Raw genomic sequence first — 72,089 nt, 5'->3', positions numbered from 1 at the left:
GAGGAAAGCTGTCACCATTTCATACACGGTCTCTCTATGGATCACTAATTGTGTGGTACTGAAAGAGAAAAAGCGAGGGAGAGACCGCAAGTTAAAACCAGTCTGAACCCACCTTCATTTTTTTAAATCCCCATAAAGAGAAGCGCTGAACCATAGCTTTAAATGATGTTGTTTTAAAGAGTGTAATTACATTTGGGATTTCTCCCTACATTTAGGCTGTACCATAACTTCATGTGCAGAGAAAACTATTTTTACAGACAGGCTGGAAATTTCCGAACAGCAAAATCATGCTATATCTTAGTGCAACCACAGGCATTGTAACAATCTAAAATGTAATTTCTCCTCCTCAAACTGTTACACAAGATCAGACAAAAAAGACATTCTGATTCAACATATACATTATTATTCACTGACAAAATGATTGATGACTCTGTAGAGACAATCATAATAGAAATTATAACCTTTCACAAAGAAAGAATTATATATAGATGCCATCCTAGCCCTGACATTCTCTCATTCTCTCTCCCTCTTGTAAAACCACTTCTAGGCATCAGGGAAATTTTACGTGTAAATTATTGCCAAAATTGCCAGGACATATTGGCTGTTTTTTGTCTTTCATCCCAAAAATAAAATGTAACAAAACAAAGGTGGTTGACCACAAACAATACAGAATCAGTGTGGCAGGATGGTTGGGCAGAAAGCTTGGGTTGGTCAAATATTTTTCAGTAGTAATCTGGGCTGAAGGTAGACGGCACTCAGAGCCAGTCATTCACGTGGGTGTAATGGAATGTAGTCTCATTCTCTCTCACTGAGGAAAACAGACGGCTCTTTTAGCATAAATGAGAAATTAGACGGTTAGCACTTTACACAGATATAGGTGCACGTTGGTGTTTTATTTAAATTTTTTTTTTTTTTTTTTTTTTTTGAAAAGTAGCCTAATTTTATCAACATAAAAAACCCCATCAAATCTATATCCTTAAAATTGTGATTTTGCCCTGTCCCACCTCAGAGGTGTCAACCTTCTTGTATCCATTTTAAACCATTAAGAGTGGCCAGTGTGAACGACACTTGGGACAGAAGACAGAACTGTTACTTTCCCAATCGGGGAAAGTCAAAAATGTTTATTATTTGCACGTTTTTTTTTGCACAACAGAGATCTGAAGCACAACCAGAAAGTCGATTCTCAGCCCGTAAACCAAATTGAGTCTTCTTCCATGTGTTTATGCGCTTGAACAGACGTTTTCACACAAAATTGTCAAAATGCCCGTTTTGGTGAATATCCTCGTGTAACAGAGACCAGCTAGTAGTCGCTGTGTGAGTCAACCTCACTCCTCTGATCTCAAGAGACGTTCTAGCAGCTCATGCTAGAGCTGGCAGCCTTTAGCCTCCATGTTAGAGCGGACGGTTCGAACAGGAGGGGTTACACTCGTAAACATAATTGGTTATTAAGAGAAGATTACACGGATGTGTTTTTGATGTTAAAATCACAATTGGTGCTCACTGCAGAGCCAAACAACTTTTAACTTGCACACCGTGTTAGAATGCCGTGTCATGCGCAAAAGACGCGAGCGCATCAGTTTCTCTAGCACGTGTTTGCATTAATAAACAATAATGCAATGGAATGGAAAAATAAATATTGGACCTGTGCATTAGTAATAACCATGATGTGGACTTTGTAAATAATTTTGTAATGTTTCCTGAGGTGTACTTATATTGTTAGTGTGATTTTTACATTTAGAAATAAAAGCTCACTGTTGTGGTTGGCTGACATCTTTACATTTGAAGTGCTATTACATGTGGAACCCCTCTCGAATACTTTTACTACTTTTATTATTATTATTATTATTATTATTATTATTATTATTATTATTTTTATTATTATTATTTTACTATTACAGCGGTTGAGATTAACAAATTATTAAAGTATTGATTTCTAGCAATATTATCTTTTCCCATCACAAAAAAGGCTGCAGACAGACACAGTCTGTTTATCACGTGAATGCAGTGATCTCGTCATTGCAGCGCTATTTCTCTCACAAAATGCTTTCACCACAACTAACAGCAAACAAAATATCTATATGAATGCAATAAGAGCTTCTTTGTGCAACATAACCGCGTCATTCATTAAAGGTGTCATGAACTGGCTTTTTTTATTTTGTTTTGTCAACTAATGCTGTTCGTGTGGTTTTTACATTCAAAAACATTATAACTAATACGTTTCTCAGTTCATCACCTCTTTAATCATGTATGATTGACAGCTCCGAACATTATAAAGGGAGTGTTCTTTGATCGTGCTGTCTGTAGTTTAATCATATTTTAAAGGGGGGATAAATTGAGAAATCAACTTTCCCTTGAGCTTTTGATATATATAAAAGGTTAAGATATAAGATTTTCCTGTAAGTTTCAGAGCTAAAAAGTTCCTTTTTAGTCAGAAAAGCTTTTATAGACACCGGGCTCAGAAAACGACCGTGGGCTTCATCCGTACGTCATCGCACTACGAAATACAGCACGTCTAACTACTTAAACTCCAAGATTATTTTTGGGGATTTCCGCCTGGATTTGGCCTAACCAAACTGAAAAGCTTTCCATACAAACATACAGTGGTCTAAGTTCAAAATTTTGGCGTCATTTTACAGGAAACCCTTTGAAGTTACATAAAACACTGCTAAAAGTGATAAACATGTAAGTATATGTTGTTCCCCCCCCCCAAAAAAAAGAAATAAAATGTAGGCGCTTTTTGATTATTATTATTTTTTTATAAATTCATTTTTGAAAGTGTGTATCTCAGGCCCTGTGTGCTTTAGGACCCTGCAGACAGTTTGGGCTATTTCCACTAAATTCAAGAAAATAGTGGAAAAAAGAATTTTGTCTGTCATGTTGTACCCCCTCCCCCAACCCGGCTACCCTCCACCACCCCCTTCCACCTCCATATACAGTGATATAAATGCAATATCCCAGTTTCATTAAATTAATTATATATGCTGGAAACAGCCATAGTGTCTGCAGGGTCCTAGAGCACACATGGCTTGAGTTACAAAATTTTAACTCTTTAAAATTAAAAAAAATAATTTTGGGGGAGGTTATAACAGCTTAGACAACATATACTTACATGTTTATCACTTTTAGCAGTGTTTTATGTAACTTTAAAAGGTTTCCTGTAAAATTACACCAACATTTTGAACTTAGACCACTGTATGTGTGTATGGGAGGCTTTTCAATTTGGGTAGGCCAAATCCAGGCAGAAATGGCACCAGAGTAATTTAGTGTAAATATATTACTTTGTGTAAAACAAACGCCAAAGTGATGCAATGTGCCAAGATGCTCTTGACTGAATATCTTTGTTTAATTTATACAGGTTTTTTTTTTATACTGTTAATTTTTGTTTTCATTTGATTACTTTATTCGATTTCTGTACCTGAAGTTAGACTAACTACTGACTTTTTACTTATATATATAAAATAATTAAATTTAGGCTAGTTTTTGGTGTAATAACCATATTTTTTAAGGTTACATGGGTCAAAACACCTAAAACAATAACTAGGCCTGATAAAATATGCTAATTTTAGAAACATTTCTTACTATAATCAATGTTAAAAACCATTTTGCTCCTTAGTATTTTTGTGTAAACCGTGATGCATTGTTTTTAGTATTCTTTGATTCAGCATTTATTTCAAATATAAATGTCTTCACTGTCACTTTTGATCAATTTAACATGTCCTTTCTGAATAAAAGTATTTATTTTAAAGCAAAAATCTTGACTCTAAACTTTGTGTAAATATTTTTTTATAAATTGTCTAATTAAATGGCGATCATTAGTAACAAAAATTACAAAAATGAATCTGTTTTAAGACACAGAATTCAGTAATATTGCCTTAGTAAAATTAAATTATTACACAATAAAACAGCTTGTATAAATTTGTAACCCTATTTTGTGCCATTTACATGAAAAGTACTTGTTAAAAATAATTCTAAGCTACTAGCTTCTAATAGCTAGCTTCTAAGCTAATTTAACTGTTAACTGCTAATTTAAAGTCTGTCTTTCTGTGCAGTCTGATGAGGCTCCTCATTACTATCTTATAATTACGAATCTCTCCCAGGCTCTGCACCATAATTTGGATGTTTAAATAGTATTTTCAGGCGTAACTAATCAAACACTATGTGAAGCCTCCATGAAAGACAATCACATAACCTTTTACAAAGTACTACGGTCTGTGATGCTTGTACTCTTTTGCAATAATTACAGCAACACAAATGAATTACTGTTATTAATACTCCGATGCTCCAGTCTTACTTGATCTACTGATAATATTATTGTTTTGCAGCTACATGTTTGTGGTTTAACACAGGATGGCGTGATAAGTTTAATGGAGAGTCTTACCTGGAGTGTGTCGATACATAGTGGTCCAGCTATGCTGCAACACTGTAAAGAAAAGAGAACATAAGAAAGCGAGACAAAATAAAAAAGTAACTTCAGTGTCCTCCCATTGGCTTTTTAAAAACTGATGGACAAAGCAAAAGAAAAAAACGAAGGGCTACTGTATGAGTCACAATGATCTATATAACAGAGCAGCCCCCTCAGTGCTACGATAAGACTTTCAGTGGAAACTCTTTTCCCAAACGTTTTTGTGTCAGAGATCATACATCACACAGAATCACTATGAGTCCTTTTCCTGTAGACACACTCCTCCATTTAACCACAGTGATTAGTCAGGACCAAAACTCTCCCTAACTAGACAGAAAAAAACAAAAACAACAGCATTTGTTGAGGTTGTTCGAGGTTCGCTTGGGATTTAGGCCAATTATCTTACTATTTGAAAGCCATAATGAGTAAAACAGAAAGATTCTGCTTACTAAATTTATGACATGAACTTTTAAGAATGAAACTTGGTCACAATGCTCATGTCTGGATTTGATGTGAGAGTACAGTAGGTGGTAAATGACTAGTATCATATATATGATCATATATTTTGCACATGTAACAGTTGAAAAAGTTGAAAATCAGAAAACTATTTTTATGGTTGGAAAACAGTATATGACTAAATTGTTGTTCTTTATAACGCTTCATGTTTTTGGAAACTTCACTGGACTTTTCCCATGCAGGACAAGCCCTTCTTTCCCACAGAAATCTCATGGGCCGTAGCAGGTCATCATATTAAAATAGATGCTTAGCTTCTTCCAATATCAAAACAAGTTTAAAAGAGGCCTGCATCTTAAAGCTTGAAAAGGATCATTTAAAAAAATGAATTTACACAACAGTTCAGTAAAAAAATATTAGACAAAATAATGAGATCACAAAAAATTCCATCATCTATCAAGGCAATCAATACACAAACTACACATTTTCAAAAACGTATTACATTTAATATATGATTATAAATATTATTAAATTATAGGGTTAGTTCTTTCTAAAATGATAATTCTATCATTAATTAATCGCCCTCCACAACCCATAAGACTTTTGTTCACCTTCGGAACACAAATTAAGTTATTTTTAATAAAATTTGAGTGATTTCTGTCGCTCCGTTGACAGCTACGCAACTACCACTTTGATGCTTCAAAAATCTCATAAAAAGATCATAAAAATAATCCATATGAATGGAGTGGTTTAGTCCAAATTTTCTGAAGAGACTCGAGCTTTATATGATGATCAGATTTAATTTAGGCTTTTATTCACATAAATATTTAGCCAGCTGAATGCTATATGATGCCAGCTGAATTTAGCCCCACCCACATTTGTGTTCGGGAAATTCTGTCCGGACTTGATCCGTTGTGGAGCAACTATGACCGAACAGGAGCTGTTCAGACCAATGAAATTGTCAGGGCAGGCTTTAGTTAATACGATGAAGGACAGATCACAAACAGTTACGTAAGCATCCACTGATCCTCGTAACCACGTCACCAAAAAGCAATTGGGTTAAATTCGTCCTAATCCTAAACGGAGAACTTGTTCGTATATGCATTAACCTTTACTATTTCTCTCAAAAATTATGATTGTGTTGGTAAGTACTCTGTGTATCCTTAAACTATTTTAAGGATACCAGCAAATATTGTTTACACTCATCTTCTTCTACTTCTTCCAGCATGTGTGCAGTTGAGTTCTTTTGACAACTATGTGTCGCTCCGTTGCTCTGATTGGTTGTAGGTCAACAGATCCTGGTTCAGTTAAAACGACCCATAATCACAGCCCAATGGAGCAGTATCAGACTCATATTCTGACTAGAATTGAGTCAGGCTAATAATTATTCATCAACGCACACATCAGTTATGCACTGAATAAAACAAGAAGTAAGATTTACTTTTTGCATGCATATTCTTTAAGTAAATTTTACATATGCACATATGAAATGAAGTGAACTCTACTTAAAGGGGTGGTTCTGTGTTTTTTTTCTAGGTTCTTGGTTGTGTTTAAGGGGCGCAGTGTAACATGTCTTAATACTTCTTCTTTTTTTTTTAACAAATGTATTTTTCTTATATTTTAACTTTATTCCACACCGCTGTCTCCACTGTCCTTTGAACGGTTCGTTTGCTTCCTGCTTCTATGAAGTCCATCCATCCGAAAAACGCAATGGTCTTAGATTGGTTAGATGGCCAAATGTAGTATCATGTATTTTTATTGTCTGAAGTGCCAAGCACAGGTTGTCCGCAAACGTCACACTCCTTACCATTACAGGCAGAAGTCACATCTGGGTGACTAGCAAGGGTTTATGATGTCACCAACCCAGGAAGAAGCTTGTTGTAGTCCAAACCAGACGTTTTTGTAGGCAATAAACTGCCATAACTTTAAAAGACAATATCTCAGTTTGCATTGCACTTTCAGCGCTGTAACTTTGCAGATACTGTTTATGCTCAAGCAGCAACATTACACACTAACTAAAGTTAAAAAAGTGTAATCGCATGCAACCACCCCTTTAACTAAGTAAAGTAAAATTAACAAAGAAAATAAGTTGTTTTAACGTAAGTAAAATATGTGGGAAAAAGCTTGAGTAATTTCTACTTCGTTGAAATACCTTTGCAATACCTTTAACTAAAAAAATATAACATTAAATTAAACTCCAACAAATACCTTAATTTGTGTTCTGAAAAACATAAGTGTGAGTGATGACAGAATTTTGGGTGAACTAATCCTTTAAATAAATAACTTGTGTAAACATTTACATGAAGTCCTTTGTTTAAACAGCATATAATTTTATGAAAATATTAGGCTATCATGCTATAATAACAATTAGATTCATTTAGCCGGCTCTACATAGACAAAACGCAGGGACTACACATGGTCAAATGTGTTGTTGTAATGTCTAAATACATTCATCATTTATCATTGGGCCCATCATATTCTTGAATGAATTATGCTTACCATGTTCCTTGGAATTGTCTAAATACTTTGAGATGTTTTTCAGTGTGTCCTTCAAATAGAACCACCATTATGCACTGCAATCAAGAGCGGAAAGCGGCAGCTCATTTTTGGCTGGACTTTATTGAAGCCAGCAGCCTGTAGTATTTGAAGGCCCGGACCAACGGAGCCTGGCTTTAATCAGACACCGAGCCAAACTAAGCCCAAACCTGAGCTTCAAAGCTGGCATGAGCCAATACCCTTTCATTTGACTTCACAAATAGAAGTAAAGCAAACGAGTAATTCTAAAATTATGTTGTTCCTCATTGAATAAGTTAAGCAGCATGGCTGTTCTCCGTTTCAAGTTCATAGTCACAAATACCAAACTTATATAATGTTTCCAGGAGCTAATATTTTTAACAGGAATTCAAGCACCTGTTTCTCAGCTATAACATGATATTTAAGTTGAAACAATAATGGGTGGACATCTGCTGTCATTAGTATTCACAGCCAGGGTTAAAATGAGTCAACGTCAACTAGACCTCCCACAAGCATCCCAACCGGCCTCCTGCATGGCATTGTTGACCGAGGTCACTTGTAGCTTGGTCAGTGGTGGTCAGGCATTTTACTGTGCCATCCATGTAAGTTCCTCGAGAACAAACAAACAGGTGGAACGTTAAACAGGTGCATTTTGCAAGTTTTTTTGTTTTTATTTTTTTATTTTTTTATTTAAGACCATTATTTCCTTTAACAGTCTAAAAGGGACAGTTCACCCAATCATTTATTCACCTTAATGTCATTGCAAACATTAATTTCTTCCTCTGAAGATATTTTGTAGAATGCGTATTATGTTTTTGTCCATGCAGTGAAAGTTAATACGTTCTATTAATTTTTTCCCCCCCAAAAAATTCAAAAAATAAACGGCTGTAAAAAATAAAATAACAAAGTTTACTGTAAGAATATTGATTGTTTACTAAACCTGCTTTTCCCTGGGATAAATGTTGACTGCTAAAAGGAATGAGCTGCCTCCCTTTCTTACAAACATTTCTCTCAAGATGCAGTTTCAAGATTCTTTCAAAATAAACATAAACGGACTACATCTTGTGGAAAAAAAGATTTTCATCAGAAGATTGGGATACAAACGCAAAGCCATTTAAGTCGCTACATATCAAAGGGAGCCTGATATTGCAAGTGGCTTTATAAAAATATGTCGGGTCTGTTTATCGTGAACTCGTGAGATTCGGCGAGGAAACAAAAGTGCAGGGGGAATTATTCAGACTTCATCATTGTTTTCATAGGAGCGAGATTAAACTAGTCATCACAGAAAAAGATTCATTGGGGAGTTTCAGGTTTCTATTTTTAGAGGAATTGTTTAAAAATAGAGGGCTACACAGTTTTCCAACAGCTGTTTCTGATCAGAAGGAAAGACAAAATGGAACTGGTCAAATAATATTCAGAGAAGGATAAAGAAAGATGCATGACAATACAGAGTATAACATGAAGAGAGAGAGTAAAACAAAGGAATCCTTTTCAACTCATATCAACCCCTCAAATATAAACAGATTTAAGTGAGTGTGAGCATTTGATCAGACATGGTAAACAGAATTCCCATCACTAATGACTGTTTTTTTTTTTTTTTTTTTTTTTTTTTTGTATCATGCAATTTTTATCCCATCCAGAGTTGGTTGTAACCACAAACCACTCTGTCTCCTCACACCTCATAAAGGAAGATTAGGAGAGACGGCATGTATGAGTGCTCAAGATGTCTATGTCTGATCACATAATCCCACATGCATATTTGACTTCTAATAATTCATTTCACTTAATCCAACATGACCCTGCATGGTTTATAAACTTAACTAAGTGCACATTTACAGAAACACTGTCATTAACAAAGAACAAGATGAGAAGCTTTTAACATTTTTCACTAACTGAGCTATAGCCTATCTTCTACCAAAAAAAAAAAAGACCTTCATGTACTATAATGATTTTTATTGATTGTAATACTTTTTTCATAGGAAAACTTTGACTGTTACCTTCATTGCAAATGTATAACCTTAATTATACATATAAAGTATACATTGTTATAACATGGGAAATACTAGATAACTCCCTGTGAAATGTTATGGATTATGGGAGGGACATTGTCATTCGAGCATACATTTGAAGAAGAAAGTGGATACACCTGAGTGCAAGATTAATTATCAGAATGTTTAGTCCCTTTTGGAATAGACTTTTACATTTTAAATGTGTAAACTGTACATAAGCATTGGTCAACTTTTAGGAGTACACCATCATATTCAGAGTAAAAACCCACAGACTACAAATAACTACATTTCAATTTCACAGGGTCTTACAGATATTATCTTGAAAAACTGAACTGCAAAATACCAGAACCCAAAACAGAATTAAATCTGCATCAATGAGTATTTCATGTTAGAGCCTGAGATCCTAAATACAGCCGTGATTTATTTGACTCTCATTTGCCTGCACCACACCGCTTCACCCTCATTATAATCACAAAACATGACTTTGGGCAGATTCATTTGCCAACCTTAATGCTACACTTCCTCTCTGCCTTTTCTTGCTCCCCTGCTTTTTTCTTCTCTAATATTAGGTTTCAGAATGCAGGGCCAGTCTCTGCTCTCTCCAACTCAGTGAGAGTTAGCTCAGTGAAGCAGAACAGTGGAGCTGGAGGACCTAAATGTACTTAACCCCACACAGATGGGAAACTAAAGCTTTCCATACCTCAGCTGCCTCAACAAGATGAGAGACTACTATTATTTAACGTCACGATAGCCGTTTTCTTTTCAGAAATGTTTTTATAATGCCACATTTAACTGTTTATTGTCATGATGAGAGATTTACTTAGATGAGAAACAGAGGGCTGTTGAAAGACGTTGCCCTTTTGTACTGATTTAGCACCAGTTTCTTTGACCCTTAACCACCATGAGAGAATAGAGACTTGGATGCTTAGGAGAACCATGTTTAACATGCAGCTGGTTTTTGCTGTACCAGCAAGAAAACATGATGAGTTTATTTAGGGCTGGCTTCTTGGAAACAGAATGAAGCTTTCAACTCGATTTTTTTTCTGTAGAATCTCCATCTTTTGAGCACTTTAGTGGAGAACTATGTTCAAACCAGCCCCAAGGGATGTCAGTGTTGGTGTGCTGTGTGTGTGTACAGCTCTGTGGACATTAAAAATAAAGATGCCAAAATAGGGTTTTCATAGCAATGCCAAGAATAACCATTTTGGGTTCCCCAAAGTACCTACCTGCTAAAGTTTTTTTTTTTAAATAGTGGGAAAGGGTTCTTTCGATTATTAAAGTGTTTGTGCAATGGAAATGTTCCATGGATGTTAAAGGGTTAGTTAACCCAAAAATGAAAATTCTGTCAATAATTACTTAACCTAATGTCATTTGACACCCGTAAGACCTCCGCTCATCTTCAGAACACAAATGAAGATATTTTTGTTGAAATCCGATGGCTCAGAAAGCACTTCATTGACACCAGTGTCATTTCCTCTCTCAAGACCCATAAAAGGCACTAAAGACGTCGTTACAAAGCCCATCTCACTACAGTGGCTCTACAATCATTTTATGAAGCGTCGAGAATTAGTTTTTTGTGCGCAAAAAATCTAAATAACTTAGTGATGGGGCGATTTCAAAACAAAGTTTTGAACCGTTGAACGTGAATCATCGTATTGATTCATAAATCGGATCGCGTGTCAAACTGCTGAAATCACGTGACATTAGTGATCTGAATCATGAATTAATACACTGATTTATAACGGTTCGAATCTTCTTTTTGAAATCAGCCCATCACTATATGTCGATATTTAGTTGTTGTTGTTTTTTTGCACACAAAAACTATTCTCCTCGCTTAAAATGATTGTAGAGCCACTGTAGTGAGATGGGCTTTGTAACAACATCTTTGTTGCCTTTTATGGGTCTTGAGAGAGGAAATGACATTGGTGTCATTGTCTGTGCCATCCATTGGATTCGGATTTCAACAAAAATGTCTTCATTTGTGTTCCGAAGATAAAAGGAGGTCTTACGGGCGTCTAATGACATTAGGGTAAGTAATTATTGACAGAATTTTCATTTTTGGGTGAACTAACCCTTTAAAGGCTCTTCATGGAACCATTAATGCCAATAAGTAATTGGCACAGCATTCCCAATTGAATCCTATTCTTCGTTAAAAAAGTATTCAAATTTGGGGTCAAGGGTAATTATTCTTGAAATGCACCTCCATATGGGCATCACATTTGTACAGCTGTAGTTCAGGCAGAAACACATATCCTTGAGCCATATTGTACTCCATTTGATGATTGCCTTAAAAAAAGATTAATACTCACACTGAAGTATAATTGGATACCTTGTAAAGTTTGTGCTATCCCATTGTCCTTCACAAAGGTCCTGTCTCTAAGAATACAGACCTAGCTTTACCATGTAAACAAGCCGGAGGCCAGATTATACTCTTACTGACAGATCACGCTAACACACATGGAAGCACATGCACACAAATTCAGAGTAGACCCTACAGGATAAACAAACACACATTCAGCAAGGCATCTTGCCATTCGTAACGCACATGGTACACAGTATCTTCTTTGATCAGGTATCTTAGAGGCCCATTTAACTATTTTAAAGAACACTTGTTCATCTGTTTAATTACAAACCATCATGCACTGCACATTTTTGGGCTAGTGTTAGTTGCATGTTAGTTGTGTTAGTTGAAGAGAATCCCAACCAATCAAAACAGCTGACCGAAGTCACTTGCTACACTGGGTGTTAAATAATCTCAGGACTCACACAAAAAAGGCAGCTATTGTGGAAAGGCAATGGTAACATGCCTACAACAGCTGAAACGTTGCCTGCTCAGTTGATCTGCTAAAGGGGACGGACACCTGGCTCGACATTAAACGGTTAGCTACTCCATAATTATAGGCCAAAGAGCCAGCTCTATTAACATAAGTCATTAACTGATCTGCAGTATAATAGATTATTTGAGAAAGAAAGAAACTGTCTGTGTAGACAGATGTTGAGTATTACCATATTTATGCAAGATCAAGCTTCTAATGCAGATTAGATTTTCCGGCTGCCGCAAAACTGTTAAAAGTATTTTGGGTCTTATTATGCTGAACTTGTTCACCACACAAGCTCATGAAAGGCATATTAAGGTTTCAAGGGATAGTTAATCCGAAAATGAAAACGTTCATTGTTTACTCATTTCATTCCAAAATTCATGAAAACATTTTGAACAATGTAACTATCAAATGGCTTCAGAAGACTCATATGGACTACTTTATAATACTTTTTACATATGTTTACTCCGAACGCAAGTCCCACGTGGTATTGCATTGTTAAAAGACATACGCGCTGTATGCACCACTTTGTCGTTCATCAAGTACCTAACAGTAAACGGATGCTCCATTCTATTTTTGAGGTACTCACTGTACTTGTGCCGATTCTGACAACAGGACAAATGGATTTGGAATGTTTGCTGTAATGCGTCCAGTGTTGTTGTTTTGTGGTGTACTAGTTAGTTATAGTCATTTTGGTTTCAATTAATGTATAACATTTATCTCTATGGCCAAAATCAACTGCATATTGTGACTCTATTTCGCACTGATTAGAAAAAAAGCGAGGTGGTCCCGCCGGTGACATTTAAAAGTGCAAGATGCAGGACAGTGGGCATGTTAACACAATGCAAAAACTAATGCAAAATGTGTTCTTTGTGAATGGCCTCTTATTGCCATAGGGTACGACTTTAAATTTGAAAATGGCAAATATTGCAGTTTTGTGGCAGGCTTGTTTTAAAATGACGTAAACCCCAAAACAGACGACACAACAGCCCATTGTTTTTAGTTTGTTTCCTTGCAGTTTTCTTTTTAACCATAGCTACTTGTTCTCTTTTTAATTGCTTAACTGCACCCCATTGGCAGTGCTGATATATGCTGAATCATGATAGGCTGGCCAAAGTGCTTTACAAAACACATATCTCATACAAAACATAGGCAAATCCCAGAGTATAATGGCACAGGGGCTCATAAAATACCACATGCTCCCTGCCAGGGTCCTGTGTATTTTTGAGCCTGATTAATACTGACAGAAGGTTTTTTTCCACTTTGTGGAATTACATTATAATGGTGCATAGTGACTTCAACCAGCCAAACCAACAGGGAAAAGATTAGAAGTTTGGAGAACAACTGTTGAAAAAAAAAAACATGAAACGGGGAGCATAATGAACAACAGCAGACTCATTTAAAGATTTCAGGAAATATGTAAATACATGTGCTGATGATAAAATGTTATTTATGGTGACGAGCTACTTTTCAAATGCGGGATTGATATATTTTATAGTAGTTTTATGGTAATGTTTGTATGGATCTTGACATCCGCAAGTTGGCGTATGCTTTCAATAAATGGAAAAGAGCAACGGGAACATTCTTCTAAATATCTTATCTTGTGTTTCCACAGGATACAATTTTGAAACAACATGGCCATTCATTTTGAAGTCTCTGTTCACAGCACTTACTTCAACTCAGACCTGTTTGAATCCTGTGTTCAGCCTGTCTCACTAAACAATGCCGCCCAGTGTGTTAAGGGCCACCGGCCCCACCGTTACTGCTCTAGGAGCGGGAACTGGGACAGGAGTTGACACAAAGCAGCTGTCTGAGACCACTAGAGATGCAGGAAGTCCTGCCAACATCTGGTCCTTCTATTAGAGACCCTCGAGAACCAGAGCAGGCGACTACAGGCTCTATAAGTGAGACAGACCCTAAAGGTGAGTGAACGTATTGTTTCTAGTCATGAGGTCTACGGCCACAAGGATATCACACTTTAACAATTGGCTAGGTAGCTATTAGCTAATAGTTTAATTATGGTCTAGACATTGAGGTCTTTGTGTATTTGAGGGTGGACGCATAAAATAAGAGGAATGACTTGAGTATACTTCCTCCTCACCCACTCTGTTAGTGCCAGCACAGAGAAACTCCTGTTAGTGATGCCATTAGATTAGAATATAATGCTAAGCAACCTGACTGAGGTATATGGGCCTGAAATTGTGCATGTTTAAACATTGAGCTAATGCAGTTACAAAAAGCATTATCACTGAACAGTTAGGTTCAGTATGTTAAGTTTATTAACTACATTAGCTAACGTTTACAAATTACAAAACCTTTACAGAGTTCAATATACTAATACATTTTTAACATTTTAAGTTGAGTAGATGAACATTGGTATGAACAATCCATAAATTACAGTGATCAATATTTTATTTTACATTAACCTAGATTAATAAGTGGTGATTTTTATTTTATTTTTTTTATTATTAATGCGTGATACCTAATGCATTAACTAATGGTAACAAACTGAAACTTTTATTTTTTTTAAACTTGATTTAATTACGTAATAAGTGTCAAACAGGCATAATCAATATTTAGGTTGCTCACTGGATGTCTGGTTGTGCTTGAGGGATGATGTTTTGACCCTGTTTGGCCCTCCTGAGCAGGGAAACACATCAATCTAATGTGAAGTGTTAAAGGAAATCCTGTGAGCGTACTGTTGTTCAAACACAGTCCAGAACCCCTGAGAGTCATTCAACAGCTTTTATTTAACACAGAGAGCAAAGGTGTTCCTTTTTGTGTGTGTGTGTGGATAAACTAGTTGCATAGTCAATAGCAATTTCAATTGCATTGGTGTGTTATCTCTTCCTTAAATTATGCTATAGTGAGCGCTGAAACACATTATGGAAGCCTTTGTTCAGCAGAAAAATGTTATATATATATATACATATGGCCGTAGACAGAAGAAATTCAGTCAAAAGCATGATTCTGATTTTGTTGAGAATGCATTAAATTATCATCTCTGCATTAAATTATGAATATATATATTATAATTGTCATTTTAATAAAATTATATTGAACAATTATAATCATCATACAGTTCCACACAAACTCACCCATTGTATTCCGTCCATGCACACATCTGAGCTGAAGCCCTAAAAGACTGTTCATTTGAGTATTCCACTGTGCATGAGTGAGCTTTCTGTACAAATGTATAAATGAGAATCCACACAAGTCCAAAAGATCTCAATGAAGGAAGCAAAAAGTGGGAAGGTAAACCCTCTTAGAGAGTCTGTTTGCCTATTCAAAACAATTCAAAAAGATCACTGGAGGCAAAAGGCGATCATAGCGCCGAGTGCAGATGCATACTAGAGCTGTGCTTCTCTTTATAACCCATGTCAGGAAGACGCTGTGCCCTAGAAGCTGGAATGTGACACGGAGAAGGCAGGAGGCTGAAATATTCACCACACTGACGGACACAGACGAGTCAGAATGAAACTCTGGAAAGCAGTGAGTATGAAAGAAAGGGAAAGAGGGAGGTCTGGAAGACTGAGTGAGAGAGAAAGAGGGAGAGAGGGTGTCTGGAAAAGGAGAAGGAGGGGGATGGTTGAACGACTAGTAGAGAACACGACATGACATGGGAATTTCATTCAGCCTGGACTTGGAATTTGCCTGTTAACTTTTGCTGGGAATTCTGCCGTGAGGCTCTCTGGGGGGGAAAAAGCATTTTTGTACACGTGTGCATGCATGTGTACAAGAGTGAAATTCATAGAAAATTCATGTTCATTAAAATGTATGATCATCAAACAGCCATGAAAAATGTGGTCAGAGAATGTATTTGGAAACAAGCCACACATAAAGGAACTTTATGTAAGAAATGTATTTCAAATAATCATAAAATGGCCTTGATATGCCACTAGACATTAAGAAATCATGTTAATTTCAAATACTGACAACAGTAGTCCGGCCAGGATATTGTCATTTAAAAGTTGTTGTTGCAGCCTTCAACTGATGTTGATGTTGACATGTTGTGTTTTGGCCTGAAGCTCTGCCCTCCATCGATCGACCAATCACGAAGTCAGTAGTGTTTCGGCATCTGGGTTGCCAGATCTGTTCTAGTTAGCACAGCTGCAGCTACAAACGTTCCTGCTGGATCCTGCAGCCTATCTGTCAGAGAAGGGGTAAAACCTCGAGTCAGAGGAGGGGTAAAAGGGATACACCGCTCTACGGTCATTTGACAGTGATTGTACCAGTTTTGGCCACAATCTTACATACACTTCCTTTAATAAATAATGAATTTCTTTGCAATGTATAACAAAACAATAATATAATGTGACAGCGCAGGCACACATTTTTAAAGCAAAATATTTCACAAAACATGTATATATTCTGTTCAAGTATTTAGACACTTTCTGGTTGTCAGATGTTAGCTGATCATGTTCATAGATTATGTGATCAATTCAATCTATGGTTACCTGTAGGACAGTTGTGTGAAAAGGAACAGTTTTCGACATTTATAATAATAAGAAATGTTTCTTGAGCAGCAAATCTGCTCTGCATATTAGAATGATTTCTGCAGGATCATGTGACACTGAAGATGGAGTAATGATGCTGAATGATGCTAAATTACATTTTATAATATATCAAAATAGAAAATGGTCATTTTAAATTGTAATCATATTTCCCAATATTATTGTTTTTATTGTATTTTGTTGATCAAAAAATCATTGGTGAGCATAAGAGACTGTTAGCATAATTTGTTTGCAGCTGCCACTTGAAATGTTGTTATGGGATTTTAAGTGTCTTAATGCAAATGCTTTTGGCTTGTATTTGACAAAAGACAAAAAAAAAAAAAAAAAAAAAAAAAACAGGTTTAATGCATTTAAACCCGAGATTGTCCATATAAACAATGAGCATTCCCATGACCTTTGTGCACACTCATTAAGCTGAGTTTCTGTGGCTTTTATAGACCATAAAAGCCTTAGATAGTCTTCGACCTGCCCACCCAATGTGGCCATCTTACTCTAATCTGATAGGAACCACTGAGACCTGAGCTTTTGATCACTCAGCCTGATCTTCTAACTCCATCCTCATCACCATCCATGAAATGATCAAAGCTAGTTTGTACAATTGTAAATGTGACCGGAAGGAATTGTGGTTAAAATCAAGCAAATGCTTTGAAAATCACTAATGACCAGTGTCTTCATGTCTGAAATCTGATCTAAATCAATGGAAAGATAAGAAAAGTGACTAAAAAGTGTTAGATTTACTGCAGCTTCCAATATTTTAATTTTAAACAATGAAGTGCCACATGCTGAAAAACATGAGAATTTAGTAGTTGCACAAACAGTCCTTTTCCATATTGCACGAGAGTGCGTGATCAAAGAGTAGGCGAGCGTTGACATATCCCATGTGACTTGTCCATTGATGACCTTACTAGATAATGCCTGGTAATAAAGCTGTGAGAGACCGCCAGCTATAAACAAACAGTGGGAAACAATGAGCTCTGTACATTGTTTGTCTTCTATTTTCAATTCTCAACCGGTTGAAAAACATTGTCACTAACCGGATAAACATAATGGGGCCGTCTTGATTGAGAAACCTCTTTTCCCAGGGAAGGTAATTAAGCATTTAATGGACATGTTAATAGTTCACCAAGAGCACACGAGACCACGTGAACGAATAAAAGCAGAGAGACAGAGTCGTGCTCTGCCAGATGAGATCCACAGATTCTGAAGGCACATTATGTAGCAGATTGCAGGGCTACTGAAGTCCAAATTCACTCATGGAGATGATTAGATTAGCTTGATTGTTCAAAAGCTTTACGTAACGTTGGAGCATCTCTGGGAATAAAATTAATGAGGATGTAATCTTTTCTTGGCCAAAGATTACATCGACAGCAAAAACCATATTGATGATGCACACAAAGTGAAAAACATCAATCATTTAACTAACAGGTAATTACAACATGAATTGTCTGGTTTCTCAACCAGGGTTTAGATTAAACCAGGATTAAGCCTGGTGTGCATCTTGAGACAAAACAATGGCACTGAGCTATTTTAAGATTGCGTTCAGCTAAAACAGTCCAAACTTGCATTTTAGGGAGTTGTCTGTGAAACCGAGGGTATGACTTACCATCTTTGCGATTCAAAATGTTACTGCTTTAATTTTGATAATCTGGATCCAGAACTTTTCCAACCATCATTTGTGCTCCTGTTGGTTGAAACAACAGGCATAAGGGTCTGCTGAAGCAGCACAATTCAGCATCAGCCATTCAGCTGCCCCATGTGCTCGCCCTTACCACCCTGCTACCCAAAGTCAACAGATTTGACACTCAGCCCCTGATGGGTCAGCACTGGAAGAATGATAGTTCACCCAGAAATGAAAATTCTGTCATTAATTCCTCACCCTCGTGTCGTTCCAAACCTGTAAGACCTTCGTTCATCCTCAGAACAGAAATGAAGATATGTTTGATGAAATCCGAGAGCTTTCTGACCCCTTTATAGACAGCAATTTAATAAACACTTTCAAGCTCCAGAAAGGTAGGACAGATGTCATTAAAATAGTCTCTCCAGTGACTCCAGTGGTTCAACCTTCATTTTATGACGTTTTATTGCACACAGAAAGTAAACAAAATAATTACTTTATTTAACAATTTCTTCTTGTCTTCAACCATTTTAATCACAAATAAATGGTCAGGATATTAGCAAGAATTGCACACATACTTTAGAGAAAATCGTGGAGGTAAACAAGTGTGGGTAAACTTGCAGACAGCATTTTACAGGAAGAAGAGCCTATGTTGTTTCATTCAATGTTCATGGGTAGTTGAAAAATGTCTCCCAGTTCGTCCAAATGTTCACTATAGGGTTCAAAACTGGACTCTGACCAAATCATGAGCCTGATAGACCCGTTCTCAAACTACTCCTTGGTTGTCTTTGTAATTTGAGCAGGAGCATCGTCTTGTTGAAAAATATAACATCTGATCATTTCTCTTTAGATAACTTTTCATTTGTGGGAAGCAAGCCATTCTGCAATATTTTGTTGTATTCCAAAGCATTACATGGCTTTTAACAGAGAAGTATCTTACCAGTACCAGCAGCTACAAAGTCTCCCCATAATGACACCTCTTCCTCCATGCTTCTCTGTGGTGAAGATGCATTTATATTTCTTACCAGATTTTTGAAGACACCGCTTTTCCCATATTCTGCCAAAAACTTAATTCCATCTGTGATGTTTTTCTGAGACATCAATGGCTTTTTAAGTAGTGCATTTGCTTAAATTGTGCTAATTTCCTGACCAATAATTTGTGTTTTAGCCCAATTAAAAACAATACAATTAAATAAAAATGATTCAAAGCGTTTAGCCATTTTGTAATAAAATGCAGAGTAAAAAAATGTTAGGATGACCACATTAAAACATTTTCTGTATTATACAGAATTACCGGTATACATCCATAATATATGTACGCTATTTTTGTAGATTTCCTAAAGAAACAAAAAGTAGAAAAAGTGCACCTGAAGATTACAGAACATTATGAATAGTATTGGGAATTTAAATGCATTTACAAGGAAGGAATAAACACTGCTGCAGTGAAAGTTTGAGAAGGCAGCTGAAAGAAAATATCTGACTATATCAAAATCAATAATCTATATTGATTATATACATTTATAAATAATATTATAAATATAATAAATAATTATCTGAAAATAATTTAATAATGAAAAGTTTGAGTCAAAGAGAATTTTTATGCTTCAGGTGCGTAGAACAAAAAAAAAAAAACTTGGAACAAAAAAAAAAAAATCTGACCGCACACTGAATCTAAAAAAGACTGAAGTCTAGGAAAATACAAAATTATTTTTATCAATTGCATGGTGCAAAAAAGAGGAGCATGAGTCTTTTTTGGATTCAGTGTGCGGTCAGCCAGTTTTGTTCATAATGAAAAGTTTAAAATGTCTATGCAAAAGCCCTCTGATTAAGTTTTATTGTTATTATTAATAATAAATACAATGTATTTATTAATAATAATACTAATGTCAGTACCAATGTTAAGTAATAATAATAATAATAATCATAATAATAAATGTATTATTAATAAAAACAAATGTCAGTATTCATACTGATTAATAATAATAATAATAACAACAATAAACAAAATAAAAAAAAAATACAAAATGCAAAAAACAAAAATGCTGCTAACAGAAGATGCTATTCTGGTCTCATGACAGGCGGACTGAACAATGCACACCCAAGCATTTATATGGCCTAGTTCCTACTTTCCCTTCTGGCTAGATCTGCTTTCACATGAAATGTCTTGGTAATGGTTTTCTTATTGATATTACATCGCTGAACATCTTTAAAAACTCTCCTTTTTAGAAATGCGCAAGAAAAAAAAGCCCATAATATTGGTATTGATGCCACAGAATAAATTCCTAATTAGGAATTAAAATGCACATGCATACATTTAATTGAAACATACATAAAGATTTATTTTATTGAAATGTGTGAAAATTATTATATATATATAATATAAAATACATACACGTACATACATACATACATACAGTATAAAGAGATGGTTTACCATAATTTACTTGAAACAATTTTTATTTTTTTATAGCTGATCAAAGCAAACGGATTAGAATTCAGAGCACGGCCACAGCTCTAGACGTGGTTATGTCTTGAGTTACTTTAACAGTGCTTGACATTTGGAGTCCTGCCGTGGTTGCCTCCAGGTAGTGCGCGTTAGCATGGAGTTGACAGTACAGTCAGAGTGCATTAGACCCGAGTGCCCTTAACTCTCTCGTGTCTAACAACCTCGCCAGGAGACATGCAATTAATCACGTCCTTTTGTGCCTGACACAAAAATATGGACTCCATGAAGCTAGCAGACAAATATTACCTCAGTGTACAGTGGAGTTCACATTGAATAGCTAGGATTCAGAATCAACTTTAAACCTGGAAATAAACAACATTTTGAAATATTTAAAACGAAGAAGGGTTATAATGCTTTTTGGAACAGTAAATGCTTATTTTACTTCAACTTTTTACTCCTAAAATGCTAAATACTACATGTGTATTTAAATGTGTTGATTAGTTTTACTCGTAAATGCCCGGTTTGTTGTGCTGCGCTCATTGGATTATTTCTGAGTCATCTTCAGAACTGACGCAGAAGGCTCTCGCTGTGTGCGTAGAAACTCTTGAAGTAGGGCTGATGATATAATTCTACCTTGTGACTCAGAAGATGGGAGAAATCTGATAAGAAAGCAAAAGTTCTAATAGATGTTTTCAGCAACTCCCATTCAAATGTTCAGCCTTTGTTATCACAGAAGTTGAACTCCGTGTCTGTTTAAGTCATTAGGAAGGATAACCACCCCTTCCTGACCGAGACCGGAAAATTGGAATCCCAATCAAACTCTACCCCTGTGACAACCTCTGTAGGAATTTTGTGTCACCAAAAAGACATGAATGAATCGAGAGGCACAACAAGGATCAAATGCCTCTGCCTGAGGGAAGGAAGACAAAAGGAAAAGATTTGTAGTTTTATGAGAGTTTATTTATCCGTCTAGCAGAATATAAGTACTTGGATCTTAACACGAACACTTAATTCAATTTGAGAATGCATGCCTAATCCATGCCTTTGCCCCAGATTTACTTTTCATAAGGTTTTAAGACCATTTGATCTCCAAGTGTACATCTATAGTTGGCATTTAACATTCATGGCACTGCAGATCCTGGATCAGAGCTTTTGAATTGCCAACCTAAACTTAAGAGAAAAGGGTATTTTTAGTTTAATTCAGGGCCATTTTAGGTGACAGCATTTCTTGATGAGCAGTTTGCTTTCCTGTCTTCATGTATTTTTCTATTGAACAGGATATTTTAATGTTTTTGAAAGAAGTCGTCACCAAAGCTGCATTTATTTGATAAAAAAAAAGTAATATTGTGGATTATTATTACAATTCAAAATGTTGTCTATTTTAAAAAATGTAATTAATTCCTATGACAAAGCTGGATTTTCAGCATTATTACTCCAGCCTTGCATGATCCTTCAGAAATCATTCTAATATGCTGATTTGGTTCTCAGAAAACGTATTTGATTGGACAAACGTTTGATTGGACAGAATGAGTGAGTTGCAGGAGTCGTCATCAATATTTTTAAATGTAAACTAAAAGCAATAAAACTCAAAATATGAATCCATAATTGAAACATAGTTGATTTGATATCTTATCATTTAGTGAGATCATCAGATAAACAACAGGGAGCTTGTTTATAAAATGTTTTGTAGAATACACATTTGATCTTACGATTATTTTCTCAAATGTGCATCCATGCGATTCGCTTTCAGACGTGAAATTGACAAAGCTCAGCCGAATGTTTTTTAGATCTCTACCTTGTAAATGTCCTCCCCTTATTAATGTAATTCACATATAAAAGAGCACCGGTCAACGTCCAAATCCTTTACTTGAGGATGGCAAGCAGTAATAATTGCTTAACTTTAAATACCTGCAGTACTCCTACTTTCTGCCACAAGAAAATGTGTGCGCCTGCTTAGACCCTGACGTGATGCTAAGCACTTTTCCACATCAAAGACCATTTTTATAAATATAACCGCTGGCAAGGATATTGGCGTACACACACTCTAAGTTCAAACCTGTGCCTACTCATGTTTTATAAACGAGTTCCCAGAAATATAACTGATAAAGTTGAGAGAGGAGACAATAAACAGAACCCCTGTGTATTTGATTAAAACAATTGATCTCATCTGTCATGTGGCTGGTGCATAGAGCTCATGTGATGTCTCATTTAGCAGAACCTCATTCAGCATGACACACTTCAATCTATCTAGAACTCCTGATCATATTGATTCTGCTATATAAGATGTGATTCAGCACTTCAAAGCTTTGGGGGAAAAACATATCGCATGACTCCGATAACTTTGGACAGATACTCAGAGCACCACTGTTAAATAAAAGACGAACAAGGTTAGCCTTTTGTTACATACCAATGCCGCTTCCTGTTTCACAGACACTTGGAACACATCCATCCGAAAGCAGAACATGATCATCATGTTATCCAGCATGATTTGACAATGTTATAAAGAGCATCTTATGTTGCTACTGAATGCCTGGTTTTGTTGTACCTTTTTCTAGGGCTTTTGTTCAGTTCCTGGGTTTATTCGTCCTTTAGCAGTGCTTTCCTAACAGCGTTTTAATCCTAATGTTAAATTTGCACAGCTACAATTCTGGGGTCAAAGGATAGAACAGAAACTATTGCACAGCATGAACAATATTATCCTTAGACAAAATACATTTTCTCAAGAGGCTCCTGGTTGACTTGGCAGCAGTAATGAAAGTATTTCATGGAATATCTCACCATAATGGAATCAGTTAACACAAACCTCAACACAGTGACAGACTAGTCGAGAGATTAAATGTTCTGTGTCAAATGCCGAAGACCTCAGTCGCCACACATAAACGATTCAAGGGACATCTACGTTCTTGTCAGTTGTGTCTACTTCAACTGGTCTGATAGAAAGGCATTCTGAATATGTAAGTTGTCTCTGAGGATCCATTCAATAAAATGCCATAGTTTGGTTTAGCGGTAATGATGTCATGAGTCATCCTCATAAACCGAAACATGCACAGGGGAAAACGAGCCACAACTAAACAATTAACCTATTTATTGAGTCTCTTCAGTCTCTCCTGAGAAAAAAAATAAAACCTATAAAATGTAACCAGGCTTATATATTTTCTGGATGTATGATGTTCTCCCGTGAAAAAATCTGCGTGTTAATTTAAAAATGTAAAATTATAAAAACACCACAAATTACGAAAAAGCTAAATTATTCGAACAACAGGTTTACAATTGGGGGAAACATAAGTCATGGCTGGATAGCTTCTCGGTTTCTAACATCTGCGAGAGTATTTTCGTGGAAGCCTGAGTTACTTCACAACAGGAGTTCTTCTAAAAATAAAAAAAAGATTCAGATTCATGGAAGCTAAATCACCTTTCATGGTGACTCTGAATGGTACGTCTTTGACTAAGCCAGTAATTTTAGATCCAAGACGAGGGTTAAGTCTATGAAACAGCTCTTTTGGGATATATGTTCCAGAGACATGAGAACTTGATATATGGTACTCATTGTACCCGTTTATGCATGCCACATATATTATTTCATAAAAAAAGAACTATTGTGGAATAGTAAAACAGATATTTCATTATTTTGACAAGTAAATGACAGTTCTAACCAAGGTAAGGAAAATTAAAACCATGTGGGCCAAAATAAAACATTTATTCACTATACATACACATATCAAACTGACTTTTTAAAAACATATAAAACCTTCTGCCAACACAAGACGACTGCTACTGGAGAGCTTTTAACAGATCCTCACAATGATATCTTTCTGTTATTGTCCTAATATTGTTGTGGGCCTTTATGTTCTTGAGGACAAAAAGCACATCAGATAAAAGTGCTCTAAAAAAAAAAAGAAAGGAAAAATATTAGCTCTGTTATACAATATAAATAAGTAGGGGTGTGACGAGACAAGACTGGGTTCACAAGAACAAGACAGGATTTTTGCACCGTCTTTTTAAGTAATCCTCAAATGACAAAATTCATAAATGGAAAAAGTCTGCATGTGCATTTTGAAATGTTTTAACTAATAATCTTCTAATGAATGTCATTTCAGTTCTACTTTGAGTATGAATTATTAAATGCATTAAAAGACAACAATATACACGCACTGTAAAAGGTTTTGCCACAAACTCATCTGACTGGCTTCTCTCCTGCATGTTTTCTCATGAGTCTCTTCAGACCTTACTGTACATGAATTATGAGCTTCTAGAACTTCAGATTGAGGCTGTGTGTGACCTCGTAATTCAACTCCTTTCCACAAATTGAACACAGAAATAAAACAGTATGGCTAGGTAAAAAAAGAAGAAAGAAATCGATTCTCATTTTTATGAACCAATATAGATTTTTTAATCTAAGAATCAATTGGTCATCCTGTTTTCAGTTGATGAATGAACATAACTTAGTACAGCCTTCCCCATCCAATAAATTGCAATAACCTTTGCGCTTTATTTTTGTTAAAATACAAGTCTCAGATTTCAAATTACGTTTTTTATAAAATAAATACCTTTTTGACACTGTTTAAAGCTACACTGTGTAACTTTTTTAGTTTATTAAAAAACACTTAGTTCTTTCAAAAATATATGTGCTCATTAATGTATATTTACTTCTTTTACATAATAAAGTATTCTCTTAAGTTTATAATATGCCATTGAAAACACATACGGGTGAGGGTTCGAATGCCGGTCGCCATGTTGCCCCTCTATCTTGAAAGTACATTAGCCAAAGAGGGACATACCCGTGAATTCAAGCTTCGCCTTTCGCGTTTTAACACTCAATGGCACCGTGCCGAATGTGAAGAGGAGGACTGCCATGTTAATCTTGGACTAAATCGGCCACCGTAGGAGTTCAAACGAAATCAGAATTGAGAGTAACAGAAACTAATATTCACTGGATGGTCATATACCTTTACACCGCTAGATGGAGGAAAATATCACACAGTGTAGCTTTAATATGGTGTGACAGTGCACCTCAGCTCAAAAGAAGCAGCAGCGCACATGAACTGATGATCATCTCCACTTTAATACCAGTTACAGCACGAAATAACCATGAATGAATGTCAAGGTATGATAAAAGATTAGTACAACGCACTAAAATCTTTATCACGTCACGTAATCACTCAGTGTTTCAACCACGGAAAAACATTTATTAAAAATAACAGCTTGTGAACAATGTCACGTAATGTCACATTTACCTCAGAAAATACTTTTAGCATCCATAAAGTCATAAGTGAGCTAGATAAAATTAACTCTAGAGATGAACATTTTGATAAATATATGCACATTACATATGCTATATTTTATGATTTCTACTGTTCTTCAATATTAATGCATGTTTGAATGTATCATGCATGTTTTGTGGAGTTATGATTGTCACCATTTAAATATTTAGTAGAAATGTAATTATAAAGTTAGTATTATAACTTATTATTAAAAAGGGTGTATTTTATGTTTGTATTTAAATCAGTTAAATATTAACCTTAAATATTAGTAATGCACCAGCTCACTACCAGATATAATTTACAGCATTAGTTAAGAATTTTTTTCCTCAAGAAAATTGGCCATGTATTATATCTGATATATCCACAATTGATACTGAATCGAAATCGTTGAAAGCTTGTGAATGGAAATCGATTTAAATTTGTGTAAAGACCCAGCCCAATAAAACTGTATAAATAAATAATTTTTTTTTTTTTCGTAGTCTTTATTAAAGGGTTAGTTCACCCAGGAATGAAAATTCTGTCATTAATTACTTACCTTCATGTCATTCAACCCCCATAAGACCTCCGCTCATCTTTGGAACACTTTCAATTTTTTGTTGAAATCCGATGGCTCAAAAAGCACTTCATTGACACCAGTGTCATTTCCTCTCTCAAGACCCATAAAAGGCACTAAAGACATCGTTACAAAGTCCATCTCACTACAGTGGTTCTACAATCATTTTATGCAGAGACGAGAATAGCTTTTAAAAAAATAGCTTTAAAAAAAAACTAAATAACTTAAATAGTCATGGGCCGATTTCAAAAAACTGTTTTGTAAAACCTTGGAGCTAAATGAATCAGTGTATCGAATCAGCGGTTCAGATTGCCAAAGTCACGTGATTTCAGCAGTTTAAACAAAATCCGTGTCATGAATCAATACGCTGATTCAAATTGCTTTGAGGCTTTACGAAGCAGTGTTTTGAAATCGGCCCATAGCTATACAAGTCATTATTACGTTTTTTTGCACACAAAAACTATTCTTGTTGCTTCATAAAATGATTGTAGAGCCACTGTAGTGAGATGGGCTTTGTAACGACGTCTTTAGTGCATTTTATGAGTCGAGAGAGGAAATGACATTAGTGTCAATGAAGGCCTTTCTGAGCCATCAGATTTCAACAAAAATATCTTCTTCTGTGTTCCTAAGATGAGCGGAGGTCTTACGGGTGTCGAATGACATGAGGGTAAGTAATGACAGAATTTTCTTTTTTTGGGTGAACAAACCCTTTAAGTGCAAACAAGTACTATCTTAATATTCAAAGTAACTAAAGCAGAGACCAGAGCTAAAGGTGGTTACAACTACACAGCTCAGCCTAAGATAGTTTTGATATTGGAAGATTTAAATGTCTGTATAACTTGCACACAGTTAGTTTTTATAAATACCTGTCTCCTTATAATTATATATGTATTATTTTTTGCAAGTAAATAAGCTCTTCTCTGGTTTTTTTTCTTTTCTTCTTTTTCTTTTTTAGGATAACTAACAAATTGTTAACATTGGTTAACATTCCTGAGGTAAATGCAATGTTAAAGGTCCCTTTCTTCATGTGTTTTTGAAGCTTTGATTATGTTTACAGCGTGCAATATAACATGAGTTCATGTTTCGCGTGTAAAAAAAACACAGTATTTTTGTAATGTACTTATCTGTACAGCGCTGTTTTCTCTGTCCTAAAAACGGCCTGATGATTTCCTTGTTCTATGAAGTCCCTCCTTCAGAAACACGTAACTAGTTCTGATTGGGCCAGCGCTTCCCGTGTTGTGATTGGACAGCAGCACTTTGCCCAGAAAGGTCCCACCTCTTACCATAACGGGGAGATGCAAGCGCTGAATGCGCACTCTTCTCCACATGGGAGAGCAACAAGACCACGCCCCCTATTTTGCGTGTTCTTGTGGGCGGAGGGTTAGTGAACAAACGGTTCTAGTGACGTCATTCAAGCAAGGAAGTGCAGGGGTGTAGTCCAAACCGGTGTAGGCTTTGAAAGGGAACTTCTGTTAAATAAAATATCTCGCTTGGCATTGAACTTTGAGCTTTATAATTTTACAGGTATTATTTATGCTCTAACAGAAACATTACACACTAACTAAAGTTTGAAAGATGGAATCGCAAAGAATGGGACCTTAAGTTTCAAGTTGTACTGACACCTTTCCACAGGTGAAACACTGATTGATTGAGCTATTCATTTGGAATCGAGGAACTTGCATTTACTTTTGCTTTCATTTCGCAATTGCACATACTCGTATAAGACATTTATCAGACGCTTTTAGGCTTGGTTGCGTATGAATCCTCCACAGTCCTGTCATTCATCTCACCTTACTCTCGTCTTGTCACTTGATCAGTTAACTGGGATTCCTGCTGCACTGCGTTGCGACTCATGCTGGATGAGCAGAGCCAACGTCTACATATTTTTGCTCGGCGAGAAATCGTCACATTTTAATTTTGTGAGATCTCGTGACACAAGATCTCGTCACACCCCTATAAAGGAGTATTTAATATCATAATGAAAATAAGTGTGTATTACTACACAAACTTCTATACTTTACATACCGCGTGCTGCTGGAGTCATTGTCACCCTTATATATCGCATGAGCAGTCTGAAGAAGATGTTTGCTGAAGTTCTGCAGCTGAGGTAGTGACGATCCAGCATTCACATCAATAAACCATGAGTTTGGAAAAGCATCTGCAATCTATTTTGAAATATGAAAGTTAGTTTTAGAACTACCTTAGTGGTAACCATGAAATTAGATTAACATTGTAAGCATATGCACCTTTTTGCATTTCTGGATGGTGTGTTTCGGATCAGGCATGTTAAGAACGGTTATCATCAAGTAACGGCCAAGAAGTTTCTCCAACATCAGCTCTTTAAGAACATGTTCAGGAATCAAACCATCCCATAATGCCATGTTACCAAGCAACTGAAAACATATTTCATATACAAACAATCAGCATGTCACATAGTAACATTTTACTTTAAATATTTATTTTTTTACATTAACACATGGTCCATAAGATTTTTTTCTTTTTAAGAAGAAATGTTTCTTAAACCATATCAGCATAATAATGTTTTCTGAATGATCATGTGAGACTGAACTGGAGTAATGATGCTGGAAATTCAGCTTTACCATCAAATAAATGAAATTTTAATATTAAAATAGAAAACTTATTTTAAATTGTAATATTATTGTTTTTTTATTTTAAAAAAATGCAGGCTTGGTGAGCATTAGACTCATAACTTATTGCAAAAAACATTACAAAAAATGTACCAGCATCAAAATTTGAATTGTAGTGTACATTAAATATACAAAAATGTACAGAAAGATATTAACAGTCACATGATCAGAAATCACACCTTCACTGCTGACCAAAACTGTTTGTTCTGAAACTGGAACTGTGGTGACCTCTTATCTTCTAAAAACCTTAAACAAAAAGCACATGTCTTTCACAAACATACATTTAATGCAATCTTGCAAAACAAACTTTTAATTATGATCAAGTAAAAATATATAAAGATAAAATTTACTTTTTTGGGTACAGTGGGACAAAGACATCATTGTCTACTGCACTCCTTAACCTCTGAGTAACTGCTTCTACAAAGGCCTGTAGAATGAAATCACAGGTTTATTAAACTTACTGACATAATATCCATTAAGTTACAATTGTTTTGATCCATACAGTTAATGCATCATAAGACAATACCTTGACAGGTTTGCTTTGTTCACCATCAAAAACAGAATAATCATCCTGTATTCTCTTGCACAGTGTTGTGAGGGTTTGAGACTGCTGCGTAGAAAGAGGGTCCCAGACCAGCTCCACGAAACCTACCCAAAACAACAAGAAACATGAGATGATTAGTTCTGCACTTCCAAAAGAATGCTGCTCGGAAAGCAAGACCTTCTAATCTGCTTAAAGTGCAACTTCACGTTTATTTGTCAGCAAAAATCTGACAGATGAAGCAGGGCTTTTATGAAAGTTAACGATTATACTTGTGCATTTTTGTATCCATACTATACGAACAGTCAGATGGGTAGAAGGTTATTAACAGAACGGTCATTCTAAGGGCAGGTTTAAAAGAATTAAAAATGTAAAAAATGTAAAAGGTAAAAATGGAACATGTGGTAACAGCATTCTTTTGGCATTTTGCTTTAGGGAGTTGGGAGGAACTGACAGAATGGACTTTTTTTTTAGTTTTCCCTTCCTTTTGGCATTGTTTTTTTTGTGTGTTTTTTTATGTTTTCATTGATATTTAAAAAAAATATTCTGTTGGTGCATTATCTTTGCAGCCTTTAGCCACTACATACAATGTGCTGGATCCTTCACTGGAAGTAACGCACTCCCGTTAAATGTGTAATCTTTGAATTCTTGCACCTGGGAACAATACAAGTCAACACCATTATGACTTAAAGTTTGCTGAGAAGTATTTTCTACTAAAGCAGGTGGTATTTTACTCTGGTAAGGGTATCCATAGCAGATTGGTGGAAGTGGCCTTGGAAGGCAACATGCCCAGTGCATTATGGGTGTTGAAGTTTTCCTACCAATTTGGCAAAAATGTTTTCTCTAGTCAGGTAGCAACAATGAAAAAAAAATCCACATTTCTACTGTAAAGGCAGCCAAGTTTTATTGAAAGTGCATTTTACCAGCGGGAAATATTTAATTTCAATCAAAAGCCTGATATTAAATTATTCTGAAATATTCTGTTCCCAAACGCAATATAAAATGCAGCAGACCAGTGGGCATTATAAACCTGTTAGCGTTGTTATGCAAATTAGTCACCTTGAACTTTAGAGAGGATCGTCTTTTCAATTATGGTGGGCAGTGTCTTCTTATCCATGTTCTCAGATTCCTCAAAACCCTGACCGTGACAAAATTTCTCAACAGCAGAATACCACGGCAACGCCTCAAAGTCGTCACCTTCTGCCTAAATGACAAAAAAAATAAAATCAATAAAATCAAAACCATGCGGTGACATTAATGTTAGTATATCTATTAGGTATTATATGAGTGGCAAGACATCAATGACAGACAGATATCTAAATAATGAACATTTAAAGTCCATTAAGATGAAATGGACTGATGGTTCTCAGACCTAAATCAAATCTGAAGTTCAAAAATAAATTCTTTAACATCTGAAATGCTATTTAATGAAATTTTTTGCATGTGTAAACATTTGTTCATTATAACAGTCACCTGGCATTAGGGCTGTCACAATAATCAGATTTTCACTACATGATTATCATAGCCACAAGAACAATATTGCTATTAATCAAACCTATTTGTATAAACTTATTTTGTGCGGTTTCTTGTTCTTTTTTTTTGTCGTTTTGTTTTTAAGCACACATTTAAAATAACAGTGTAGGGAGGCAGAGAGAGAGTTTGTAAACCATAACTGTACAAAAGCACTTCCAGGCACAGTCCTGCACGGGTCCATTTTTGGAGACCCGCCCCCGCCCGTACCCGCAAGGTTTAGCACCAGATCCGACCCGTGACCCGTGAAAATATCAAAATTAAATCCGTACCCGCCCAGACCCGTTAATATTTGGCCCGTTACCCGACCCGTGCCCGCGATAAATCACACACGCTAAAATATTCAAATTAAAATGCTTTATTTTTTATCCTGCACCTCTCTCAACATCAACAGCCAGGGGCGTAGCACCAAATTTTGGGCCCTGGGTACAAACCATCTTGCTGGGCCCCCGTACCATGTATGTGTATGTATAGAAAATGGACTTTCCTGCCTTGGGCCCTGGTTACTCAGTACCCTTTATCCCCCCAGTCCGACGCCCCTGTCAACAGCGTCATGAATGGGCTAATGAAACAGGCAAAAGTGCCTTTAAAGACTCATTGTCAACAATTTCATATAGGCTACTCCACTCACCAACTTTACTTTTACTTCATCCATTGCTACTCCTGCAACGCTCGCTCCATCTGCTCTACGAGAGGCGTCAACAAAAGTTTCAATGTCGCAGTGGTGGTGACGTGATGGGTCAAATGGCATATCGTTGTTGCGTGTATGTGTAATGGTAATTTGGACATAGAAATTGTAATAGCCTACAATATGTTCGATGGGGGAAGGAGGCGGGAACCGGCGAACATTTAAAAGACTTTAACCAAACAAAACGAAAGTAACGTGGGCAGCCCCTCATGGACATCTGCAACGCGCACACACATAATAAAAAGTAAACACAACGCAACGTCAAATCCAGGTCTGGTGATCTCTCGTCCTTATATGCTTCCGAGCTCCCTCAGAGGACTCGAGACCGGTGTGGCTCGCAGGTGACTCTCATTCACAATCATGCCCTGGTCTCTCGGTCTCTCTCTCTCTCACTTTGCCACAGAAATATTGCACATATTTTTCATCCGCCCATCCGCGCTACTACCCGCCCTCACAGAGTTAATTATCCGCCCGCATCCCGCCCGTGAATTTTATAAATGTCACAATCCACCCGTTTTAGCCACTTTTATGCGGTACCCGCGGATACCCGACCCGTTCCAGGACTCTGCTTCCAGGTGACTAGGGTATTATCACCCCATATTTTTGACAGAATCCAAAAACCTCCCCCAGTTGCGAGCTAACTTTTTTCAGGTGCAGGTAGAGTGTTTGTGCTGCCATCTCCTCCAACATTCTGTGCAGCTGTTGTAGCCACATTTTATGATAGGTTGGAAACCAGCATTAAGGTGCAATACCGCCATTTGTTATATTGGATTTTTCAGCCAGATAGTGGAGCAGGATTATTTACAATATTATCATATATGTACAGTAGTATTATTTTTTTATATAATGGTTATCTTCAATACCACTATATTGCAATACAGCTTTTAGTGTTTACATTGCACAATGCTACAGTTCTAATTATCTGTGAAGCATTATGTAATGTAATTATGTTTGTTAATGTTGATAAGCTAATATAATAAACTAGAAATTTAGTGAAGATATATGTTGGTTATTTTCATACAAGAACAAAATCTGTTTCAATTTTATTCAGTAATTTAATTTGTCTTGACGTGTACAGGTTGCAGACACGTGATATGTAGTGTACTTAAGCTGTAAAAATTAAATATTTGTAATATTTGACAATAAGCAGTTCCTTATGGATGGAAGCCAAACCTCTAAGTTACAGATCCAAACAGCACATTTTGGTCAAATCCAGCTCATTTTGAATGTAGCACAAAATGATCAATTGGAATGTCAAAATAACCATGAATAACCATAGATCACCTGAAGAGGATTCCAGCCAATGAGCTGGTGTCGGATCAGGGGTGCCAGGAGCTTAGGGAGGCAAAGGTCAATGTAGGCATTACTGTAAGAGTCTTGAAAGGAGACACGCCACTCATCAAATCTGGAGAGGATTTTCTTCACGTCCCAGAACTCTGTCTGAACATCTGCAAACACTTCCTGTGCCTTTTTTAGTAGATCATCTGAAATGTAATCAAAGTTATAGGTGTAGTATATATTCCACATGGACAAGTATTGGATATAATCTTTGTATTTTCAAAGTATTTCTAGCCTATTTCAAATGATTTAGATTAAAATTATAAGCATGTGAATTTAAAATAATTTATAATAAATACTTCAAAATTCCATAAAGGAATATTCAGTTTTCATATAGTGACTTTAAATGACTTTATTTGTGCTTTTATAACATTTCTCCCACCTCTTTTACTTTGTAGTTCTGCCTCCTGCTCTACAGTTGGTTCCCAGTCAGACGGTACGCACACAATGTCTTCATAGGACAAGCTTAGACATGAAAACACAGAATAGAAAAAAACTGTGATAAATGTACTTTGACAACTATAATTTAAAGATTATAAGTGTCTCAGAAAGCCACTAAAGGCAGTAATCTATGAAGACTCATAATGTCAGGCTAAGTGTATCCAGTATTTACAGCAATAACATTCAGTTATGGTGAAAGTGCATACATAACAATCCATCTCACCTCTGCTGAGTTGGGCTAGAGCCTCCGGTTGCGTCACCATTGTTGTGTGAATCAGTGTTATCTAAGAGCCATACACAATATTATATATGAATGGATGTGCATTGTCATGTGGTTGATGGAAGTTATGATACTTATAATCATATGAGAGGACATAAGATGTGAGGCTCACAAATTAACTTTGAATAATAACTATGAAACTAAAAAGCAGTACTCCGTTGTAGTCTTACAGGTTAATTTCTGAATCCGTGAGGACTCCTCCTGTAGTGCTTCTTTTCTACGACTCAACAGCACCTCCGCCTGGTCAATATAGAGACTGTGCATGTCCAGCTCAATAGAGTTTATTAAAGCCATCTGAAAAATAAAACAATGTACTTTCAGGCTGACACACCAAGTCGACATCAAAGAACTAGAGGAGAGAAAGCCGACTGTGTCGTCACCTCGCGCCAGCTGCATCTAAGCCAAAAAGCTGCGCTTTAACACACCTCAAAGACTACAGCTGACTGCTACTGGCATGAGAGTTCTGTAAGAAAATAACTGTATATATCAGCCAGTTTTCGTCATTCAAAAAGCGAAACTGGGACTGCAGATATACAAACTGTAAACAAAGCAGTATTTGTTTTCCACTTTAAATATCAAACTGATTACTTCATTTTAGTGTTTTAGTCAAGACCACCTAATTCAAGACCAATGTGTGTTAAGACCAATACAGGACCAAGGCAGGGCGAGACCAAGTCAAGACCAGACCAGCACTTTTTAAAATCATAATTATACCACCTTAGAAATGACTTATTTTTAATAAATAAGAATAAGACTATATGAAGATGTTACCAATCAAATGAAATCATTAACAACATTAATCTTTGCACTGCAGAGGTGGTACAAAAGATGCATCTGAATTGGTAAATAACAATTGCATCAAAATGTTTTTATTGAATGTTTGTATAAAAGCAATATCATATCTGCAGTTATGCTCAAATTTGTGAAAACAGCTCTCTTGCTCTTGTGATATTGCTTAATTAAATCACGTTACAATATAAAAAAAACAGATCTCATACAAGTACATTTTTACAAAATCTTGAATTTTGTGAGCATTGATTTGTATAAATTTGTGACATTTTTAACACAATCCCACAATTTCTGAACCAGCCCAATTAAATACATTTGAAATAAGTTAACGATTGCATTTGAAGCAGTAAGTTTTACATCCAATCACATTAATGATGATAATAAATAGGGGTGTCACGATTCGCAAAATCCTTGATTCGATTAAATTTGATTCTAAGGTTAGGGTTCGATTCATACCTCTCTTTTTTTAAAGCACAGGTTGCTATGCCACTTTTAGACTGGACTTTGTTTTATACAATATAATATCTGACCTTTGTTCGCAATGTCATGTACATTGTCAAACTTAAAACATTTATTAACAACATAATGTAACTTCATGTAACTAATTCATTTGAAAACTTAAGCAAAATAAACTGTCATCTAGTGATACAAAACAAACAAAAACAATAAAATGTAATATGCTGTGACAGTCATGAAGATGTGTTGCTCTGGAGGATCAGCAGTCTGTAGCCAATGCAACTAAATGTGCGCTGCTCAGACCTTCAATATTATTGTACATGGAGAGAATCACTGTAGCTGTGAGATGCGTTCTACTTGGGATTCCGTAGTGCTAATTTAAAGCCTAAAAACTCATACTCATTCGAATTCAAATGAGGGAGATAAAATATGCACTGTTACAACCGTCTAAAAACCATATTACTATATACACATCGTAAAGTAAACATTGTCATTATTCATCAGCATTAGTTCATTAACAATTGCCTGTCATAAATGTGTGTTATTAATTGATTGAACCATTCTGAAGCGCTGTATTGGAGATGCGTGAGCCTGGAGAACGTGCAATAGTGCCGCGTTTCCCCACAGTTAGATCTGCACGTTAAAATTCACAATTTAAATTTGCACATCTTTAACACAGGACATCAGTTCTGACTGGATCTCTTCCCTAACATTTGTGTCTCATTTTTATTCAGTGACGAAAATGACAGTAGATTTTCGTCATAGTATTTGTCATCCCAACACTAGTTTTTATCTAGTTATCGTCTCGTTTTTGTCTGTGAAAAAAGGTAATTGACAAAAATTATTTGTCAAAGAAATCAACACTGCTTCAGTGAAAGAGGAGAAGGTTCAAGGTCTGTTGATGGGTCTCCTCATCTTTTGAGTGGCTGTAGCTTAGAGGAGGTTGACTCGCAGCACTTGGCAAGCAAGCGGGCGTGACCTGAGGACATGGCAGGATCGACGATTCCATTTTTTAATTCAAAGTACGAGATTGTGACTTAATTTGGGTGACACCCATATTAATAAATGATTTAGACAATGAACCGGGATATTTAGTAAATATCCCAGCACTCTTGACCTGTCTTAAAACAAAATCCCAAGACCTCTAAGTCTAAGACAGAGACAAGACAGAGTACAAATATGGTCAACAATGTTTCCATCCGGACCACGAGACAGAACGGTAGCACCATTTTCCTGTTTCTAGTTGAAGTGAGCAGAGTGTCAAAGCATCAGTGCGGATCACATAAGCAATGAGGATCATTTGTGGTAATCATATTTCAGAGCTATATCCTCTAGTAGTTTTATCTAAAGCCAAACATACTTCATTCAAGCCCTTTCAGCTCTGTGCGCATTTTCTCTTTCTCCAGACACGCGCCACATTAAAGGAGAGTAACGCTCTAACGCACCCCCCCCCCCCCCCCCCCCCCAATGTCACCGTCCATCGCAATGTTTCACTGTAGACATCGTCTGATGCCAATTTGGTAGACATCGCCCAACCCTAATCGAAATTGTATTATTCTATTTTACATACATATTATATTTAGCAAATATTAACTTTTGCCTACCTTCTCAGACAAGCATTCCAGTAGGTTCTGTGAGAACATGTTCATGGTACGGTAGAACCGGAGCTGCTCATCTGCGGGGTGGTTTTCGAGACTTTCTAAAGAGCTCCTGGCCATTTCCACATCCAGCTGCATCCTCCTCAGCTCTGCCTCACGCGCCCTGTGAACCTCCCTCAGCGAATCCAATCTGGAGTGAGATTTTTTTATATCAATACATACTGCCAAAAAGTCAGTCAGTAAGATTAGTAGGATATTTTTTCTAATGTTTTTAAAAAAAGTTTCCTATGCTCTGCAAGGCTGCATTTATTGAACTAAAAATGTTGAAAAATCTATAATATTGTGAAATATACTTACAATTTAAATAACGGTTTTCTATTTTAATATATTTCAAAATATTATTTAATCCTTTGATTAATTTATCATGATTAGTGTCACATGATCCTTCAGAAATCACTCTAATATGCTGATTTGATGCTCATGAAACATTTATGAGTATTATCAATATTAAAAACAGAAATAGAAAGTTAAAAAGAACAACATTTGCAACATTATAAATGTCTTTACTCTCTTTTTATCAATGACCTTTTTGAATAAAAGTGTTAATTTCTTCTTAAAGAATAAATAAATCTTACTGACCCAAACAGTAGTGTATACATATAGATAATATTTGTATTTTAAATTGTATTATTTAATTATTATCCATTTAAAAGCATAAAAAAACAAATGCATTACAGCTGCTTACTTTCCAATGATTCGCTTCTTAATGACATCAATACTGACTGGTGGTAGCGTTTCAGGAATGTCCATTTTCTTCTGTCGGGCTGGTCTAGGAGCCTGCCATTCCTTCTGAGAATACAAGGAAAGGTCCATGAAACACTATGGAGGCAGTGTGTAGTTACAATACAAGTTAATGTTCAAATGGAGCTAAAATGGCTCTAAGGGGGTTTTTACACCTATTGTTTGTTTTGTTCAGAAACGGCTGTAATTTGTTAAAGTGTTACATTTTCTTCTTGGTTTACTTTCACAAGACAACATTTCAAAGAGTAACAAAATGTGTTTATGTAAAGCACATGCGAGTACAACTGTGCTCTTATTGGTCAGTTTCCTCTGCGTCATCTATCAAGAGGATTGACAAGTTTGCTCCATGAGCTTATTGTGGCTTTGTTTGTAACTGTCGAGAAGCGCGCAAACACTATAGAAATGTAGCTGTTAAATAATATACTACATTTGTATTAATACTGCAGCAAATTCAACAATGCTCTCATTATAGATCTCCCAGCACTGTCTAGAGGTTAACAGTTTCAAGACAAGCAAACACTGCTGTCCCGATGAAGCCTAAACATTCTCATAAAGAGAAGCACAATCACACAACATATTAAAGGGTTACTTCAGTGATTAGCATATGGCTTTGTATTAGTCCCTGGACTATATTCATTGTGCTTCTCTTGCATTGTTAAATGTAATTTGACTACTGCAGCGTTAGTGCTGTGACACTCGCGTGGTGACTCACTCATTATATTGAACAGACACGTTTAGTATTTAATTGTCTTCTCCAACTCCGTAACAGTAATCCAGTAGCGGTGGCTTTGGGAATGGCCTCACAGGGCAGCGAAGCATTCTGGGAATTGTTGTCTCTCATCCCCATGAGACAAAAATACATTTTCTGTCTTTTCTCAGTCTAGAAGGGACCAAATTCAAAAATAATTTCACATTTCTACTACATTAATGACCCAGTTTAAATACAGATTCATCTTTCCAGCGCTGAAGTAACCCTTTATGAAGTGGGACTCTTTTAGTTTTCAACTGTGATAACTAATGTGCTCACTCACAGAATCAAGACACTATTGCTATCAAAGCACATTACCCGTTATGAATTATCATAACACTCGGTCCGATGCAAACTCATTTGGGCAGTCTCTGAGTGATTGTTTTGGTGTGGATCTGAGCACGTTTGCAGTGTTCACATATGCCTAAACGAACCAACCCAAGGGAAAAAACGCACCCGGTTCTGGAAACAAATGCTCAAGTGTGATTCAAATCTATTTATGTCACAGTGTGAGGTCTTACTTGGTGTCTTTTGACTCCTTTTCCAATCTGTTGCTCTTCCCACATCTGCTGGTCTTCCTCCTCCTGGCTATCAGAAAAACTCTCATCACTATCACTTCCTACAGAACACAAACACAGAACATGCCATCTATCACCCAAGTACTTAAGTGTTTTAATAAACACAAATAGCAAAAGATTCTTACCTATCTTCTCAGCCATTCGCTCTCTCAGAGTCTTGGGTTTGGGTGCAAACTCGATTCTGCGTTCATGATCGTCCAGCTCATTGTCGCTGTCTTGTTCTTCATTGCTCGCATCTTCTTCCTTTTGGCTTCCAGGAGTGTGGGGTGAATCCAGTGAAATGTAATCTTTCTGGGCTCTGGCATTTCTCCTTTTCTCTTTGGCAGCACGGATCTTTTTAGCATCAGGAATGATGACTGCAACATTTGACAAATAATGACATTAACAAATCTGACTAAAGTGTTAACCCAATAGGTCAAACTTCATAAACAAGATAGTGAGTAAAGATATATATATATATATGTGAACCATTGCTTTAAAACCCGTGGTTGTCTTTTGTCATTATAGACAGAAAAAAGTTTTAAAGTCGGTATTAAACTGAAATGGACACAGATAAACACTGCAAAAATAAGATATGTTCATTTTGATTTGATGGTGACTATGTTTTTTACTTCGTTGAAATGGTTTGGAGGTTGTGACTTTTATAAATTGTATATTTTTTGGCGATTGCTATAAAAACACTGGATTGTTTTTAGGCTAAATGGTTCCAAATATGAAGTGAAGAATGCTAGAGGATTAAAATGGTTACTGAGGCAAATTGTTTAGTTGAAGACAGAACCTCTTTGTGGTATTGAAGAACCAGATGAACTTGACAAGGTAGAAGAGCTTTCGTCGTCATCACTGTCAGGAGGTACGTCTTCAACAGAGGAATCAGCATCACTGTCAGACTGCAAACCGACATCCATACTCTTCTTAACTGAAAACATATGAAGTATTATGGAGCATAGCATTCACTGACAGATTAACAGACTCTGCATTTATTTCAGTTACTGTTATTAAAACAATAGATCTGCACCTTGTGCGCTGTGTAACGGTACAGGAGAATCCTCTTTTTTCCGCGCCTGGAACACAACTTCTCTGTTGACTGACCGTTTCACTTTAAAACTTCCCTCAGTGGCTGTAAGAGTTAAGTTCCTTCGTTAAAGCGAATCTATTTACCATATAAGTGCATGTAACTGGTTGTAGTAAAAAACCTACCGTCTTTATCGTCAACGAAGCTGAGCGTTTTGCTCTTTGACTGGTGTTTTGAGTCTCTGGACTGTAATGTTAGTGCAGTGGCTAAGGGCTCCTCTCCATCACTGAAGTCACCCTCGCGAGCCTTTGAACTAACGTTACTTAAAATCTCTCCTCGCGGCAAATGCGCTTTTGAATCTGCTTGCTCCGTTTCCTTTCCATCATCAACACCGCCGAGCTTTTCATTCTCATCTTCGTCGCTGGATTCATTTTTCCTTTGCCTGAAATTTCTGCGCGGCTTTTTATTAAACATTTTAAGTACAATCCAATGTGAGCATGAACTCAACGTTTTGTTATGACGTATTTTGTACTTCCTGGTCGTCCTCGTCGTTTAAAAAAAATTCATAATAAAAGTTCCTAATCTGCATAAAACAATATATATTTCAGTAAAAGTTGCAATTGTTTCAAAATATTCACATTATATATATTTATATGTATTATTATGTACATTAATGTATAGTAAATTTACTATATATATATATATATATATATATATATATATATATATATATATATATATATATATATATATATATATATATATATATATATATATATATATATATATATAAAATGTCTCCGCACTGAGTCTTCCCGAATTTAAAATTGAAACAGAATTTGTGTGTGTGCGTGCGTGCGTGTGAGTTCACTTCATACTCCTAATATGTGTCCACTAACTTGGATGGGTTAAATGCAGAGTTGCTGAGTAAACATACTTGGCCTGTCACTTACTTTTTTTCGCTCTGTTTGCCCAATATTGTAATAATTTCAAAGTCTGTTTGAAATATTGTATTTTTTAATATAGAAATCTAAAATGTCTGACAACTTTCCATATCACATTAATGAAAAATTAGCAAAGCTCAGTTCAAGCCTTCCCTGACGTTTGCCAGTGTATGATATGATTTTCACTTGTTACTTAACAGCCACTCAAAAATAGAATTATTAACCCTTTATAGTTTGATAGGTATAAGTAGTTTTGCACTTTATTAATCCCACAAGGAAATTGAAGTGCAATACAAGATGGTAAAGTACTCAGTTTGCACAAAACAATAAAAACAGAACAATAGGCTAGCCAAACAAGGGGTACACATAAGTGGTAAAACTGCTATATAAATACTGTAATTATATTAAGGCAATACTGTAAAAGTGGCAAGAAACAATTAATGCACATATTTGTTTAAGTGTTGATAAAGAATGAAATATAAGTAAAAGTTCAGTCAAACGATCAAAACAGTAATTATAACACATTTATGTTTGAACTTTTAAGGGGGGAAAACAGTAACATTTAATAAATTGCACTAATCCCTGAATTGATTGCATTAAGTACAGCTATGAGATGAATAGACCTAGTTAGGGTGAAGGGTACCTTGACACAAGATGTAAATGTTAAGTCTCAGAGACATAAATGACCTCTTGTAGCGTTCTCTGTTGGATCGATCAATTGTTGAATGTACTTCTCATTCCAACACGCATGTCACAGAGGAGGTTTTTATTTTTATGAGGCTTTATTCATGATGGACAGCAGATGGACATTATTCTCCTCTCTATAACAGCCTTAAGCATGTCCAGATCAACTCCAGTGACAAAGCCTGCTTTCTTAATAAGCTTATTCAGCCCTTTGGCACCTTCACCTTTAGCTTTAATCCCAGTACCCAACAGACCGATAGAACATGTGAAGCATCTTGCTACACACTGAAGAACCAGAGTCTCCTCAAGATGTAGAGTCGGCTCTGGGCCTTACTGTAGATTGCCTGTGTGATCTGTGCCAGTCTAGTCTGTTGCTTCTGTGATCTTTGTCCAGTCTAGTCTGTCTTCTATGTGGAGGATTGAGCTTCACATGGTTTTGAATCATACACTATATTGCCAAAAGTTTTGTTATAATACCACTAACAATTGTCATGAAGTAGTGAGGAAATTTCACAAATGGACAGTTGCACAAGTCGTAACCTATCACGGTACCACATTTGAATTCACTGAGCTCCTGAGAGCGACCCATTCTTTTACAAATGTTTGTAGAAGCAGTCTGCATCTCTAGGCGCTTGGTTTTATACAAGTGATTGGAACTCCTGAATTCAGTGATTTTGAGGGATTTTCCAATACTTGTGGCAGTATGTTTGAAACCAACGTGCATAACACTTTTGACTCAAAACATATAGTTACGGAGATACAGCCCAAGAAGTCAGATTGTCCCTTATAACTCTCCAAATAAAAATTTGTCTATTATTTGAGATGAAGTGAAAAGTATTTTTTTTTTAAACACAGGACAGCATATTGGTTTATAAAATGTAATTTTTAAGCATGTTACATAACATACATAGGGCATAAAACATTTTCACAAGGCTTTTGTGAGACTAAAATCCATGGGAAATTAAAAGAGAGAGAGAGAGAGAGAGAGAGAGAGAGAGAGAGAGAGAGAGAGAGAGAGAGAGAGAGAGAGAGAGAGAGAGAGAGAGAGAGAGAGAGAGAGAGAGAGAGAGCTCAATCACATACACAATAGAAAAAAAAAAGACAAAAAGGAAAAACAAAATGTAATAGTGGTCCAAACTATAATGACACTCTCTGGACAACCACTCACCTGTGCACAATGCATTGAAAAGTATTAAACAGATCTTTAATATTGGCAATATGGCATTGATTCCCATTCCAGTGTTCTGGACATGCACAGGCAATGTTATTTGTCAACAACACAAATTCACTGCTAGCAGTCTGAAGAAAGATACTCATCTCTGGTCTCCTATCGTTCATAACATGCGCTTTGTGAAGTACATTTCTCTAATGGGCTGTTAATAATATGTGAATCAAACCATCAAAACCATATTACCACATTGTGCCACAGATCGTGTCAGAACTGGTCTGCATGCTAGTGGGGTACTGCTAACTGAACAGTTTCACTTTTAACATAGCATTACTAAACAAATAAAATAAAATATGCCCTAAGTTATCTTACAAATGGTTTTAATTTCTATGGATGATTTCAATTTCCATAAAAAGCAAAGGGAACACTAAACAGGCCAAAATCAAGTGAAAAACAGTAAATATATTATTAAACAGTTTATAAACTGAGGACCGTCAGATACTACATACCACTGCAGATGCTAATATTTCCAAGTAAAATCTGAAATGTACGCCATTTTAACAAATGTCTTTTTTTTCTTTTCATATTGAACTATCTAAAGCGTGACTGACCACCGCTTTCAGTGGAAGTGCACAACCCATGGTAGTGCTGAGGTGAAACAGGTAAGAGTGTTTAAGTACAAGATACAGTAGGTGTATATGACAACAGTTATCTAAATGCTTTTAATATCCCTGCAATTACTTTTTAGTCTCAGACTTAGCTGTGATGAAATGCATGTCCTTATTTTTAATTTATTAATTAATTTATTTTCCATTAACTATTATTTTAAGATTATGTTTGTATAAAATGACACTAGTCATAGTTTTCTACAGCAGAAACTGCACATTATGGAAGGCCAAGACAAACAAACTAAGGAACAGGGTTTCTCCCCAAATATCTTTCTTTTCTTGTCCGAAAGCTGCACTTGTGAAAAGACTAAATGATTTTTTTTTTTCATAAACAGCTCTTCATTAATCATGGGTTTGATCTTTACTGGAGGAATTCTGACATGGAGTGATAAGGAAAGGAGATGTGTAAAAAGGTTGTTTTCTTTGCTGAAGGAGTGTTGTTTAGTTCTCTCCTCCCTCGCCTCCTTCTCCCTCATCTGGTGCGTTGTCAGATGTCCATAACTGGTGGATGGAAAAAAAAAATGTTATAACGGTCAGAACACAATCCATGCTGTTTTAGTATTACTTATATACTACTATAGTTTTATTAATATTTTCAATTAGCTTTTATTTTTATATTTTCAGCTTGTATTAATTTTAGTTTAATTTATTTTTATGTACATTTTAGGTTGTTTTTTTTTCGTAGTTTTTTTTTTTAGTAGCCAAGGGAACATTTCTCATTTAGTTTGTTTTCTATCTTTATTTTACTTTATTTCAGCTTTATTTCAATCCACAAAAATATTTTAAAATTATAAGTTGATCCTTCCTCATGAAAGAGACACAATTCAACGTCTAGGCACTCATATAAATATTAGTATTTAAAAAAAAATTCAGGGCTGTATTTTAAAATCACCAACCAGGGCTCTACACTTATATATTTTTTAAATTAAATTATTGGTCAATATTTGCCTCCTTAAATTTATTCCTAGGGGCTTTTATTTTACCTTTGTAGCAGAATCTTTCTTATTAAAATGTCATCTTTTATGTCAAATTTTAAATGTATAGTTATTTAAATAAATAAATGTTACTTTATAATATAGAAATATTAAATTATTAAAATAATTGAAATGATACTTTAAAAAAGAAAACACCAGTAAGTGGCGACAAGTCACTGGATCATTAATTCAATTGAGTCGTTTAAATTGTTAACTAGTGTTGGACTTGAAGCGACGCTGCGCAGACGATCAGTGTTTGATATTAAAGTACAGAGAGAATGATTAGAATTCGATACACTTTTATTACTTTGATACAACGATTGGTCTGTGCAGAGCCACTTCAAGTCAAACACACCTAATGTCTTTATGAATGGGTCACCGAATCATTGACTTAACGGATTCGTTAAAAAAAATGCAGATTCATTTATCAACAAAACACCACTGTTTGTTTGCTCGGAGATGCGCAGCAGCTCAGTTGTGACTTTATTTGGCTTTTTTTGTTGATGAAATAGAGCAAAATCAAACAAAATGTGGCCTAAAATATAAGTAACTTAATATTTACTTCTTGTTTATTTAACTGTTGTAATAAAGCAATATCACATTTGCAATAGGGTTGCAATCACGCATGTTAATCGGTTTCACATGTTTTGAGCTTGCTTTGTTGCCTGAAGGAGCATAAAAAGCAGCCCATTCTAGTTATAGCAGTTATTATAGCAGCCAACTTAACTGTTGTGCCGTGTGGATAGCAGAGGTAGTTTTAATTTTTATTAGATTATACACTTTTATAGATTATACACCGGTACGCCCACTTTTTTTTCTCAAAGTCACATACAGTAATTGTCAGTCACAAATACAACTGAAATGGTCGCAATGTAGAGCCTTGCCCAAGCAGGTCTTTATCAGGGTGACAAATAAAAAAAATATTAAAAAGTTTTAGTTCCAGTTAACATTGGCCATTTTTTCTTAAATCTTGTCTTCTGATTTTTATGGTATATCACCACTATATCAAGCCAAAAAGTAATTTCAAAGCCTCTATAAATTGTGAAAATTGTTTGTAATGTCTCTACGCTCGTTATCGAATCATTATTGTGGAAATTAAATGGCTCTGCTGTGAGGAAATGGTTCTGTTACTCACTGTGAGGTTGTCTCTCAGTAGCTGCATGATAAGAGTGCTGTCTTTGTAAGACTCTTCATTCAGCGTATCAAGCTCTGCAATGGCCTCATCAAATGCCTAAATGTGTACAAAAACCCATTCTTAAAGATGAAAAAATGTCCACATCCGTAATGAATATACAGCAGACATGGTAATTTGAAACATACCTGTTTAGCAAGGGCGCAGGCCTTCTCTGGAGAGTTAAGGATCTCATAGAAAAAGACAGAAAAGTTTAGAGCCAGACCCAGACGAATAGGGTGTGTGGGCTGCATCTCTGTCTTGCTTATATCGAAGGCTTTCTGGTAAGCATCCTGAGAGTTTTCTATGGTTGCTGAAAAGGAAAAAAAAAAGAAATGGTTAGGCATGCAATGCATATTGCGTATAATAATCTCAATGAAGGATCAACAGTATGAAGTTTTGGGCCAGTGCTGCTTGCACTAATTCAGAATGGGTCAGCATATTTTGCATATTAAGCAAAATTATGATTTATGATTATGTATAATTTCTACCTTTTTGACAAAACATTTGTTTTATTGTTTACTAAAAAAATACAAATAAATATATTTGTTGCACAAAAACTAAATTGCTAATTAAATTATTAAATGCTACTACAAATTGTATTTCAAATGCATTTAAAGTATGCATTTAAAATTTTTACCTGGTCATACAAATACACTGCTATGTTGGCAACAGAAAAACTGTTCCTTATTGTTCAGGCCTACAAAGATGCAAAAAGAAGCCTAAAACTAGGCCATCCAAAAATATAAATATGAAATTTAAAGAAAGTAAAAATGAAAATAAAATAAAAAGAAAGAAAGAAAGAAAATGAAGAATCTGTATTGAGCAGATAATGACTCAGACATGAAACAAACTTCCCCTTGTTTCGATGTTTCCAGTTGCATCATACAAAGGAAAGTCCAGTCATACATTTTATGTTTGTAAAACCAGCAAAAAAAACCAGCAGCCATGCATTCTTACCTTTCTTGTCATCTCCTGCGGCAACTTCAGCAAGGTATCTGTAGTAGTCGCCCTTCATCTTCAGGTAGAAGACTTTGCTCTCGGGATTTGTGGAATTCTCAATTAAATATTTGTTCAGCAGCTCCTATAGAAGAAGTGTAAATGAAAGAAATTAACTGGTGGAAATGCATGAAGGTTTAGCTAGAGACCATATTTAGACACTTTCTTCATGTCATTTATTCCTGACATTTCTCCAAAACCCCAAAAAACATGCCAACCACCAAATACAGGCAGCTAAATATCAGCTAATCCTCCTGTTAGTGCCGTTACCACACCGACTTGAAGCAGTTTTAAGGGATTTCACTCCAAACTTCATTTTAGTCCAGAATTAAGCTTAATCTGCGTCTCAGAGACTAGCCTACTGCTAGATCTCTCCATCAATCTAAGACTGCTTCAGCAGTAATCTGTGTCAGTGAAAGCAACAGCTTTAAGGCACGGGTAAATACCAGATTACCCACCACACAAGGATGAGACAGATTACCACAGAAAGGTCAACACAACATCATGAGGCCCGACCCTCTCCCTACCTCACTATGGTAAGATCAGGTCAGAAAATGCACCATCAAAAGCTTAAGTTTTCTCTGGACCCTCTTATGCTTCTGTGCCTAACAAACACTGTTACAATCCAGTTGGAAACAGATCAGCTCAGCTTCAGAGGTTTGCTCAAGTCTCTAGAATAGTCCAACATTTCATTGCTCTCTTAGTGATTAAAGGGATAGTACACCCAAAAATAAAATGGCAGCGGCTTTAAGTGTAAAATATAATCTAGTTGTTATTTTACACTAAGTGCAAATAGTGATAGATGCTATTTACACCAAGTGTTAATAGTTACTAGATTCTAAAACACTTAGTGAAAATAACATTTTCTTAGCGTTAGATGATATTTACACTAAGTGCAAATAGCTGTAGATTCTATTTAAGTGAAAATAGTGATATATTTAAACCATATAAAGTTGCAGTTCTTTGCAATATAAATAGTATATACATGTAATTTATACTTTTTTTTGACAGATACATATTATTTGCACCTCAGTATTGTTGTACATTAACAGGATGCAATAATAACAGAGTGTAAATTATTATTTTTATTTAAATAATAAATGGACCACCTTAAAGGGAAAATAAAATCCCAACATCTACCCCTAACTCTACCCGATAAATGCTTCTATTATAATTAAACATTTCGTTAGGCACTTTATTTTCACGTTTAGAACATTTTATTATTTTTTATAGAAAATAGATGATTTGTGATGAGAGAGGCGGATCCGAACCTGTGTTGATTGCGACAAAACAATGAGCCATTAGCCATAAGCTTTACTGATTGCACCACTGAGGATGTTGAATTATGGGCGTTTTTTTTTAATCTTTTTTGGCACAGCCAGGCATTGTTAGGCAGAACTAATGTGAATAGCACTTGCCAACAAGTACGCTATTTGCACTTAGTGTGAATAGATGCTCAGAAATATATTAAAAAAGGCATCATGGTCTCGTTCCAAAACTGAATGCCTTTCTCCTTTGGTAACAAGTAAACATGTTTAGGCCATACGATGAAAGTCCAGGGTTTTGGACCCCACAGTTTTTCAGAACTTTGTTTGTGTCATACAGGTGTAGAATGACGTAAGTAACTAAGCAAATGACAATTTTTTGGATGAACTCTCCCTTTAACCAAAGGCAGGTAAATAATTTTCAAAGAGTACAAACTGCACCCTAAATTGTCAAAACAGACAAAACAAGAAGCATTAGAAACATTCTTAGGCATGAGGACCTGTTTCTTCACGCTTGCCTGAGCTTAAAGGCCTGCCAGAGCATTTTTTTAATTCTTCACACTCGTCAAGGATTCTCTGCACAGAGATGCCAGTCGTTGATGACCAACGCGGAGAAACAAGGTCAGTGCTATCCTAGAATCCTGTTTCTGGCCTAAAATATAACAGCATTTGAAGACTACAAGCAGATGTACACAAAAATAACACAAAGTTGAGCATCCAAACATTATAAAAATTAATTTTGAGACCGTGTTAGGCCTAATTTGCGTATGGACTTGCATTAGGTTCAAAAGTCTGGGTTAATAAGAATACAAATAAATAAAAACACTTTTATGCAGCAAGGACTAAATAAATGTTTTCAAAAGACTCTGTTACAAAAGATCCCCATGCTGTTTTTTAACGTTATATTAATCAAAAATATAAAATGTAATCACCGATTCAATATGAGAACGCAGCCTTTGTGAGTATGAGACTTCTTTCAAAAAACACTAAAAATGTTCACTGGCCTAAACATTGGAACTGAACTGTGTGTTTGAACTAAGAATGGTTGACTAGTCTACCAACAGCTGACTGGTTAAAAGTGAGGTTAACTTATATTTTTACTTAAACTTTAAATATTTTTAGTGGTGATGCTCTAAAGGGGAGTTTAGAGACATCTTCTCTGTGAAGGTTTAACATGCTGTGCTTTAGTACACAAACAGAACTACTGGAGTCTGAAATCTAAAACGGTCTCTGAGAGGTTTTCTAAATCCATCCCTGCTACAGTCAGATGATTAGATGTTGATCCTGTATACACAGGCAAACATCTTTATATACATTCCCCTCATGTTCAACAAATATAAATCAATGATAAATGCTGGAAACACTTGGCACTTGTTCACTGAGCCTAGTCCTTCCTACTGAGAGTATGAGAGCTGGCAGCATGTGGCAGGCTGTCTGGACAGGTGGGGGTGTGAAACAGCCTTGATCCCAGAGAACATTCAACAGTGAGATGAGTCACAGACACACCCTTAGCCATCACAGACAAGCTGGGAAATCAAGCTTGAGTTCTCACTAAAGCCATGCACAGAAACTGACCATGACTCACTCCACAAACACAGTTCACCCCTCATATGGATACAGACTGGACTACAGAAAAATCACTTATAACGGGCCACTGTCTTACTAGAAGGAAACTACAGTGACTGACTGTGACTAGTTTGGCTTTCCACAGGAAGCACTATCTGATCTTCTTACAGATATTACAAGTTCAGCCCGAAACCAATAATATTGATAAGCCAAAAAAAGGTTTCATGTTACAGCAGATAATTGTAAATGGGTGATATTAAAGTCGAAATAAAATGGATATTCATCCTATTTAAGTACTGATTATTTGTTTTGTTTTCATAGTTCTTTTTTTTTTCTTCCCTAATTTTAGTCAGCATTCCAGTGAAATGACTTCTCTGTGGTGATGTATGCTGGCTGGGCTTCTCCAATCATTTAGTTTGTCTGCTTAAACCCCGCCCCTTTCTTACAATCAACTGCAAGCATTCAGAGCTGCCTCCATCCATTAAGCGACCAATGAATAGAACCAAATCCCTGCTCTGCTTCCTCGAATTTAGCCATCACAACATTAAGTACAGTAAGAAACAATTATTATTTTTTTAGATCTTAGCTAAAGATTTAAATGTGTTGTTAAATTATTGTTCTTAGAAATGAGCATGCACACATTAATAACCATAGCCAATATCATCCAATATATATCTAATACCGATATTTTGTCATTAATTTGCATCATAGTCACATGCCAAATATGGTATATCTGTGGCAACAATACACTGTATGTGTCGAAACATTTATTTTATGCCAAAATTAAGTAAAGATCATGTTCTATAAAGATATTTTGTAAATTCCCTACCGTAAATATAAAAAAAATTATTAGTAGTAGTAACATGCATTGATAAGAACTTAATTTGGCTTAACTTTAAAGGTGATTTTCTCAAGATTTACAAACCATAGATCAATGGAAATCATTTTTTCAGCAGCTTCCATATGATGTATACATCTAAAAAATGTCCAGGATCACATTTATATAAAACCTCTAGATATCACCTCTAGTAATGGCCATTGAAGAAAAAAAAAATCATTTTGGTTGACTACATAATTGTCTACAAATCATACATAAAACAGGGTCTTCTCTATGAATACACCACCTTTTCTAATGCACAATAGCAGCCTTGTGCTACCATTTCAGCTCAGACTATAAGAAAATAAACCACAGCTTCCATTTTTAGAACAAACCTCCTTCAGGCAACGTTAAACATTAATGTATTTATTTAAAGAAACAAAGTGTCTGAGTGGATGAGGCTGAATTGTTCCACCAGTAGCACAAGCACTGAGAATGAGAAACGGCATCAGGGGCGTAGCCAGCGGACGGGCTTGACGGGCACAGGCCCGCCCACTGTAATGATGAGGCCCCCTCAGTTTATTATACAAATACAATAATATTTGTTAAATAAAAGTTGTTTAAATTATTTTAACATAATTACAAAATTATGTATTAACATCTCAAATACTGAAATATATCAAATGTGTTTTTTTTACAGTCTATGTTTTTTTCATAATGTTTGACTGACTGCTGTGTTAGAAAATAGGCTGTCTCATGTATGTGACGCAGCTCCCGCCTGTGACTTCGTGAAGTGTGTTTACCTATTTACTTAGCCTGTAATTTGCAGTTGTGTGATAGAGAAACAGCAGCAATGCAAAATTCTATAAAAATGACTTTTTTTCTTGTATGTGGACAGGTTGTAGCTACAGTTTTGGTTTATGTACACCATCCCCATCCAACCCCCCCACCCCCTCGCATGAATGTGCCCGCTCAATTTTGCCCAGGCCCGACCAAAAATTAAATTCTGCCTACGCCAGTGAACGGCATACATCACTGTTACCCAGCAGCCATTCGGACAGTGTTACTAAACTACACCTTCACACACACACACACACACCCACACACACACCTGTGAACTTTGATCATCTCATCTATTTGTGACCAAGACAAAGCCAGGGACATGATTTGACTATACACATAAACACTTCCTTCTGTGGGAAGTGTCTAACAGGAAACACTTATATCATCGAGAGAAGTTTGTTTTACAAAAAGGTATTAAACACAGACTTTTTCACTACTACTTAAGCTAGATATAAAAAATAATGAGTCTGACTGTCCTTGTGCAAGACTGTGCATGCTCCCCTTAATTTAGACACCCTTGTCTCCAGCACGAGCCAAAATTGGGCTGCTCTTCCATCAGAAAAGAGGACGTGTTCTCTGCCATGTTATGTGTAATGCACACATGTGGTCTATTTTTCTATAATGTGGTCTATAGAGGAACACATACTATTGATTTTATACACAAATGGCTGAATCACAACAGTGCTAATATTCAGAACAACAGCACTCTTGCTTGTGTGATTAATTCAGCATGTACCATTTAATGAGATTATATTCAAAATTGTACATTGTGGTCTTTGTTGTGCAATTTACATTACAAGATTTAACTGAAATCACAATCAAACCGAGATGAATGGCATCTTTGTATTATTTGCACACTGATTTGGATCGAATCATTTAAATCTGCAGTAGGTAAATTTTGTAAGAATGTATTTTTTTTACATATTTGTTAAACCTGTCATTATGTCCTGACAGTAGAATATGAGACAGATAATCAGTGAAAAAATCAAGCTCCTCTGTCTCCTCCCAGTGGTCCTATTGCCATTTGCAGACATACAATGCTCCCTGTAAGAAACAACCAATTAGAGCCAGGAGGAGTGTATTAGCGGTGTCAATCAAGTTTATGCAGGTGCGGATCACACCCCTCTCTCATGCACATCACGTAAAGGGCAAGCGTACCGGTGTGCTGCAGCTTTGCTTATTATGGCGGACAAACAAACCAAACTGCCAATTCGTCGAGTGGCACCTGCTCACAAAACGGATAAAGACAGATGACGATGATAAAAAAGAAAGAATTCGATAGAGCCTGAAATAAAATGAGGGTAAATATCGGATACATAATATTATGTATTATAACAAATGCTTGCAGGGGGCACCAACGGCCTGCTGATTGTTGATGTTACACATAAAACTTGATCAAATCCTTAGCCTTTAAAGGAAGTGTATGTAAGATTATGGCCAAAACTGGTACTGCAATCACTATCCCCTCTCCCACCCTCCCCTGACTCGAGGTTGCCAGATAGGCTGCAGGATCCAGAATCCAACTACTAATATGGCCAAGACCAAAGAGCTGTCCAAAGACACTAGAGACAAAATTGTACACCTCTACAAGGCTGAAAATGGCTACAGGGAAATTGTCAAGCAGCTTGGTAAAAAAAGGTCCACTGTTGGAGCAATCATTAGAAAATGGAAGAAGCTAAACATGACTGTCAATCTCCCTCCAACTGGGGCTCCGTGCAAGATCTCACCTCTTAGGGTCTCAATGATCCTAAGAAAGGTGAGAAATCCGCCCAGAACTACACAGGAGGAGCTGGTCGTAACCTGAAAAGAGCTGGGAAAATTTCCAAAGTTACTGTTGGTAATACACTAAGACGTCATGGTTTGAAATCATACACGGCATGGAAGGTTCCCCTAGCCTGACAAGCCAGACCCACATCAAGATGTTTGGTCTGGAAACTCACCATAGACAGGGCTCAATCCGAGGGGCGGGATAAACTCCCTCTGCACGCGATAGGATAGCGCTACACCAACCAGAGCAACGAAGGTGAAGCAGAGCTTGTTGATCGATTAAACATTCACGTCATCAAACAATATCCGGTCGGCTAAACTCCGAACACATCTTCCCTTTTTAAGAATGACTTCAGTGCCGTTCTTTGTTCTTTTCTCAAAGAAAAGCTTAACTCCAAATCTTCCAGAGTCGCGGTCAAAGCTGATTTGAAAGACCGCCGTTCGCTAGTTTCTGTGTTTACTAGAAGCACGCAAACGCAACTCGGCCGTCGTCATTATGCCCCCGCCCGCCGACTCTATACACGATGTGATTGGCCCGTCCAGATTGTGAGGAATACAGCTCAGAAGGGTATTGAGAGTTCCTAGACGACACTTGCGGGCAGATTAAATTTGCTGCCGCTAGGGTGCGTCTAGATTTCTAGGCTAAGGTTCCCCTGCTTAAACCAGCACATGTCCAGAACCATCTTATATTTGCCAATGACCATTTGGATGATCCAGAGGAGTCATGGGAGAAAGTCATGTGGTCAGATGAGACCAAAATAGAACTATTTGGTCATAATTCCACTAAACGTGTTTGGATGAAGAAGAATGATGAGTACCATCCCAAGAACACCATCCCTACTGTGAAGTTTCTTACATACAATTACCTTAATATTGGCCAAACAACATTTAATTCAAATGTTCACTTAATCTTTAAAGGTCCCATTCTTAGCATGTTTTCGAAGCTTTGATTATGTTTACAGTGTGCAATATAACATGAGTTCATGTTTCGCGTGTAAAAAAACACTGCATTTGTCACACAATTTACTTATCTATACAGCGCTGTTTCCTCTGTCCTAAAAGCGGCCTGATGATTTCCTTGTTCTATGAAGTCCCTCCTTCAGAAATACGTAACGAGTTCTGATCGGGCCAGCGCTTCCCGTGTTGTGATTGGACAGCAGCTTAGCGCACTTTGCCCGGAAAGGTCCCGCCTCTTACCATAACGGGGAGATGCAAGCACTGAATGCACATTCTGAATGCGCGCTCTTCTCCACGTGGGAGAGCAACAAGACCACGCCCCCTTTTTTGCGTGTTCTTGTGGGCGGAGGGTTAATCAACAAACGGTTCTAGTGACATCATTAAATCCCTGCACTTCCTGCTGTAGTCCAAACCGGCCGCTTGCTGTAGGCTTTGAAAGGGAACTTCTGTTAAATAAAATATCACGCTTGGGATTGAACTTTGAGCTTTATAATTTTACAGGTATTATTTATGCTCTAACAGCAACATTTCACACTAACTAAAGTTTGAAAGATGGAATTGCGAAGAACGGCACCTTTAATATTTGGTCATTTCTTTATGATTGAAATGCTAGGACATCAAAACATGCAAATGCAGAGTGAGGGTTTAAACTTTTAATTTGAAATATGATAAACAACAGTTTGCATGTTCAAAAATATTTTTGCCATAGGTTTACAAATCTGATGAAATGGCGCAAATTGCATACACAGATGGAAACTCGCAGCATACGCAGGGATGGAGTTTGAGACACGCTCCACACATTTACAGGGTATATGCAGGAATCCTGAAGTTAATTTCAATACCTTTTTAAGACTTTTTAAAGACCTTCTCAAAATATTTTAAGACCTCATCGCACTTCAAGTTCTAATCGGCAACAAACCTTTAATAAACAGTTGTAGTTGAATGTAGACTTAAAATCTCTATCGTAGACCAATTTTGTATTGTTTATATTATCTGTATATCTGTTTATATTATTTATAGTATCTATTTTACAACGTATGGAGGGCGACACATTACCTAACTGCGCATTTCGCAAAATACATGACGTCACCTGTAGACGGTGCTCGCCAGGGATGGAAATTAACTTTTTTCAAAGTCTACCACTCAATGTTTTTACCAGCCACTTTTTTGTTTTTAACAAATTAATACTACAAGCTCTACAATACTTGGGCAGTTTATTTAATCTCAAGTCTCAATGAAATACTGACATTTTCACAATGATTTGTGGTCTTTTATGGCTTCCAGTTTTATGGTTGTTAGTCCCAACAATGAAACTATTCATTCTGGCATCTTTGAAGCGTGTTGACAACATACCGAGCAGAACATTGTCAGTAGGGATACACCGAAATCACAATTCTTGGCCGAAACAAAAAAAGAAGGAGCCAAAGCCGAAAACCGAAAAATAAAATTCAAACTAGAATGTTTAACTCGACCTCACTTAAATAATAATGTACATGCCTACTGGCCTGCAGAAAGGTACAGAAATTGAATAAACTAATCAAATGTAAAATAACTGCATATTTAACTGTTTAAATGAAAGATTAATCCTTATTAAACTTACAAAAGCTATTCAATCAAGAGCATTGTTTAATGTCAAACTAAATATAAGGACATCACTCAGGCAGCAGTAAAGGCTACTGCACCTTTAAGACCTGAGGCAGGAATATGCTCGTCTTTCTCGACTGTGCATACTATACAGTTCACTTAAGGCATATTCAGACTATGTCTGCTATGATACTCATCAAGATGGACATGTTGACAAACTTCTTGTGTGAGTTTGTCCGTGTAAGCGCAAGACTTGAAAGAGAACTCAATATTTGCGCGCTGTGAGACTCGCGCGCGCTCTCGGATGATGCACAGCGTCAGATCTTCTCTCAGCGCGCGCGAGTCTCACAGCGCGTCTTCACGCGATGATGACGGAGAAAACGACTGGTCATATGCGCACATACGGCAGCACTCGCATGCACTGAACAACGTTTACAAAGAGGTGAAACAGCTCGGTAGGTGAAGCGAGTTTACCGCCACAACTCAAAATCAGCCGCGTCTGGCTGGTGGCGCTGCTAATGTCCATCCCTGGCGCGCGCGCTCCGAGCCGATCTCAGACTGAGCGCCCCGTTGTTTTTTAATACTTATGGGGATGAAAATAAATATATTCATAAATACTTTTTGGAGTCAAACTCTTTTGACAAAGCTTGAACAAAATACTTTTAAAATTTAAGACTTTATAAAGCCGTGATAAGACTTTTTAATACTTTATAAGGGTCTTAATTTTCCCAAAATTGATTTATCACCTTTTAAGACTTTTAAAGACCCCGCGGATACCCTGATTTAATTGCCAGCATTACTGTGAACGGAGTATGAAAATAAAACGCATATTAAACAATAGCACTATGCTAAAGTATATTTTAAATGTTTTTAATCTTGTAGCCTAGAAAAGGGTCGAGTAATGTGATTCGTGGATTTTCATTTTTGATTGATGAAGAATATAGCACTGGGCAACAACTCACTATGTGGTAAAGCCTATAAATGCAGTTAGAATGTCCCTAAAATTCGAGATCCTAAAAGGAAGTAAAAAGTAGGGATGAACCAATCCGATACTCACTATCGGCTTTGATCCGCCATTATTTGCCGGATTGGGTATCAGTCAGGACAGATAATATTCTGTGTTGTTGTTGTTTAAGCCCCAGTGCCTCACACAAGGCACAAAAACATTATAAAGCATCATCAACGATTTGTGCACTATTATAAGTGTCCTAAAGCTATTCCATAGTTTAATGTGAGTACAGATTAATATTTAAGTCATTAAATTCAAGTTTATGTCAATGCATGCTTCCCTCTGCTGCGGCTGTCAGTCACTCTCCATTCAGCTTTCAAACTGTGTGTCGCGTTCGGTTACGACAGTCAACAAGATGAAACTCTCCAAGATGATTCATTGTTCCTGATATTATGCTTGATCTGTAGATAACGCTCTGTTTTCTCATATAATGACTTATCTTGCTGGCATTTATTGCTGTAAATCGTGTTACTTTCTCCCGGGTGTCTCTTAGATCACAACACTGGACTAGATATTGTATTGTTCTTCACACACAGTAACTGAAATGTTAAACTATTCAAAGAAATGGCTCAATAAAATATTGCATAGATACAGTACGCGTCAATATATCTTTTCTTTGTGTTTTGAACTTCTCAATGTGGACAGAGTGCTGCGAGCTGTGACTCTGTGTTGCTTTAAGCGCATCATCCTGCCCACGAGATGTGCATAAATGCTTTGTGCCGCTATGCATTATAATACTTATTTGAGCTATGAGCCTTTCTTGTTCTGCCCTATCTATAACATGTTGCTGCCTCATTAAAAATATACGCTATACATTAAAAATAAATGTACTTGTTTTTCATGAATGTATTGTATAACAATGTGTTACATTTTTACCAGATTTAAAGCTACACTTATTAGCTTACACGACTTGTTCCCGCCGGTGCTATGCGCGAAAACACTGCAGGCTCACTCTCGCTAATATCTAAGGTAAATCATCAAAACTAACATATCATCCCTTACATGCATTTTATTTAACTAAATACATTGTCATCTAATAAAATGCATTTACATCATGATATACAGTATAAGTACAAATTCTGTTCTTCCCAGACTAGCATGAGATGAGTACAATGTGATAGGCTACTGATCTTACACAACAGTTTAATACAATAGATAACTAAGTTAATGTTGTTGTTTTTTTACAAAATGTAAATGGCTATCTTTATGGTCTATTGAATCATTCAATGGACAATAAAGAGAACATTTACATTTACCATTTTCATAAAGAGAACCATTTACTTCACTTCTGAATGAATCAGCCGTTTGAATGAATCAAATGAATGAATTACTCAATTACTTAAAACATTAGACATTAATCCCAATTTTTTAAAATTTCTTATTAAAGGGTTTAGTTCACCCAAAAATGAAATGTATTTTTGAAAATGTATTATTTTCGATGCTTCAAGAGATTGTAATTAACTAACTCATGTCACATATGGACTACTTTAAAGATGTTTTTATTACCTTTATGGACATGGACTGTATAGTGTGCATTCATTTCTTTATTAAGCAATTACTTAAAAATTAAGTATTAATTATAATTAACATTTTGTGCTTATGTATGACTAAAATTAATTATGATCATTATTATTGCTAATAATATAATAATATATATATTAATATTTAAAAAAGAAATATTACTATTACAATAACATTTTCATTATTTAAAAAAACTGTATTTAAGAATAAATATGACAATATTATAATAATATTTATATTTAACAAAACTGCAGGATTACCAGTTAACATGCAGGCAGCCTATGATGAAAAATCACTAGAAATTTCTAAGGATTTATAATAAAATATTATTTTATTTTACTATTATTATAACAATCTGTGATCAATTTATTTTCTTTTTTTAGGAGGTATGCAAAATCAAGTACGAATACATGTCTTTAATATGAAATATGAACCTCACTGTGGGGAAAAAACTCCTGTACAGTGGAAAAAAAACATGAATTGGCATTTACATTTATTTAGATAAGTATTATTTTTCCTGTTTTTTTTTAAAACCCAAAATATGATGGAGTGAGCACTGCTGGGCACTAAACACACTCATGTTTCATTCATACTGGAGGCCAGAGGGCGCCCTCGAGCAGCAACACCACATTTCCCTCAGAGAGAAGTAATATAATGAAGTTTTCAGGAAATCCCTAATGTGAAGCTAGCGCTGTGTAGCTGAATAAAAAGAACATAGAAAGGCTTTGATTAAACATGAAGACAATAAACACACAATATATGGTGTATTTGATGCAATGCTAATCGGCATAGATTTCATCACTGAATAGAATACTATGAAATATATAATCGTTCTGTGAAAATAAGCCACATCAGCTCACAAAAAGGAAATATCTAACACTCGACTCACGATATGAAGTGAATTAAAACATGTTATTAAATGGTGTCTTTTTTTTTAAACGCACATTATAAGCGACTCAAACTCGCAGAGTTGCTTTCAGACAGAGAAGCATTTCCTATTGATCAGATCTGCTCTCCACTTACACGCTGGTATATATTTATTTCATTCAAATCACAGCCTTTACGTTTTCTTAAGCAAAATCACGATTGCGTTTTGATTTCAATTACTCAGGCAGCCCTAATTTTTAGTTAAATCAATTTAATCAAGGAATTGTGACAGACCTAATCTGTATTTTTACTGCCTGTCACACTATTACAGAACTATTACAGACATGTGCATTCCTAATTGTTTGGTTTTTCCTTTCTTACTGTTTATCCATTGATAACACAAATTGTTTTATCTAAAAAAAAAAATCAATAGTATTTTTTTAACCATACTCACCAACACATCATTGCAGATATCTCGCAGCTCGGACTCCACTTTCTCCCGGTATTCCTTCACCATCTGCAGTTTCTTGTCGTTTCCTTCAGTCTTCTGCTCGATGCTGGAGATGACCCTCCAGGCAGACCTCCGGGCACCCACCACGTTCTTATAGGCGACGGATAGCAGGTTTCTCTCCTCGTTAGACAGCTCGGACCCAGCCTCAGTCACCAACTTCATACAAGCCGCCATATCGTCATAGCGCTCTGCCTGCTCGGCCAGCTTCGCCTTCTGGATGAGCTCTGTTCTGTCCATCCTGCTGCTTTTCTTTAAGTCTGTGAGTGTTTCTAGGTCTATGGGACACTCGGCTGATCAAAGGAGGGGAATGAACCGCTGCTTAATCCCTGGAGAGGCTGAGGAGGAAAGATAATGAGTCACATTCCATATATCGATTAGAAAATCCTTTATGCGAACAAATCATTCTTTTCACTTCTACAGACTGATGTCTCTCTGCTTTGATTTGTGTGACTGCTTTGGCTGTAGCACAAGCAAATAGCATTTGAGTACGTGCCTTGTAGCATAGCACAAATACACTCTATATTTTGAGCTCTGAGGATCTCTAACAGTGACATCTTGTCATAAATTAAATGAATAGCAGAATTGGTTGAGAGAATTATTCAATTCCTAGTTCATACCACATCAAAACTAACCTGTTTTTTCGCCACCTACAGGCGAAATAATGCAATTGTAAGAAATAATCAGTAAGTGAATCTTTTTGGTAAATGATTCAAAAGATTCGAATCACTGAAACGAACCAAAAGCCCTATTGAAGCTCTTCCGTGTGAATCTTACAATTTCATTCTGAACACACGGACTAAAAACACGGATATCAACCGAGATTAATATACACGTCTTAAAACCTAGTGAGTTGCCCACCAAAAGAGCATTTTGGGCGCGTTCCTACAGATGCTGTCTAGGTAGGCAGCTCACAAGGATTTGGTTTGGAGACAAGGACAGGGTGTGTGTGTGTGCGACTTAGCACATCTGTGTCAATGTGATCCGTACAGCCCTGCCCTGTTCACTTAAATATCATACATATCTTAGTAGATCGATTGCTTAACGTAATTTTAAGTACACAAAAATGGGACATCGCAGTTGCATATACCGATCACAATAATACCGAGTCAATATGAATCAATGAAATCTAGCCTGATTTCCGTAGCAATGAGGTTAACGTTACTGCACACTATACATGACGTTACTTGACCATTTCATCCATCCGTCAGATATGCATATTATATTAACATTAATGTTAGCTTATACTACCAATAGCTCTATGTAAATCGTTTTTAGAGTGATGTAAATCAGCTAAGTCAAATAAACCTTTTTTTATCAATTGTAACGACCTGACGACCCGCCTTTAACAGCGATGGGTCTCTTGTCCAATACATGTTATAATTTTAGACAACAAATATTTAACAAATATACAATCTGTGAATACAAATATCGCACATCAAAGGGAAATACACGTTTACTACATTGTAATAACCAAATCAAGCCTTTTTCCCCCCTCTGGTCGATATGGACGCAGTTTGTCAGCCCCTCCTGCCTCTCAACCGAGCAGCGCGGTTAGAGCCTACCGATTACGCCGTCCATTAAAAGAATATAAATGAAATATAAGAATCTAAGCTTGTTTAATAAAGAAACATAACACCTCAAACCTAATATATTTTAGATTGCATCTCACCTCTCGATCAACGGTTAACTCCAACGGATTGATAGCCTTTGAGCTTGGATGGTTAGGGAAAAAAATGTAGTAGAGGAAGACAATCGAAAGTGTTACCGTAGGACGTCGCTAATCCCGCCTGTCAACCAATCAGATACCGCGCTTCCCGACTGTGATGCGTAGTTCTTCAAATGATCATCCAATAGCAGTTTAGCGCGGGGAATGGAGGCGGGCCGAAGCGAATGCGTTCGGTTGGCCCGTAGACTCTGACTTGTAGCCACGGGGTTTCCTCCAATTAGAGCAAGGGGGGTGACGTCACTATTGCTATGGTGATCCCCCCTCCTCCTACTCATCCCCAGCATCACCATCAGCATCATGATTGGGAACTGTATGCATCAACAGCAGATCTAGCCTACCTACTGAGTCCCAAATACCATCTCTCTAATTAATCAGATTTGAAAGATAATTGCTTTGGTTCTTGTAAGGGCTTATACAAAAAGAGTTCATTTGATATGTGAACGGGGTTTGCGAAAATGTACAGTAATAAGCTCTATGATATGAAGAAAAAATGCTGAAATTCCAGCAAAGATTTAAAGAGAAGGACAGACTTCTGAACGCAATAATAAAACGCATAGCCTATATGTAGACATGAACAATAACAACAAGGTACCTGGGAGGCCAGTACACATTGAGAATAGCCTACATGCGTAAAGGACATCATTACAAGGTCATCATTGCAACAAATTTAAATTTGGCTTTTTTTTCACAATACAGCAAGGCATGGATTCATTTTTTGCTTTTATAAAATCAGTGAGCTACTTCATATTAAAATATAAAGGGCTTATTGATGCAGTGTTTTATTAAAATAGCAGCTAATTCATTAAGTCGCATCCTTCCACTATAGAAATACATTGACTTAACACAATGTTGCTTTGAAAAAAAGAAAAAGAAAAAAAATCATATAGCAGATGAAAAATATTTAATCTGTTACCAAAATATCATGGATACACCATTCAACAGTTTTGGGTCAGTAATTTTTTTTTTTTTTTTTTTTTTTTTTTTTTATGTTTTTGACTCTCATTTTCACCAAGGCTGCATTTAGTTGATCAAAAATACAATAAAAACAGTAATATTGTAATATATTTTCTCCATTTTAAAAAAATGTTTTCTAATTATATATATTTTAAAATGTAAGTTATAGATGCTGGAAATGTCTTAGCCAGCCAGACTATCCCTTAGTTCCAACTAGACAACATTCAATCTAACTTTGTTGAAGCATGTTTTATTCTCCACAGTCAATTTCCTGTGAGGTAACTAGAGTGAGTGTGATAGGGTGGGGCTGAATGCATGACAAATTCTGACATCTTATCTTTGTCTGAACAAGTTAAAGTAATCGTCTGTTTAAGCAAGAAATAATTCACATAAGACTGTAGTTATTAAAACATATCTAGTATTGTTTTTTGCCAAAAGGATGGAAGCCAATTAATGAAACAGGTCATTTATTAGATATAATTTAAAAAATATATATAATAATCATTTTTGATCTACTAAGAGCTTAGACAACTCACACCCTACTTGGCTGGCTTCAAACCAGGAGCTCATTTATTATCTAGAAAGAAGCAGGATTTCACCTTCTCAACTACCTGCATGGTCGAAGACCAGGCTCAACTCAAAGAGGAGAAGCCTTTAAATGGTGATGAGTTAAACTCCAGCAGGTCATGTCATGCCCTATCTTACAGATTACATCACTTACTATGTAAAAAAGGGCTATTAATATTGGTCTTATCTAATCTGTGTCAGTTTAATTCAGATCACATGTTGTTCAATTTTGTTCAATAAACTTGTTAGTTCCCTTTTTTAGTTATGGTATAAGTCCCTGTTCTGTCTTGTTTATGTTAAATGGTTGTCTCCCTGCCTGTTTCTTGAGCATTTGGCTCAAAAGACTATTTCCTGGAATTCTCCTTCATCATGCACTTCTTTGATACAGCCTCCAGTGACAGAAGACAGGACCAATACCGAAAAGAATGGACTCAGCATTGGTGCGTCTCCTCCTTTACACCAAACAGAGGAGCCTGCTGGAGTATTTGGGCTGGGTGCTCCAGCACAGCGACATCACTATTACCGGCCCAGCTCCGCACTTAGGGAATCAACCCACCATACGACAGCAGAGCTCTGAGCCTGCAGCGATGAACAAGCTGGGGCCTACAAGGACGGAGTCATACATACATAGCTTGAGCACTGCAAGAAGTCTGACCAGGTGTCCGTAACTGTGGGAGTCCTCGTAGAGTACAAGGGATTGAAGAAAGAGGGTCAGTTGAAGTTGGCTTCTGGAAAAAATGTTGAGGATGTTTTTTTGAGAGGATGTTCCCGTGTCTCTCCTGTCTCCACTGATCCCATCCAGTCCCAGTTCTCCTGCATTTCTGCTGTTCCCGCGCGGCCAGCTTCAATCTTCCTGCATCTCCTATGATACCTCCAAACCTCCCTCATCCACTTCTTCTTCAAATTCCAGCCAGTTCCTTTGCTCAGCACCGCTGTCACCCGTCAGCCCCTCGATTTCTACTCTACCGCCCTTCTGTGGCACTGATCCCACCTTACAGCATCCAGCTCCTCCTGGACAAAGGGATCCCCCAGCTCCATCTCCAGCTGCTGATCCCGTCACTCTACCTCATCCTATCATCCACACTCCTCCACCTTGGCTCCTACTTTTATTGGCTCCACCTGGGAACATCGGCCTTAGGGCTTCACCAGGCTCCCTCATTCACGGCTTTACCTTGGTCAGACGATGCCTCACCTGCACCACAGACTTGCGAGCCATCTGCTGTGTTTTGTCTCTCCAACTCTATGGCTCTGTATGGCTTCGCCCTCCCTCTGGTTCTACCTCAGCTCTCTGGAACACTGGTCCACCTCGGGGTTTTGTTATGGCTCCATGGGCCTACTTCTTGGCTGATCTCCGTGTCGCCTTCTGCCTTCCTCTGCTCCTGGCCCTTCTCTGGCTCCTCCATCCTTCCACTCCCCCATAGACTGTTTTGCCTGCCCCTGATTGTGTCCATCCATCTCCTGTTCATCGTTCTCCTCCAGAGCCCCAACCCTCCTTCCTCAGTTGGCCCATGGACGGCCCGAGGAGGAGTCTTTTCAGAGGGGTGCGTAGTGTCAAGAGTAATTAAAATGACGCAATATTGATGTGCGCATGCCTAGTTCCCTTAGTTGTATCGCTTTAGTCATTCAACATGACTGACATCACCGTTTCACAAAATATATGGATTGGCTATACACACAAAAAGAATGTCGTTTTTCAGATGTATCCACTCTGGGACCCGGTTTCAGAAAATATCATGCTTCCAAAACTCTGTATCCATGTGGTAGAAATGCTTATACATTACAAAATGTATGCATGCATATACAGCTAAACATGTCTCTGTGTGGATGGGGTCTTAGTTCTGGTATAAGTATTCCCTGTTCTGTTCAGTTCTTTGTCCAGTCTTATTTATGTTACATGGTTGTTTTCAGAGTTCCCCTGCCTGCTTCCTGAGTGTTTGGATTCAGAGACTATTTCCTGGACTTTTGCATTGTGCGCTTCTTTGATACAGCCACCTGTGATGATAGATAGGTCATTTACATGAAATCTGCAAGCAATTATATAATTAATACATGGCACAAGCTGATTGGCCTCTGCTGACCCTGCTGCCAATAAGAATGCTTGCTCAAAATTTAAATAGCCAGGTTCATTGTCGCTCTAAGCAAGTCCTGCAGTCCTCCATCAGATTTCCACTGAAAGCCACCCCTCATCTGCTATGGGATTTATGTATGTCTATTTATGCAGCAGCAGCATATCTTCAAATAAAAGCCTGTAGTCAATTAAACGCCAGGCCTCTGATAGTGGCCGGGGGCATGGTCAGCACGAACAAATAAAGGCCGGTCTCAAATAAAGGCCGGGGGAAAATGAGTGGATAATCTCCTAAATGCTGTTAATTTAATGCGAAACCATCCTGATGCCACGCGCCCCAATGCGAGTCATGCCAGTGCGACACACACTAATCCTGGTCTCTTCTATAGTTTACCTAAAAACTTTACAGGGATTGCTTTGTAAATTAAATTGAGAACATAACGGATGCATGTGCCATTTTAAATAGGCTACTGTAGTCTATGAGAGATGCGACGTCTGTGAAAATGCCGTGTCAGGCAGGCTACACATATCGATCTTCCCAATGCGTGCGCCTCAATCTGCTCCGTCAATAGACAGGGCACTGATCAGGGAGTCAGCCCATTGACTTACCGGTATGTCCTGATCAGTGCCCTGACTACTGAACTAGGGAGCTGATTAAGACGCACCCAATATTAGCCTCTTGTCTCTTTTATGTCTTAAAAAAGAGCACCCAAGCCTCGAAGCTCAGCTCCGCGCAGCCCCATCTCAAGCCTTATTTATACTTTTGCCTGTCTCCGCTGACTGCGCGAGCCTCCGCTGACTGCGTCCGCTCTTCCCCAAACGGACGAGGCATTTATACTTGACGCGCTCGCCGTTGTGCTATTCTTTGAAACGACAGAGGGCGATTCGGAGTAATTGTTCTATAAACCAACGCGTCGAGAAGAAGTGGGCTAAAGTGCACAGGTGATGATTTATTTTAGTACATTTCACCAAAAACCACACTACAAAAGAATAGTGTAAAACTCAGTAAACCTTGGCTTGATATTATTACTTGTGACATGAGAACAAAATATGCGCTAAATTAATGATCTCTTAAATATTTCCTAATTTCACTAAACTTTAATGTCATGATTTATTTATTTATTTGCTTAAACCTAGATCTTTATTTAAAATGGCCTATTTCTGCTTTTGTAGGCTCATTCAGTAAATATAAGCGCCTAATTTGTATGTGCAAACTGGGGGCCGGTGTGATGAGAAGTCATGCTCGGCTAGATTCGCTGAGAACTCGTTCATCTTCAGATGCGGAGCTGCACGCGGAATTTAAAAAAAAATGCATATTATTTTGTTGTATGGTGATATTTTTGCAAATGTTTCTTAAAAAAAAATCAATGATATTTGTCCACTGGAAATCGATCACTTTAAATTGAAAACGGTTTACATAAAGCAATTATATTTCAAACAGATGGAATTAGAAATAAAGGCCTGCCCCTAATAAAAGCCTGCTTCATATAAAAGCCGGTTCCCATCGGAAGTTCAGGTAAATAAATGCCCCGGTCTTTCTTTGAGGAATTACGGTATATTAGCAGTAGCAAATCCGTACCTGCTCTACAGCAGCAGCAGCAAGAAACAACAGAAGCAAAAGTGTAGCATATAGTCCACCAAGACCAAATACATTAACCATATTAAATGGTTAATGGTAAAATTGCCATATTAAAAAATAAATAATAAATTATTTTGAGAGTTGTCATGATTGAACCTTGTTGAAAGTGTCAAAAAACTGAAAATTGTAAGTATTAGTAAAATCTTCTGTGATAGTGGATCAAGCAGCAGCATTGAGCAGTCTGCCGGGATGGTGCTGTCACTGTGGCTCACAGGTCACACCGCCTGAAGGGAATCAATAAGTGACGTCAGAGTTCTGTCAGAGCAACAAAGACATTCGCCAACAAAAAACTAAGTCCTGAAAATGGCTGTTGATCCATTGTTTGTAGGATACAGAAAAAGAAGGATAATAAGAGAGAAGACAGACAACAAGCCTTTCTGTCTGTACTGACTATTCCCTCAAAGACCAGCACATGGTGGTGGATAACTGTCCTGCCTGCAGAAAGTCTGTTCAGTTAAATCTAGACTGGTTTTCAAGGTAGCCTGTGGTCTTAGAGAGCCAGTACAGTAGCAACATGGAGGTGTTAAAAGAGCTGTTTCACAGAAAGCGAACAATCCGCCCACCCATAAGCAAAAACACCAGGCTGCATGTAAAAGCTCAAACAAACGGTCAGTGCTGCGCTTTACCCATGTCTGAATTTGTTTGAAATAAACAAACCCGCAACAGTCTACATTTCACACTGTAACAACATGATCAGTTTAACAAGCAGGCACTGGTTCAACACATTCATCCATCTTTAGTTAAATTAGATTATGTTCTAATTACCATATGAAAAATACAATAACCTTGTCTCAGTGGATACATCAAAGCCCTTGCTGAAAGTGCTCAAACCTGGAGAACTGATTATCTTATTGCTTTCTCACAGTAAATGAGGAGACTGGGGGGATGTAGCAGTTACGTAGGTGGGTGGGCTCGGGGAGTTGTGTAGGCAATCTGATTGAATGAGACGAGGGTGTATTTCGTACTCTGCATGGCTGTGTGTGAGTGTGTAGGAGTAAGGGGGGTGTAATTGGCCCTTGGCACTCTAATTTTCTGTCCTTTCACCATTGTGATCATTGTCTGTGAGCAATGGCGTTGGGTCTACTACTACAAAGTATTATAGCAACAAAGAGTTCCTTTCTTTTCTTTTCTTTTCCTTGCATCATGTATTAATGCTAAAGCCAATTAAACTTTTTTCTATTTACTATTTTATTTACATTTTACTTTTCATTCTTTTCACAATTCAAATGGATACTATTATTTGTTTATTTACTTATAAATAGCTTGCTCTTATGATCTTTAATCACATTTTTTTTAAATGTTCCTGGTTTTAAAATAATTAATTTTTTGTATGACATCACAAATTCCTCCTACATTTCAACTGAATGGCTCAAATGTAAAAACGCCCACTTTTCACAATCTATTTCCCAGTAGAAAAAAAGTCCTGCCCTACATTTTTTTTTCTATTACACTTTGGAAAACGTCACTTCACGACACTTCACACTGATTTTCAAAACAGAGATGGAAAAAAATGACAACAATACAGCATAAATACAGTAGCCTAACGATTTACAAGAAGAAGCTATAACATTAGTTTTTAAAACTAAAACAGTGGCGTATTATCACTGGCTATTTTGAAGTAACACTGAGGAATACTTTGACAGCATGTAATAATATTGGTTAGAGACAATTCCTCATATACATTTTAAGTTATATTTTAATTAGTTTAATTGTTCAATTGTCAATCCACCACGCATTGCGAATAATACCTTTAAAAAATCAACAAACTTATAATTGTATTGCTAATTTTAATTTTGTGTGTGTTGTTATGCAAAGAAAAAAAATGCATTCTTGCAAGTCCTGCTCTATAAATAATGCACACGCTAAGTGCAGAATGCTCAGAGGACCTTAACGGTGCACGCATGCGGGCATGTGTGTGTCAGTCAGTGTGTGTGTTTGCTCGCTATGTCTAAGTCTTAATAGTTCCCTTTGTATTTAAGTCATTCTGTCCGTCTTTCGTATCCTGCGAATCTGCACACTTCTACAAGGCTGCCAGCTCTCACGCATTCAACATTTCAGAGGATAGGCTACGCAAAGACCGACAAGACACCGCAGGTTACTTTTGATATAAAGTCTCAACTTTCAAATTTTGTTCGTTACGTTTTACTATGAAATTCAAACTATTAATACCGCTTTGACGTTCTTAATGTGCTAGCTTGCTAGCGCCTCAGTTTAAGCAGCACATCTGATCATCTCTTACTCTGTATACTTAGTTACAACACCAAATAAACATGAATGAACATGAGAGGGTATGTTGAAAGACATTTAATGTCCATAAACGTTATAGTTAAAAAAAAGCACTATATTAGGCCTACATATCCATTATATTTTTACTCTAAAACCTTTCATTATAAAAAAAACAGACATGTGCAATTTTATACAAATCAGTTGTTAATTAATCTTTAATAATAGGCTAATAGCAGCTGACAGGGCTCCATGTAGCCTATAGAATATTTTTACCCCCTGAGAAAAATGTACACGTAGCCTATTATTCAAATAAATCAATATTGAAATTGAGAAGGAATCTCAAGCTTATGAATCGAATCTTTAAATTTGTGTGAATACCACCCCACCTTCTTATTCTCACTCCCAGCACTAAAAGTTGGCAGACCTAAACCTATATGTCCATTGTTAGCAAATCTCTTTCTCTGCCTTGCACAAGGTTTAAGTAAAAGTCATTTTCCTGGTGTTAATGTGATATTGGCTTCAGTGGTATTTTTTGCCTTGTTCAAACCTGCCTAGCTAGACTGAGTCACAACCGAGAGCTTCAGTATAGTCTCTTATTTATCATGGATATATTTTCATACTGTTTCCATGGATGTGTACCACCTCTCCATTTGAAGTGATAGGTAGATGGAGAGATGAGACATGGACATGAGAAACAGGCTAAAGAGAAACATTCAAGCACAAACAGTTAATGTTTGTTAAAAAAAACTATGTTTAGAGGAACCCATTAGTGTGTAGGCAAATACTATTGTTTTTAATCAAATTGCCCTGTCTCAGCGATTATAATATTGCATAACACAGGCATATACTCATCTATGGGATTCAGAAAGGTTAGAGTTTCCAACTGTGATTCAGGATCACAATTCAATTAATACAGCTGTTGTAAGCAAAACAAGATCTTGTTTTTGAGCTGTAGACAGACATAGAATGGTTAGGAGGACGTATAGATAACTTGTGTGAGGCAATAATCTCTGCTCTCTGTACAGTGTGGAGGTGGAGAGCTGTTATGTAAGAAGTGGGTGTCCTCCTACTAGCTGCTGTAGATTTCACTGCACAACTCTGGTGTGTGGGACGAAGTGCTTTTGTCCCTTTTCACTTTTTCTCTTCCTCCTTAGCCTTCCCACCTCCCTTTTTTATACTTACTTTCTTCCAAACTCTCGTGCCAAAGGTCACGACTGAATTACGTAAGTACACACACGTGTACATACTGTACGAATGTCTTCCTGGGAGGAAACACTGTTGTAGTGCTGTGTCAGCAACAATGCTAAGCAACTGCAGGACAAGATATTTCATGGTTTCATAGCAACCCCTTTCTTCTGAGAGCATAAATACTAAATATAGAACAATTAACTTTTTTTTCTTTTCATTGTTTGCTATACTAAGTGACTAATTGCAAACCCTTAAATGGGAAAAAATAGTAAACATTACATTTTATGAAGTAAATGCGAGTGGTCCTTGCCAGGCTGTTGAAATGGTGGTGCTATGGTGTTCTGAGTGGTTTCAGTGTGTTGTTGTGTGGTTTCTCTTTTGAAAGTTTTTTGAAAGCCTATTAAACTTGTGTCCAATCATTGCTGGATAACAATGCTTTTACAACCTTGGCATACTTTATGCGAGTGAATGCAGGGCACTAACTGTAGTAGAGGAGTGGCAGATTTAGGGTGTGTATTCTGGCATGAAGCCACTGGCTGAGGTGCCGTTGACTCAAGAGAACTCAGAGCACTCGAGAGGGCACACCCGCCTATTAAATTCACATTCAAAGATTCAGTGATGTCCGCTGAATCCAGTGAGGGTGAACAGCATCAAGCTAACAGGTGTGGCTGTGAAATCACAACTTTACACTACAGGGCCATAGCTGGGGTATCTGGGGCCCCATTATAGGTTGCTGCTGTGGGCCCACTTAAAATTGCATTGGGGTTGTGTGTCTTTGTGTAATCTTTGGTTAAAATTGCCTTCCCGATGGGGGTCGGGGTGTGGAGGGATGGCAGGGTAATGTGTGCTTGTGTCATGTACTGGGAGGTGGAATGTTAAAATCGCGTTCCAGGGAGTCTTTGTTGTGTCTTGTGTCCAATGTTCCCTCCAGAAAGAATATAATGCCACGCAGATGCGAAATGAGAGGAGAAATCCATTTGATTGTACTTTTAATGAAAACTATTTGCAGTGCTCTGTTCAAACTAGAGCTGCAACTAACGATTATTTTTTCTGTCGACTAATCTAACGATTATTTTTTCGATTAGTCGACTAATCTAACGATTAATTTTTTTACCCTTTGAAATTTTTCAAAATTCTGTGGCACCCCCTCACATAAGTTACGCTAGAGGTGTAACAGTACAGACTGCTCACAGTTCACTTTGTATCACGGTTTTAGGTTCACGTTTCAGTACAGTTCGGTATTTGCTATGTTCAGGGGAAAAAGGACTACTGTCAAATGAAAATAAAGAAAATAAGAACAGATAACTTAAATAGAAGCAGCAGCACAAATAAATACTATTGAGCAAAGATGAAAATAAAATAAACAATGCTTTTCAGGATTTTCAGGTAGGTCTAACAATAGTTTTTAGGTAGAAAAATGGAATTAAGTAATCAAAAGTAAAATAACCACACATTTAACTGTTTAAAATTAAAAAATAATCCTTATTAAACTTACAAAAGCTATTCAGTCAGGAGCAGTGAGTGATGTCTTTATCTTTTGTTTGACATTAAACAGACAGCAGTGAATGCTACTGCCCCTTTAAGACCCACGGATAGTCGTCGTATTTTCTGTATAAAGTTCACTTAAGGCATAGAGTAGGCTATGACATTTTGACATACTTTTTGTGAGTTTGTCCGTTTAAGCACAGGATTTGAAAGATAACTCAATATTTGCGCGCTTTGGGACGAGTGCACAAAGACAGATCTTCTCATTCGAGTCTCCTGGCTACACGGGGGTGATGACGGTGAAAATGACTGCTCATATTCGGACGTACAGCAGCACTCGCATGCGTTTTATAAAGTTTACAAAGAGAGACCGTTTTGCCCACGTTTTTCTTTTATTATCGCTGTTGTTGAAGTGTACCTGAGGAGTCAGCACGTGTATCCATCGACAGAAACATACATACAGCATTATTTTCAAGTTACAACCCATATTAAAGATTCGTCATCAGATGCGAGATGAACCGAAGTGTAAGTGCGTCCCCGCAACTTTTGCTCGGGATCCCGGTTGGGAAACACTGGTCTGTATTGATTGACACCGCGCTGGTTTGTTTAGAATTATATGAGCGCCGTGACCGCGCGCTGCCGCGTGATGAAGGCTTGTCGCAACTCTGTTATTCAACTGCTCTGGTTTTAAAAGCTATGTCATACTAAATGCGCCAAAATGCAATAAAACTTGTTTTACGGTCGAATGCAACGCGTGTGTGTGTGAGTGAGTAGACGCGCAAAAGGGCGGAGAGAGAATTTAAGGAAATGCAGCTAAACGAATATGCGTGCGTCTTTTAAATAGCGTAAAAATGAATGAATGACGAATGTGGCGGCCGTTATTGATTATG

At 36.8% G+C, this 72,089-nt stretch overlaps 3 protein-coding genes across 4 annotated transcripts in view; all 3 read right to left on the bottom strand.

Moving 5' to 3' along the window:
- Positions 1-15,797, bottom strand: part of eva1a (eva-1 homolog A (C. elegans)) — a 24,653-nt gene extending 8,856 nt beyond the window's left edge. For both annotated transcript variants that reach the window (XR_010907914.1, XM_067454562.1), the window contains exons 1-3: positions 15,296-15,797; positions 4,379-4,420; positions 1-58 (exon numbers count right to left, since the gene is read on the bottom strand). The exon at positions 1-58 is cut by the window's left edge and continues 73 nt beyond it. Coding sequence is in view for 1 of the 2 variants with exons in the window: in XM_067454562.1 (XP_067310663.1) it covers positions 1-18 (18 nt within the window). In the remaining variant the exon portion in view is untranslated. The remainder of the gene's footprint in view (positions 59-4,378; positions 4,421-15,295) is intronic.
- An 8,653-nt stretch (positions 15,798-24,450) lies between these two features.
- gcfc2 (GC-rich sequence DNA-binding factor 2) lies at positions 24,451-40,566 on the bottom strand. The gene is made up of 18 exons (XM_067454560.1): positions 40,220-40,566; positions 40,038-40,139; positions 39,801-39,938; positions 39,148-39,378; positions 38,966-39,063; positions 37,641-37,744; positions 36,902-37,085; positions 34,223-34,346; positions 33,996-34,056; positions 33,714-33,796; positions 33,278-33,477; positions 30,835-30,979; positions 29,761-29,882; positions 29,585-29,661; positions 29,414-29,480; positions 28,833-28,979; positions 28,612-28,751; positions 24,451-24,655 (listed from the first exon to the last, which is right to left on the bottom strand). Exons 1-18 carry the CDS (start codon positions 40,506-40,508, stop codon positions 24,544-24,546), a joined length of 2,424 nt encoding a protein of 807 aa, XP_067310661.1. The 5' UTR covers positions 40,509-40,566; the 3' UTR covers positions 24,451-24,543.
- Positions 40,567-42,526: 1,960 nt separating this feature from the next.
- On the bottom strand, positions 42,527-61,170 carry ywhaqb (tyrosine 3-monooxygenase/tryptophan 5-monooxygenase activation protein, theta polypeptide b). Its single transcript, XM_067455295.1, has 6 exons — positions 61,019-61,170; positions 59,293-59,684; positions 46,604-46,727; positions 45,793-45,956; positions 45,608-45,703; positions 42,527-43,999 (listed from the first exon to the last, which is right to left on the bottom strand). Exons 2-6 carry the CDS (start codon positions 59,584-59,586, stop codon positions 43,940-43,942), a joined length of 738 nt encoding a protein of 245 aa, XP_067311396.1. The 5' UTR covers positions 59,587-59,684; positions 61,019-61,170; the 3' UTR covers positions 42,527-43,939.
- Between the last annotated feature and the right edge of the window lie 10,919 nt (positions 61,171-72,089).

Source organism: Pseudorasbora parva, chromosome 10 (genome assembly GCF_024679245.1).
Source record: "Pseudorasbora parva isolate DD20220531a chromosome 10, ASM2467924v1, whole genome shotgun sequence".
Taxonomy (NCBI): Eukaryota; Metazoa; Chordata; class Actinopteri; order Cypriniformes; family Gobionidae; genus Pseudorasbora; species Pseudorasbora parva.
The sequence above is the reverse complement of the archived record's forward strand: the minus strand, read 5'-3'. Positions and strand labels throughout refer to the sequence as shown.

Excerpts from the sequence above, each read along its gene's own strand:
- gcfc2 (XM_067454560.1), bottom strand. The coding sequence starts at position 40,508 with ATGTTTAATAAAAAGCCGCGCAGAAATTTCAGGCAAAGGAAAAATGAA. Across the intron at positions 40,140-40,219 it reads CTTCGTTGACGATAAAGACG|CCACTGAGGGAAGTTTTAAA; the intron begins GTAGGTTTTTTA and ends TAACTCTTACAG. Across the intron at positions 30,980-33,277 it reads TTGGCTGGAATCCTCTTCAG|GCAGAAGGTGACGACTTTGA; the intron begins GTGATCTATGGT and ends TTTGTCATTTAG.
- ywhaqb (XM_067455295.1), bottom strand. The coding sequence starts at position 59,586 with ATGGACAGAACAGAGCTCATCCAGAAGGCGAAGCTGGCCGAGCAGGCA. Across the intron at positions 46,728-59,292 it reads ATATCTGCAATGATGTGTTG|GAGCTGCTGAACAAATATTT; the intron begins GTGAGTATGGTT and ends CTTCTTCTATAG. Across the intron at positions 44,000-45,607 it reads TACTGAGAGACAACCTCACA|TTATGGACATCTGACAACGC; the intron begins GTGAGTAACAGA and ends TCCATCCACCAG.